The sequence below is a fragment of the Gopherus flavomarginatus genome (genome assembly GCF_025201925.1).
Source record: "Gopherus flavomarginatus isolate rGopFla2 chromosome 13 unlocalized genomic scaffold, rGopFla2.mat.asm SUPER_13_unloc_3, whole genome shotgun sequence".
In the NCBI taxonomy this organism is placed as follows: Eukaryota; Metazoa; Chordata; order Testudines; family Testudinidae; genus Gopherus; species Gopherus flavomarginatus.
Genome location: NW_026114611.1, coordinates 1,097,906 through 1,168,261, shown reverse-complemented (window position 1 = coordinate 1,168,261; position 70,356 = coordinate 1,097,906). Strand labels below are relative to the sequence as shown.

Sequence of the window (70,356 nt, the reverse complement as noted above, 5' to 3'; positions counted from 1 at the left end):
ACCCCTCCTGCACCCCAATCCCCAGCCTCAACCCAGGGTCTGAATCCTAGACCTCCTCCCCCCACCCAAATTCCCTCCCAGAGCCTTAGGCAGATGAGAGGCAGAGTTTTGGGGGGCGGGTTCTGAGCGGTATGAGTGACATTATTGGTCCCATTGGGAGGATTGGAGGACTAGCACTGGCCCTAAGGGATTGGAGCAATGCTGGAGAGACTGACGGGCACGGAGCTGTGGAGCTGTGTGTGCTCCAAGGAGAGTTGTTGTTGTGCTCTGGTGACACAGAGCGGGGGTGGGGAGTTTGTAAGCTGTGGTGTTTGTATAGAGAGAAAGTTTAGTAACCCCTAGGTTAAAAACTGTTCCTGCTCTGAGCTATACATGACACTTTTTGTTGCGAGTATAGATCAGTGGGTGAATGTTTCCCTGCAGGATAATAGGGTCCTAGTTCAAATCCAAGTGATTCCCTTGAAAAACTTTTTCGAATGAAAATGGATTTCCAGACCCATCTCCAGTATGTTCAGGAGTTCGCTGAATGTGGGGGGGGACTTGAAATGAATTTAAACACTCAGCATTTTCCTATGCAAATGAATGAAGACCTAGCAGAGCTGTCCAGCAGCTGAAATCAGTTCCAGACCTCGGCGTCTGTAAGAGGGACATTCTGTATCTGAGGCATGTGGGACACCTCTGTGGTGATGACAGGTGAAAAAATGCTGGATTCAATGAAAGATGAGACCATAGGAGGGGAAGGTGAACGGCAGCACCACACAGGGTCATAACACTGAGACACGGGGCTTCACTGTCACTGCCCCTGTGTTTTCCATCATTTATATTCCCCTCCCCCACACACAGTCACACACAACCTTCTCCCCTTGAGCCCAATCCAACCCTCCCCCTCTCCCACACACACTCCATGGGACACAGCCTCTCAGTGACTCACCCAGATGGAGGCTTGTCTTTGCATCTCCCCAACAGGGGAGCAGAGAGCCGAAAGGGCCGCAGGAGACCAATGGAGCTAGGTAGGACTAGAAAAGACTTCCCCTCCCTTTCCTTTTCTCCTCTTGAGTTCTCTTAATCTCACCCATGGGTTCAAAGCACCAACCTTCCCCTCAGCAACGGAAGGTGGGAACCAGCTCTATCACACAGAAGGAGGCTCCCCACCTTTGCTGCTGCCATTCAGCAGCCATTAATATGGATTTGTTTTAGCTAATGCAACCCTCCGCAACCCCTAATTCATCCATGAAGCAAGGAGGCAAGCCCCTTAGAGGAGCAATGGGTTAGTGTACAGGACTTATAGTAGCAGTGCTGAGGTCAGCAATGCTGAGGTTGTGAGTTCAAACCTCACCTGAAACACTAACTTCCTTTAAGCAAATGGGTTCTGCCAATCAGTTTGCCCTGCAGAAAATACAATTGCAGCTTAGAAGACTCTGAAGTCCCCTTGCTTTACAGAGAGCAGGGCAGATTCCACAGATCTACCAGGCTCTGCTCTCCACTTGCCTCAGGGAGGGGTCGCCCAGAGCGCTGCCCCTGACTCCCCCTCAGTCTTTGCTCCCCAAACCAGCTGTGTGTTCACCCTCTTCGCTGTGAGACTCAAACCCTGCCTGGCTTTCTGTATATTGATGTGGTTTTCGTCTGTCGTGTTGATGTGCATGTGGGTCCTGTGTGATTTTGGTGGATGCCTGGCATAGTTTTGGGTGCGTGTGTGTATGATTTTTGCATACAGATTGTTTTTTTGCTTAGTATTCTTTTGGTATGTGGGTTTTGTGCTTTCTTGTTGTGGGCTTTTGCTGTGTTTTTTGGTGTGGATTTGTTCTTTCTATATTTTGTGTGGCTTTCCCTTTTGTGTATATGGCTCTGTGTGCTGTGTGGGTTTGTGTGGGTTTGGTTTTTGTTTATGTCTGTGTGGGCCTGTGCAGTCTGTGATTTTCTCTTTCTCTCTGTGTGTTTGCCTCTCTGTTTATATCTTCATGTGTAAATTCACTGGAATTTTTCAAAATCTTCACAGCTTTGCCAATTTTCACCGGGAATTTTTCTCCATTAACAAATTCTAACGTGTTCCCTACCAGTTTGTGACCATTGCCCCAGGGGCACGTCAGTCTCAGGGGCCTGATTTCCCATTGACCCTTCCCCCTTTTACTGGGACTGGGAACTAGCCAACCAAAAACTCCACTAAATTTTAGTAAAGGGCCAACAGTCCCTTACACGAGCCAGCCCCATGAGGGTCACCGATGGCCAGAGAAGGCAGCACAAGCTGGTCCCATGCTGTAATGGGCAGCACTCAGCACTCTGAATCCTGCAGTCTGAGTTCAAATGTCAGTGGGACCTTGTGTTGGATTGTGGTAAAGCCCTGGAGCTCAAAGTGCTCAATTTTCCTGTCTCCAGTTGTTTAAGAGTGAGTCTTTTCCCTCCTGCTGGGTGACTCACACAAACTAGAGCCAGGTCTTTGGTTGAGATGGCTGCAATGGATTGGGGTGCAGAGGTGGCTATGGCTGCCTGTAGTCCTGTGGTTTGACCTGGTTGGGATTCTTGCTGCTTCACCTAATGCCCACAAGTTTGGCCCTTGTGCTTCCTGCCACACCTTTCCTCTGACCCACATGGCGCTTGACGAAAGGAGTGCCAGGGCCGGGATTAACAGTCAGGGCTTGGCAGGAGGGAGGTGGAGCCCAGCCTGAAGCCCCTCACACCTTCCCTCCTCCGCACACCTAGAGCAAAGGCGGCTGGTGCTGACAACTCAAAGGGAAGGTTTATAAGCCACAGAGCAACTGAAGGCAGGGCAAGAGGAGGGGAGAACCATGCCTATGCATGGCCAGCAGACAGCCACAAAGACCCCCAGCCAGGCTGCTCCCTGCCATGCCAAACACCCACTGAAAGTGACCCACAGACCAGCATGCGGGGCAGCTGCTGATGTTCTGTGGCCAACATCAAAAGAAGGTAGGAAAGCAGGGCCAGCCCCCTGGTGTGGCCTCTGTCTGTTCCCACTCACAGTGCTCACTTTTGCAGTGGGGCAGGATATTTTACCCCAAGAGGCTTTTCCCCAGCTGGCGAGAAGCAGAGAAACACCTAGGCTCCTAAGGTGCTATTTACCAACCCCCTCAAGCACAGGGACAGGTGCACACTTGGAAGAGGGAAACTGCTCTACACACCAGCCCGGGCAGCCGCCCATTATCTTTGGCAAGTCAGGAATGGCAAGGGCTTGACTGGAAGCACCTGCGGCTCATGCCCCAGCCTCTGTGACACCCAACCCCCAACTCCTTCCCAGGACCCTAGCTGAAGCCAGAGCATTGGTCTGAGCGGCCAAGAAGAGGTTCCATCCCTGAAGGGAGCAGGACTTTCAGCACGAAGGTAAAACTGCAGCAACACAACCATAAGAGACTTAAACCCTCAATCTACTGATTTGAAGTCAGACATCTTATCCATTAGGTCAGGGAAGAAAAGCCCCTCCAAACACTTCTTTAGAAAAGGCAGACACTGTGTTTCTCAGGTCTTCTACTGAGTGGGGCAGAGACTCTCTGGGCACAAGAAGTAGAGTTTCCAGCAACATGTGAGAATTAATTCTATGGAGCCAGGTGCAGGACTTTAGCAGGGAGGCTCAGGCATGGGGGATTGGGGTGCAGTGGACGGGCTGGCTGTCTAGGTGAGGAGACTTAGTGACCTTCAGATGCAGGAGAAAGGAAGAGAAGGAGGAATTGGCATGGCCATGGAGAAGAAGAGGAGGGGTGGAGGCTCTCAGCAAGCCTGGCTAGCTCAGTCAGTAGAGCATCAGGCTCTTAATGGGAGGAGCCAGGGTTTGAGCTGCTGTCCAGGGACTCAGCTTTCAAGTTGCCTTGTGTGCCAGCAGCCAAATGATTCCTGGTGGTGCCCAGAGCCATGTGTGGGACAGAGAGGCTGAGACTTGTGGCACCTGCTCTGCGGCAGGGATCCTGACAGCTCAGACTCAGGGAAGGCTTCTGCGCTCAGAGGTGCTGACTTTGAGAGTTCCCGGGCAGTGCTCAATGCCTGCTCCACCACAGGCCCTGCCCCCAAACCATCAAATTTCTTCCTACCCGACCCTGCCCCACTTCTTTCTCTCCTCACTCCTGCAGCACACTCCATCAATGGCCAGCGGGAGGCACTGAAGGAAAAGAGGAGGAGCTTATCAGCCAGGCCTGCTAGCAGGTGGGAGGTGCAGGGGCAGAGATGGCTGCTGGGTACCTTTTTTTTTTCTCTCTGTTGCTTCTGCAGCCCCCATGGAGTCGCTGACTTGGCTCCTTTCACACGCTAGAGAGAGAAGCAGAACCAGGGCTATGGCTGATCTATGGGGCACTAGGTGAGTGCCAGAGGCTTCAGGTGCTGAGAAGTGGTGTCCAAGGAATCCCTATGAAAGAAGCAGAACAGGATTTACTTGGGGTGGGGAGAGAATTGAGAGTGTCTCAGGGGGTTGTAGAGAGGTATTGCCCGTGTTAGAGACTGGCTAAAACACATGCCTCGCTGTGAGCAGGATTTGAACCTGCACAGGGTAACGCTATTGGATTTCAACTCCAAAGCCTTAACTACTCAGCCATCTGCACAAAACTTCCCCAATGCCAGAGAAACTGGTAAAGAATCACAATGCCCAGGCTTGAAATCATCTGAACTACAGAATTCCCACCGCAAACCTGGCTCCCAAAGCACAGGGGGGATTTGGGGTTTGTTCTCTTTGCTTAGCCACGTGCAGTCACACAGAGAGCGCGTTTAAAAGTCCCCTCCCACAGAGCGGGAATGGGAAATGATTCTCAGCTTAAAGCTTGATGTGAATGAGAATGTCTGGGCCACAGGGCCAGGGACTGATCTTTGCTATAGAAACCAGTGACACACGGAACCAGGCTAAGGAAAATGTTTCCTGGAGTCAATAACTGGAATAGAAGCAGTATTGTGCAGAGAAATGTCTCACAAGAGGAGTCAGCGCATTGGTGGTTCAGTAGCAGAAGTCACAGATACAGCGGGGGAGGTCTGTGGATCAGGAGTGAGGGGCACTGGCAGAGCAGTGAGAGGGGAGCCCAGGGCTGGGATAACAGGGGCTGTGGGTCAGGACAGGCAGTTCTGCGCTGAGTGTTCAGAGGTGCCCTGTATCTGTCCTTTCTCTGCACCGTCCCTGCTCCCAGAATGCACCAGGCCCTGGACTGAACTCTTCCCCTGCAGGCTGAGCTGGTTTCGTTTGCTGTGATCCTGTTGGATGGGGAGGGGAGGAAGTGACAGTCCCACCCCAAAGCCAATGCTCCCCTGTCACCCAGCACCCTTGGCCCCGGATCCACCCACCCTAGTAGAGAACTCAGCAGGGCAGGTCAGCCATGTGCTGTGCCCTGCTAGGCGCTCGGGGGCATCTACCCTGCAGCTGGGGGATCTCCCCAGCATGGTCCATGGGAGCTCGCGCACTAATGGGGCAGTGGCAGCAGCTGCGTGGTGGGTTGGGCTGGTGACTCAGGTCCATCTCCTGGGGTCGGCTGGGTTCATGCTCAGGTAACTGGCCCCAGTCACCGGCCGAGCCCCCCAGCCACGCTACTGCTGGTAGCGCACTAGCCTGGGGTGGAAGCTGCTGGCTGGCTGGACCCTGAGGTTGGATCCGGCACTAGGGGAAACCCTCCGGCCTGGAGATTCGTTGCCGAGATTCCTGGGAGCTGCCCATCCCCATGGCCTGTGTGGCTGCCCCCCGGGGCCCAGCAATGGCTCTGGAGAGCGACTTGCGTCACCTGGGGGGAGGTGATCCAGGCAGGGGGCAGCCGGTGGGTCTGACTTACTGATAAAATTGGTCTCTTCACTCCATGGTGCTCGGTGGCCTGGGTCAGTACCGACACTTCCCAGGAACAGGTCGGGGTCGGGTGGGGTTAGAATTTTCCTCTAAAGTGATTTTAGGGTCTGATCCTGCAAGTCCCCCATGTACCCAGTACAGGATGGGTCCAGGCACCTCACTCGATCCAGTGCTGGCGTGTACAGCAGAGAATTGGAAGTGGCAAATCGGGCGGTCATATAAAGAGAGTAGAAATACAAGAAGTTACTTTTGAAAGGAGAAAAGAAAAAGACGACAATCCCAAGCTGTTTAATAGGGCGAACTGCCCCTTGCAGGCTGCGAAGGGAAATCTCACGGGGTTGTGTTCACCTGTTCCCAGGGCTGTGTCCTCAAGACAGATTTGTGGGAGAAAGGAAATCACCACCGAGAGAGGAGTTGGGCTCAGTGTGGATTTTTGTGCTTTGGCAGGAAATTTAGGATCTGGGACTGGAGCCTTAAAGAGGGAGTGGGTGAAGGCTCCCCTCTGCTTTCAGGCTGAAGGAATCCTGGGTTTGGTCAGTCCATCCGGGGGGTCACATCGCTACCAGGCAAAGAGAGGAGGAGAACTTCCCCCACAATGACACATGCGGATCCTGGAGAAGAAGAAAGAGAAAAGAGACCAGCAGCAGGTGAAGGTGACTGAGGAGGGGAATCCCTTGTGCATGTTACAGAGCACTTGGGCAGCTGTGGCCATTCAAACACACTGAGCTTTACTAATGAGTAAGGCCAGACTGCTGTGACTCAGAGAAGGGTTTAGGTGTCATAACTGACAAACAGCTCAGCATGAAATCCCCGTGCGATGCTGTGGTCGTCCTTGGATGTACAGACAGGAGAACAGTGTCTAGATATAGGGCACTAGTGTTATCTCTGTACAACATTGGTCAGACCAACACTGGACTTTTGCACACAGTCGTCCTGGCCACATTTTAAGTTGAAGAATGAAAAATTGGACAGGGGGGCAGAAAAGAGGAAAAAAGCGTTGAAAAGTTGCCTTCCATTGCGAGACAAGAGCTCAATCTGCTCAGTTTATCACAGAGAAGACCAAGAGGTCACTTGATGACAATGCGTAAATCCCCTCCCAAAGAGAAAATCCTGGGTATTGAAGGGCTCTTTAACCTAGCAGCAAAAGGCAGAACAAGAACCAGTGGCTGGAAGTTAATGGCAGAGAAACTAAGATGAGAAATAAGGGACACATTTGCAATCGGTTGATTAAACACTGGAACAAAGTACCCAGGGCAATGACAGATTCTCCACCCCACATGGGGGTGGCAAGAGGGGACGGGGGAGGGGCTGAAGAAAGTGCTCTCGGGTGAGATAGAAAACCGTTTCTCTCCGGTGCTTCGCTGGTGGCCTTGCTCTCATGCTCAGGGTCTCCCTGATCTCCATTGCTGGGGTCAGGAAGGAATTTCCCCCAGCTCACACTGGCAGGGATGTTGGAGTTTTTGTCATCCTCTGCGGCATGGGGCACAAGTCACTTGCCCGGATCAGCTGGGTACATCTCACCAAATCAATTCCAGTGCAGGGGCCTCCCGTATTGGTACCCCTCTGCCTCTCCTATGCTCTGCCTGTGGCACACCAAGGGATATTCTCCTAAGGGTTGGAATATTTTGTTTAATCCTGGTTGTTGGGCTCAGTGCAGGGTTGACTTTGTGGCCTGTCACGTGCATGGGGGTTAGACAGGATTATTTAGTTGTCTTGACTGGCCTTAAAATCTAGACATGGATGTTCTGGCTACAATGTTGCAGTGTGTGACCCATGGTCTCTCCAGCTCCCAGGGGCCTCATTCCAATCGAATCCCAGGCCAGGATTCAGAGACTGGCAACTGCAGCGCAAGGCAATCGGGGCTGGTGGGAGTCACTTTGGGGCTGTCAAGAGTCACAGAAAACAGAACCTCTCCAGACATCCCGACTGCTGCCCATCAGGACATCTGGCCGTAGAGGAGCCGGGTCAGCGCCCCCTGTGGAAGGAATCAGGCGAGATGGAAACCCCCAGGATGGGGAGTTGTGTGTTTCAGCCGTGTTGGTATCACTCAAACACATGCACTGTGCCCACACGCAGAGCCAGTTCGTGCTGTAAAACCCACAGACCCACGAGGGACGTGTTAATCTCAGCACAAGTTCTGCTTTAACCCATTAGAAATAACCCTGTAATTATTATGGCGTCTCAGTGCCAGAGGATGCCAAACCCCTGAGCTGTCAGTAGAGGGCCAGGTGTAGCGTCACTGGACACTGTCAGTGCTTCAGCAGCGAGGCCTTGTACTTGCTGGCCCTGGTGGCTCAGACACATGGATAGGGAAAGGGGAAGATTACACACGTCCCCAGCCGGAGTCCTCACCCCTTCCTGCACCCCAACCCCCTCCCCAGCCTGGAGCCCCTTCCTGTACCCTGAACCCCTCATTCCTGCCCTTCACACCCCTTTACAGCCCTCACCCAGTCCCACCCCCCATTGCAGCCCAGAGCCCCTTCCCATACCCTGAACCCCTCATTCCTGCTCTTCACCCCCCTTTACAGCCCTCACCCCCTCTTGCATCCCAACTTCCTGCCCAGCCCGGAGCCCCTTCCAGTACGCTGAACCCCTCACTCTTGGCCTTTACCCCCCGTTAGAGCACTCACCACCCTCCTACACCCCAACCCCCTGCCCAGTCCAGAGCTCCTTCCCATACCCTGAACCCCTCATTTATGGCCCTCACCCCCCATTAGGACCCTCACCCCCTCCCGCACCCCAACCCCCTGCCCAGCCCAGTGACAGTGAGTGAGGGTGGGGAAGAGCGAGCCACCGAAGGAGGGGGAATGTAGTGAATCAGGGGTGGGGCCTCAGGAAAGAGGCGGGGCCTTGGGGAAGGGGCGGGGTTAGGCTGTTTGGTTTTGTGCAGAAAGTTGGTAACCCTACTTCAGGCCTAAAGCCTGGGGTGACCTCTCCACTCCAATCTCTAGCCAAGCAAATTGGAGCCTGCAGGTTTCCAGGCCAGGTTCACTTCGTGTCTCTCATTGGAGCTGCTCTGTACTGGCTCCCTGCCCAGCCGCTGCTGTTCCCCCAGAACCCCACCCAGACCTGCAGCCAGCTGTAAGATCTGGGAGTCACAGCCTGTTCCACATGTGGCTCTGCATCCGTTCCTGGGGATTGCCCTCCGCATCCAGCTCTCTGCAGATCCTCACCTGCCACGTGGCCACCACTTCCCACAACAGCCTGGCCCTTTCCTGCCTCAGGACCGTTCCCGTGAGCTGGCCAGAGGAAAGAGAAGTACAGAGGGGAAGGAAATGGTGGGGATTGTAGTCCCATTCTTAGCAGATTTATCACAGTCCCAAACATAGGCTGAAAGACGCTGCAAACAGACAAAGTTCCTCTCTGCCCTATCAGATTATGAGTCCCAAGGTTTTTGGGGTCACATTGATTGCCCCCTCTTGCTTAAAGAAACAGTCTTAAAGTCTGCAGCTGTCTTTTCAGCTCCTATCTGTACCTTTAACTGCAAACTTTATATTATATCCTTTTGGTAACACCCTGATTTCCTGAATTTTTTTACCGATTCAACTCCAAAAGATCCATGAAATGTTACCAAGAAATAGAAAATTGAGAAAGTCAGTGTATTTGTGAAAATGTTCATATTTTTTAAAGCCATCTCTTGGGTTAGTGAACCCTGATCCATGGACATTCGAACCACACTGAAGACTGGGCACCTGAAGGGAACGTCCAGTTGAGAGACAAAGTTTCTCTCTTCCCCAGCAGCAGGCTCAGCAAATCCAGCGTCACATGAGCTGGCAGGGACCATGTCCAGGACAGGTCGGTACATTTCCAGAACCTTGGAGACCATGGCCTGAGGCTCAGTAGGACTGACACTCTGTAGACCCGAGTTTAGGAAAAGAAAAGGGATGGACAGTGAAATGAAATGAAAAAAAATCCTCAACGTTTTAACTTTGGATTTAGATTTCCATTGAAAACCACAAAGGTTTCTTGAGAAATTAAAAAAATCCTTCAGCCCAGGCTGCCCGAGGTGCCAGGCTCCCTGGCAGGCCGACACCTCAGCCACCTCTTGCCTCATGGCCTAGGCTCTCAATGCTCTGCTGGTTGCCTCCTCCCTTGAAGGCCCCGAGCAAAAAGAAACAAGCACATGCCTAGCAGAAGACGGTTTTGATTCATTGACTTTTGGGTTATGGACCCACCACGCTTCTGCTGTGTCACTCTGCTGGCTCTTTACCTACAGCCTCCAGCACCCACACTTGCCTTGCGAGCTCTAGCGCTGGCAGGCAGATGCGCAGGCTGCTAGGCAGCAGCCTTGGTAACAGCAGACATGTGTCTCTGTGGCGCAATGGGTTAGTGTGTTTTGCTGTTAATTGAAAGGATGGTGGTTTGAGCCCACCCAAGGATGGCGATAACCCCTTGCTCCTCAAGACCTGCTGGGAGCCTCAAAGGCCACCTTAAACCCATCTCTCGTGGCCCAAGTGGTTTCAGCTCAGACCCGAAGACTGTGCTGGATGCGACTCAGAAATCCATCTCCCAACGCCCATGCCGGAGGCTCAGGCCTAATCCTCAAGGCCGAACGCAGAACCTTCAGCCAGGCGTGTTTTGCTCCATTCCTGCCTCCGCCCAAGCGGCAATGGAGAAATGTAGGAGAAACGCCGGCTAGAAGACGCCTCCTTCTCACTTCTCTGTAGGCTGTGACATTACTAATATCCACTGGGACCATATAGATCATTGCTGCCACCACTGTTATATATTTGCAGCAAATGTTGTGCAAAAGTTGTCATGTGAGGTGTCCGTGAAAAGGTTATGATTTGCTGGTTATAATTATACTAGCTGTATGTGTGTACCATTTTTGTATCTGAAGTTATGAATATGGGCTACGTACTTGTATCTCAAATGTATTTGATTTCAAGTACCATCAGTGATGTATTTGGTCAGTTTCTTGAAAAAGGACTATTCTCAGTAAGTGCCCAGTCAAGAAACGCTTCACTGACAATGGACTTTGGAAAATGCCAATCCACATCTGAGCTTTCCTAGGAACATTCAAACTAACATGTAAACAATGGCGTAGGCCTGCAAATTGAATCATGCATGGACATGAGACCTACCCGTGTGACTCCAGACTCCATCTTGCTGCTGTGATTTTGCTAGGTCAGCCCTAGGACCAATCCTATTCAACTTATTCATAAATGATTTGGAGAAAGGGGTAAACAGTGAGGTGGCAAAGTTCACAGACGATACTAAACTGCTCAAGATAGTTAAGACCAAAGCAGACTGCGAAGAACTTCAAAAAGATCTCACAAAATTAAGTGATTGGGCAACAAAATGGCAAATGAAATTTAAGGTGGATAAATGTCACGTTGGAAAAACATAACCCCAACTATACATACAATATGATGGGGGCTAATTTAGCTACAACTAATCAGGAAAGAGATCTTGGAGTCATCATGGATAGTTCTCTGACGACGTAGCAATGAATTGACACATATGACCCCAAGATGAGATCATTAATACACTAACCTGAGGAGAAGGACACCCCAACACTAGTAAGGAGAGGAAATACAAAAAGGGAAGAGGGGAGAAACCCCTACTGAACATGCATCACATCTAGCGACGGCGGCAGAACAGATTATCGGCTACTCAACCCAAGAACGGGATCTGCATGTTGCTGTAGACAGATCAATGAAAAGCTCCACTCAATTCACAGCTGTCAGCAAAAAAGTTAACATCATGTTAGTATTCATAAGGAATGGGCTAGAGAATAACATTTGTATACAAACCAAGGGGGAAGCCTCCAATACCCTGGGACCACCCTGCCTACTACAGCGCTGCACACAGGATATTTTATATCTATCTTTGAGAACTGGGGAAGAAATGGGTCTAAAAAGAAACATTTGCTAATAAGAGAAAACCACCCAAATATGAAGAGATTTTATATTAAGTGAGAGTAATTGGACAGTGAAAGTTCAATTAACAGACAGCAATAATTCCCCCCACACACACACACACACCATTCACATGGCAGCAGGGAGCCCTTTGGGGAGGTGCTTTAAGAGGGTATGTGAGGAGAGTGTGGAGCAGGAAAACTTCCTGGCAGTGGGGAGGAGGCAGAAGCAGGGGCAGGCAAGTGACTGGCAGTTGAGAGTAGCAGTAGCCAGGACTGCGTAACCTTGTGCTGGACAGTCTCCACTGGCAGACTTTTTCCTCCTGTCCCCTTCCTCGCCAGCAAGAGAAAGGCCACCCCAGCCCTACCCCAGAGGCAGCTGTGTCTCAGGGACTCTGCAAACTGCATCCATTAAGCCCCTTCTCTTTTGGGGAATGATTCAGGACAATTTCCCAAAGAAAGGAAGAAAATTTGCTGCAGGTCAAACGGGTGTGAAAATATCCCAAATCTGAGATTGTTAAATTAACATTGGAGAATTAAAGAGAAAATGGGGCAAAATCGGAAAAGGAGACTAGAGAAAGTGTCAATAATTGCTCCAGCAGCACCGACCCCTCATGGAGCCCTTGCTGCTTTTACAGCTGAGAGGAGACGTCCTCTCTCTGACGCCTGGCCATGGTGGAACTGGTGACCCAGTGAAGCTGACTTGAGGCTGATGCAAGGTAAGCAAAGCTGAACCAGCTGCCCAGGGTACGGGGTTGGAAGTCAGAATGGGGGGTGGGCCTGGGTTCCCCTACATCAGTGGTTCTCAACCAGGGGTACGTGTACCCCTGAAGGTATGCAGAGAACTTCCATCAACGCATCTAGTTAATTGCCTCATTTTACCACAGGCTACAGAAAAAGCACCAGCAGAGTCTGTATGAACTGACATCCCCGCACAGACAGTGACTCAGTACACATGGCTCTGTGCCTCAGGCACTGACAGGGGAGCGCAGGGCTCACACCCCTGGGGTGTATGGATAATTCTCAGGTACAAGGAGACGGTTGCCAACCATGCGCAGTCCCAGGGCACAGGGACAGGCAGCTGTTTCCAGATCGGACACTCGGGGTCTACAAGTGACCTGCTGCCCGACACCAGCTCCTGGAGTTGCCTCTTGGGCAGGAGACCCCCCAGCCCCTCCCCCAGTCTACCCCCTAACCTCCACTCCCCTCCCTGAGCTGGGGGAGAACCCAGGAGTCCTGGCTCCCAGCCCTGCCCCTCCCCCACTCTAACCCCTAGCCCCCTTTCCCCGAGCTGGGGGAGAACCCAGGAGTCCTGGCTCCCATCCCTGCCCACCCCCGTATTTCCATAGGGCTCCACCCAACGCCCCCCCCTACCGAGTGGGGCAGCCCCGCGGGGCACATCGGGGCGGGCAGAGACGAGGCCAGGGGAGAAGCAGGCGCCCAGCAGCCCCCACCGCACTGGGGGGCGCCGCGCTGCGGGGGGCGGGGCCAGGCCGAGACCCCGGAACACGAGAGTTCGCGTCAGGAGCCAGAGCCCCTCCCCTCCCCGCTCCCAGTGTTTGTGTTTGTGTTTGGGGGTTACTTTCTGTGTGCTGAGCTTGTGTTTGTCAGTCTGTTTGGTTTGTTTGTTTGAAGGACCGTGTGCTGTAGCTGGCAGTTGGAGGTGGAGCTACTAGAGGTTTGAAAGCTAGAAGCCTCTGGTAATTGGCTGAGCCTTAACCAGTGGGCGGGGCATTCACTCAGGCCAGGGCTTTATAAAGCTGCGCACAAGCGACCAGGGAGCTTAGCGAACAGGAGCTGCTAACAGGGAGTTTGGAAGGGGAGTAGGAAGGGAAGGGGGGGTCCCTTGTCGGTCTCATCTGTGACCCATTGGTCCCCTGAACCTGTAAACTGAACCACATCCAAAACCTTTCTGTTTACAGCAGAGCATGAGCGGACAGGGAGCTGTAGACGGGAATTTGAGAGAGTTTGACAGAGGGAGGCTTACAATGGTGAGGAGGACCCGCAACACCTGTGCCAGCACTGCTTCTGTCTCCTCCACCTGCGCCTGTAGCCAGACAGAGTACCAAAGCATGGATGCTTTTACCCAGATTCTGGTGTGGGCTTGTAAAGACTGTAATTTGCAATTTCCACTTACTGATATCCAGGCTGGAGGTGGCATCCAATGTGAAAGGTGCCTACTGGTGGAATCTCTCAGGCAGCAGGTGGGAGAGCTACAGGAGGAGGTGGCTAGGCTGAGGAACATCCATATCCATGAGCAATTCCTGGACAGTATCCATGTGGAGACAGCTGACGGTGCTGTCCCAGTTGACAGGACTACTGACACTCCAGTGGAGGAGGAGATGCCTCAGAGTGTATCTGACACACCAGTGGAGGAGGAGGCTCAGGGTGGACACAGCCAGCTGGTTACTTCTAGCAGCAGGCAGTGCTCCACCGCTGCTGCGAACCCTCCTGCTGTGGTAAAAGGTAACCATTATGCTCTTCTTGATACAGGAGAGAAGAAATCACCCCCAACAGTTAAGGAGGAGAAGCCTCGTACCCCTAAGGCTGGGAGGTCTGCTGCCACCACTGATAAAAAACGTAGGGTAGTGGTGGTTGGAGACTCTCTGCTGAGGGGGATGGAGACACCCATCTGTCGCCCTGACCGTTCATCCCGGGAGGTATGCTGCCTGCCAGGGGCCCGTATCCGAGATGTTACAGAGGCATTGTTGAGGATTATCCGGCCTTCTGACTACTACCCCATGCTACTCCTCCATGTGGGCACAAATGATACTGCGAGGTGTGACACTGAGCAGATCAAGAGTGACTACAGGGCTCTGGGAGTACGGGTTAAGGATTTTGGAGCGCAGGTGGTATTCTCTTCGATTCTTCCTGTTGAAGGTAGGGGTCCGGGCAGAGACAGATGCATCGTGGAGGTGAATGCCTGGCTGCGAACATGGTGTCGCCAGGAGGACTTTGGCTTCCTCGACCACAGAATGCTATTTGAGGAAGGACTGCTAGGAACAGATGGCGTTCACCTTTCGAAGAGGGGAAAGGCCTTATTTGCACACAGACTGGCTAACCTAGTAAGGAGGGCTTTAAACTAGGTTCGACGGGGACAGGTGAGCAAAGCCCACAGGTAAGTGGGGAACAAGACCTGGGAGATGGGTTGGAAACAGGAGGGAGCACGGGCTATAATGGCAGAGAGGAAGGAGGGTCAGGGCAAAGCTGGGAGGCAAGATCAAACCAGTATCTTAGATGCCTATATACAAATGCAAGAAGTATGGGTAATAAGCAGGAAGAACTGGAAGTGCTAATAAATAAATACAACTATGACATTATTGGCATTACTGAAACTTGGTGGGATAATACACATGACTGGAATGTTGGTGTGGATGGGTATAGTTTGCTCAGGAAGGATAGACAGAGGAAAAAGGGAGGAGGTGTTGCCTTATATATTAAAAATGTACACACTTGGACTGAGGTGGAGATGGACATAGGAGACGGAAGTGTGGAGAGTCTCTGGGTTAGGCTAAAAGGGGTAAAAAACACAGGTGATGTCGTGCTGGGAGTCTACTACAGGCCACCTAATCAGGCGGAAGAGGTGGATGAGGCTTTTTTCAAACAACTAACAAAATCATCCAAAGCCCAAGATTTGGTGGTGATGGGGGACTTCAACTATCCAGATATATGTTGGGAAAATAACACCGCGGGGCATAGACTATCCAATAAGTTCCTGGACTGCATTGCAGACAACTTTTTATTTCAGAAAGTTGAAAAAGCTACTAGGGGGGAAGCTGTTCTAGACTTGATTTTAACAAATAGGGAGGAACTTGTTGAGAATTTGAAAGTAGAAGGAAGCTTGGGTGAAAGTGATCATGAAATCATAGAGTTTGCAATTCTAAGGAAGGGTAGAAGGGAGTACAGCAGAATAGAGACAATGGATTTCAGGAAGGCGGATTTTGGTAAGCTCAGAGAGCTGATAGGCAAGGTCCCATGGGAATTAAGACTGAGGGGAAAAACAACTGAGGAAAGTTGGCAGTTTTTCAAAGGGACACTATTAAGGGCCCAAAAGCAAGTTATTCTGATGGTTAGGAAAGATAGAAAATGTGGCAAAAGACCACCTTGGCTTACCTTTGAGATCTTGCGTGACCTACAAAATAAAAAGGCGTCATATAAAAAATGGAAACTAGGTCAGATCACGAAGGATGAATATAGGAAAATAACACAGGAATGCAGAGGCAAGATTAGAAAAGCAAAGGCACAAAATGAACTCAAACTAGCTATGGGAATAAAGGGAAACAAGAAGACTTTTTATCAATACATTAGAAGCAAGAGGAAGACTAAGGACAGGGTAGGCCCACTGCTCAATGAGGAGGGGGAAACAGTAACGGGAGACTTGGAAATGGCAGAGATGCTTAATGACTTCTTTGTTTCAGTCTTCACTGAGAAGTCTGAAGGAATGTCTAGTATAGTGAATGCTTACGGGAAGAGGGTAGGTTTAGAAGAGAAAATAAGGAAAAAGCAAGTAAAAAATCACTTAGAAAAGTTAGATGCCTGCAAGTCACCAGGGCCTGATGAAATGCATCCTAGAATACTCAAGGAGTTAATAGAAGAGGTATCTGAGCCTCTAGCTATTATCTTTGGGAAATCATTGGAGACGGGGGAGATTCCAGAAGACTGGAAGGGGGCAAATATAGTGCCCATCTATAAAAAGGGAAATAAAAACAACCCAGGAAACTACAGACCAGTTAGTTTAACTTCTGTGCCAGGGAAGATAATGGAGCAGGTAATCAAAGAAATCATCTGCAAACACTTGGAAGGTGGTAAGGTGATAGGGAATAGCCAGCATGGATTTGTAAAGAACAAATCGTGTCAAACTAATCTGATAGCATTCTTTGATAGGATAACGAGCCTTGTGGATAAGGGAGAAGCGGTGGATGTGATATACCTAGACTTTAGTAAGGCATTTGATACAGTCTCGCATGATATTCTTATAGCTAAACTAGGAAAATAAAATTTAGATGGGGCTACTATAAGGTGGGTGCATAACTGGCTGGATAACCGTACTCAGAGAGTAGTTGTTAATGGCTCCCAATCCTGCTGGAAAGGTATAACAAGTGGGGTTCCGCAGGGGTCTGTTTTGGGACCGGTTCTGTTCAATATCTTCATCAACGATTTAGATGTTGGCATAGAAAGTACGCTTATTAAGTTTGCGGACGATACCAAACGGGGAGAGATTGCAACTGCTTTGGAGGACAGGGTTAAAATTCAAAATGATCTGGACAAATTGGAGAAATGGTCTGAGGTAAACAGGATGAAGTTCAATAAAGATAAATGCAAAGTGCTCCACTTAGGAAGGAACAATCAGTTTCACACATACAGAATGGGAAGAGACTGTCTAGGAAGGAGTATGGCAGAAAGAGATCTAGAGGTCATAGTAGACCACAAGCTTAATATGAGTCAACAGTGTGATACTGTTGCAAAAAAAGCAAACGTGATTCTGGGATGCATTAACGGGTGTGTTGTAAACAAGACACGAGAACTCATTCTTCCGCTTTACTCTGCGCTGGTTAGGCCTCAACTGGAGTATTGTGTCCAGTTCTGGGCACCGCATTTCAAGAAAGATGTGGAGAAATTGGAGAGGGTCCAGAGAAGAGCAACAAGAATGATTAAAGGTCTTGAGAACATGACCTATGAAGGAAGGCTGAAGGAATTGGGTTTGTTTAGTTTGGAAAAGAGAAGACTGAGAGGGGACATGATAGCAGTTTTCAGGTATCTAAAAGGGTGTCATCAGGAGGAGGGAGAAAACTTGTTCACCTTAGCCTCCAATGATAGAACAAGAAGCAATGGGCTTAAACTGCAGCAAGGGAGATTTAGGTTGGACATTAGGAGAAAGTTCCTAATGGTCAGGTTAGTTAAACACTGGAATAGATTGCCTAGGGAAGTTGTGGAATCTCCATCTCTGGAGATATTTAAGAGTAGGTTAGATAAATGTCTATTAGGGATGGTCTAGACAATATTTGGTCCTGCCATGAGGGCAGGGGACTGGACTTGATGACCTCTTGAGGTCCCTTCCAGTCCTAGAGTCTATGAGTTTGAGTCTATGAGCTTGGGGAGGGCGGGGCCGGGGCTCTCTCGGGGGCGGGGCGGGAGGTGTCCAATTGACCCAGGGACCCGCCCTCTCCTGGGCTGGAGAGGACGGAAGCGCCCCGGGGGAGGCTGGGAGTTGTAGTTCCTGGCTCGTCTCAGAGCGGAAGTGATGACCAGTTGCTCAGGCAACGCGCCCCCTCCCGGTGCACACTGGGAAGCGTAGTTCTCCCTCTCACATGCGGCCTCTATTGGCGGAGGGGCCGTAGCTCGGCAGTTCGCCGCGCCCCTCCCCGCTCCCTGATTGGCGGAGAGAGCGCGGGACAGAGACTCGGCACGTGGGGTGCGGGCCTGGTTCCCTCGCCCCGAGGCTTCACTGCCCCCACCCCCTACGCCCCGGGAAGCCGGGGAGGGCACCAGTGGGACCCGCCCCGGCGCTGCTGGGGGGACGCGGGCTCGGGGGCAGCCGGTGGGCGGGGCCGGGCCGAGGGGCACTGAGGCGGGACGGGGAGTGGCGGCTCCGCACGGAGGGGCCGGGGGCTCAGACACCCAGTTCCAGGCACCAGGCCCAGCCCCTGCCCCGGGAGCAGCCCCGGCCCGTGGGAGCCGGGCGGGGGGGGGCACAGGGCAGAGGCAGCGCGGAGTGAAAGGGCTTCACCCCCCCCCGCTGGGCCTGGGGGGGCAACGAGGGGGGCTGAGCTGCCTGGCAGCAGCCCCACAAGCAGCAGCCTGGGGCCACGGGGCCTTCAACCTCCCCAACCTGCCCTCCAGTGTCCCCCCCATCCGCTGTGACTCTCCTGCCAGCACCGCCCCCTCCTCTCCCTCTGTAGGGCCCCAGCAGCCCATTCAAGCACCCACAACCTGCCCCCTCAGTGTCCTCTCATCTGTTGTGACCCTCTCGCCAGCCCCACCCCCATCTGTGGGGATCCCTCAGCCCCCAGCATCCCCTCCCCCATCGTGTACACTCTGCCTGGCCTTTCCTTTCTCCCTGACCTCCTCCTCCCCCCCCCACCCTCAGCACCTCGACACCTACCGCCTCTCGCCCCACCCCCCACATCCTCCTTCCCGTCCTCAGCACCCCGCCCCCCCTTCCTCTGCCTCCCCCCCATCCCCATCCTCAGCGCCCCACCCCTAATTGCCTCCAACCCATTTCTCATTGCTGGGCCCCACTTTCCCATCCTCCCACTCCCCCAGTCCTTCCCCAGGGTGTGAGGTTCCTCATCTTCAATCTCTGCTACACCCAAACCTGCCAGGTTCCCCTTTTCAACCACTGTGGGGTTGTCCAACCCGCCGACACCCATCCACTCTGGGCTCTCTAAATCCCACATTCCCACAATGCTCCTTGGTAACGCCACTCTTCTCTATCCCTAATCCTCCTATTCCCTTCCCTCAGGTCCTCCTGGACACCCCAGCCCACAGTCAGGCCCCCACATACATCCCACTCATTTACATGCTGAGCTAGTTCTTCAGGGACCCCCACAGCCCAGCAGACTTCTCCATCCATGAGCCCCATGGACCTGTGGCCAGGAAGGTGAGGAAGCTCCCACTTTGGCTGGGCTGGGTGTGGGTGTTAATCTTTTCCTGTCTTGTGTGTGCTGTGCTCACAAAGGCTTTTTACTCCCTCAGGGTGAGGTGTGGTTTTGGCCGAAGATGAGGTGTTTTGGTAGCCCTGTGGATGCTGTGTGGTGTCTGGAATGGGGCGTGTGTGTTCCCATCATGCCCCTTCCCCTCTGCCTGCAGAGCTGAGGACAGACAGGTCTGAGGAGCAGAGCAGGAGCTCTGGGAAGGAGAAGAGCAATATGAAGATGGAGTCTAAGATGAGACCAGGTAACTTCTGTGGAGGGAGACATGCTGGACAGGGCCTAGGATTGGGGAGACAAGCAGGTGTGAGCCCTGGGCTCAGATTTCTAATTGTAGCTGTAATGACAGAATGGGAGGAGGGTTGAAGCCGAAGCCCTGGGGTGCGGGAGTAGCGAGAAGAGGAACCTTACCACCATTTCTTTTTCTTTTCCTCTTGTGTTGTGTTTCATACCAAGGGAAAAGAAGTCATGGGGACGGAGTCCAGCCCTGAGGTGAGATGGAAAGTGATCAAGAGCAGTGACAGCGTGAATCCTGTTGATGCCAGGCAAGAGCTCCCCAACTGGGACAAGAGTAACCATCCCTGTCGGTGAGATGTGTATCTGGTTTGGGAAGGGCTCTGGTCACAGCCCTACTGGCTCCAGGCAGGGACTTCCCGTTACCTGGGTGTGGGTTTCCGGACTAGCTGTGGCTTCAGGGGAGATGATGTTGCCATTTGCGAGAGCTGATCATCTCTCTGGCCAGGAGTGGTGTGTGCTCCCTAGCAGAAAGTTGGATCCATGAGGGTGACTCCCTGTTGTGAATTTCTTTCATCCTCCTAGGTTTCTCTGTCTGTGTTGGCCAACTTTCACTCAAACTCTTTCTCTCTCCTTTCATGAACACCTGTCATGAAAATTCCCCAAACTGAAAATTTTCTGCTGAAAAACCAATACCAGTCTGTTTGAGGACTTTGATTTGAATGTATTATTGTTATTCTCTTCTGATTTATCTCATTTCAGTCTTTGTCCTCCAGATGTGTTTCCAGCTATTGAGTTGTGGGGGAGAGAGGCCAATTCATAATGTCTCTACTTCCCTTTCATAGTTTCTTCCAACTTGCTAGAAAGTACCTTTGCTACGACATGAGTCAAGCACTGTCCATTGTCTCTGCGCTATCTCAGAGAAGTCTGCATTGTACATGGTTCCTGGAATAGTCCTTGGGAGTGTGGATACCTTCAATGGGCCAGCAGGGAGTCTGGCTCCTCCATTTTTGCACCTGAAAGGCTGGTGGGGGGCATTTCCCAACCTCATAACATATTTCTGTAATGCACACAGAGCAAACTTCATAACTTCCCAAACCAATGTGAACACATAGAATGCAAGAAGACATTAATGTTCAACAGATGAACAGTTCAAGATTTTTGAAATGATCCCTCACCAGGCAGACTTTGTTCAAAACATATCATCACTATATGAGAGTGCTGGGTGCTGCTTTGAGCACAGCTTGCCACCCCTGGGCTTACATTGCAATGGGAACGTGCCCTTAGAGTCTATCTCTCCCGGGATAAAGATGGCAGGATGACTGGCCTGGGTCATCTGATTTGGGCTCATTATGCTAAGGCTGAGAGGCTAAAAACTGTGGTGCAGATATTTGTGTTCACACTGAAATCTGAGTTCAGAAACCATCGCCCCTCGTGGGGTCTCAGAGGTTGGGCTCAAGTCAATATGTCTGCACTGTCATTTTATAGTCTTGCAGTCCCCGCCGCATAAGCCTGAGTCAGCTGACCCGGGCTTTGAGACAGCTGCTCTGGGTGTGTTAACGGCAGTGTAGACATAATGTTAGGGTACGTCTCCAGTGCAATGAAACATCCAGGGCAGGCCTGTGTTGGAGTTATCAGCGTAATGTGGCTTCTTCTGTAAAGTTGCAGTGTACGTGGCACATCTCAGGCTCAGTACCCTGCTCTAGGAGCCCAGAAGTTTGGGAGGGAGTTTAGCAAGTGGAAATGGTAAAACCGCAGTGAAGTATTACCCTGGAGTCATGTCAGTTCTCCACTGGTCTTTCTGCTTTTGGGGCAGGGATAATAACTCTCAGTGGTGCCTTGTTGAGTGGCTTTTGGGGCACCTGCTCTTGGCACCTGTCAGAAGAGAAGATTCAGAGCTAGATGGTCCTTTGGTCTAGCCCAGTGTGGTTTTTCTTATGGTTTAAATTACACTCCAGGCACTGATAATAGAGTTACTGAAAGTTTAGGAGTTAGCAGCTGGTAGGTTGTGCATGACCCCCTGGGGCAGGGGCATGGGCAGGTCTGGGCTCTCACACCAAATGCTCTTTGTGGCTGCCAGAATCTGTGGGCTGCTCATTTAGGTTACACTGAGTGTTAAGTCCTGCTTTGTGCACAGTGTATGAGAATGAAAATCCTAAACCGCCCTTTGAAATAACGAATGTAGCAGGACGTGTTATTGTCCCTGCCCCAAAGCAGACAGACCAATGGAGAAATGCCATTGAGTCCAGGGTAATACTTCATTGCGGTTTTACCTTTTTTGCTTGCTAAACTCCCTTGCAGCTTTGAGGGGGCCCAGAGCCCAGTATTGGAAGCACCTGACCTTTCTTTCTTCTCTTGCTCTTTGTCAGCAAGGGGAAGAAAAAGAAGCTCTCCTTCAAGTGGGAGTCAGAAGGGCGACGTCAGGATGACTTCCTGAGTGCCGGCTCTAGTCATTTGCTCTACCAGCTGACCTATCGAAGGGCTGCCACCTCTCTCTCCAGGTTCGCCCATCGGTGTGTTCAGAATGGAGAGGGGTAACTAGTGATGTTCCCCAATGGTCAGTCCTAGGACCACTCTTATTCAATTTATTCATAAATGATCTGGAGAAAGAGGTAAACGGAGGTGGCAAAGTTTGCAGATGATACTAAACTGCTCAAGATAGTTAAGACCAAAGCAGACAGTGAAGAACTTCAGAGACGTATCACAAAACTGTGATTGGGCAACAAAATGGCAAATGAAATTTAATGTGGATAAATGTCAAGTAATGCACACTGGAAAAAATACCCTCAACTACACATACAATATGATGGAGGCTAATTTAGCTATAAATAATCAGGAAAGAGATCTTGGAGTCATCATGGATAGTTCTCTGAAGACTACCATGCAGAGTGCAGCAGCAGTCAAAAGAGCAATGTTAGGAATCATTAAAAAAAGGAGAATAAGATAGAGAATATCTTACTGCCTTTATATAAATCCATGGTACACCCACATCTTGAATACTGTGTACAGATGTGGTCTCCTCTTTTCAAAAAAGATATACTGGCATTAGAAAAGGTTCAGAGAAGGGCAACTAAAATGATTACGGGTTTGGAATGGGTCCCATATGAGGAGAGATTAAAGAGACTAGAAATTTTCAGCTTGGAAAAAGAGAAGACTAAGAGGGGATATGATAGAGGTATATAAAATCATGAGTGGTGTGGAGAAAGTGAATAAGGAAAAGTTATTTACTTGATCCCATAATATAAGACCTAGGGGCCACCAAATGAAATTAATAGGTAGCAGGTTTAAAACAAATAAAAAGAAGTTCTTCTTCACACAGTGCACAGTCAACTTGTGGAACTCCTTACCTGAGGAGGTTGTGAAGGCCGGGACTATAACAATGTTTAAAAGGGAACTGGATAAATTCATGGTAGCTAGGTCCATAAATGGCTATTAGCCAGGAAGGGTAAAAAAATGGTGTCCCTAGCTTCTGTTCATCAGAGGATGGAGACGGATGGCAGGAGAGAGATCACTTGATCACTGCCTATTAGCTTCACTCCCTCTGGGGCACCCGGCATTGACCACTGTTGGTAAACAGATACTGGGCTAGATGGACCTTTGGTCTGACCCGGTATGGCCGTTCTTATGTTCTTATAGGGCACCTTCTACACGGCGACTGGGCAGTTGACTGACTTTAAATCTAGCTAGCTCTGTTGGTAGAGCATGATGCTCTTAATCCCGCCATCATAAATTCAAGCCCCACGGTGGGTGATAGCGACAGCCCTTAGGTGTCACTCTTCTGCTAATAGTCACAGATCAAAAGGAAACAAACTCTCTGTGCTCTTTGGCAGGTCATGTTTCTTCTTCTCTCTGAGCTTCACTAAAACATGAAGAGAGAACAAACTGACATTTGCATCCTATGTTAAGAGAGTATTTTCTCCTCTTCCATTGTACCCCAGGCAAGAAGAGGGGATAATAACCAGTTAACGGATGATTGCAGAAGGAAAAGTTTGGTCTTTATAAATAGGACAATTATCATTTGGTCTCCATGTCCACTGATGGTAGGACAAGAAGTAATGGACTTAATCTGCAGCCAGAGAGATTCACGTTAGATATTTGGAACAGCTTTCTAATTCTGAGGGTAGTTAAGCTCTGGAATAGGCTCCCAAGGGTGTCTGTGGAGTCTCTGTCCTAGGAGGCTTTTAAGAACAGGTTGAACAAACCTCTGTTAAGGATACTCTGCATATACTTGGTCCCATAGACAACCTGCTCTGGCTCTGGTTCCCTCCTTCTGCTCCCTGCCTGGGCCGACTGGTCTGGGCACTTGGTCCCACATGCCCCCAATGCATCGTCTCTGCTTGGCTCTGCTTCAGCAGAGAGGGCTGGATTTCATGACCTCTCCAGGGCCCTTACAGCCATACAGCTCTATAATTCGATGCCATCGCAATACAATATAAACAACAACAAAAGTGGAAACACCCCAATCTAACATCTAACAATTCAGCGTGAACTGACATTCCGCAGCACAAAGTGACAACATGTAGGAGTGCAAAGCCTGACAATTCAGCACCATGCAAATGAACGCCCCATGGGGCAAAATGACACACTGCAAAAGAGCTCAGCTCAAACCAGTGCAACACAAGCCAGTGCAAAAACCATACAACACGAAAAAATGCATCAGAGTGCAAAGGTTCACTGTGCAAAACAGCTCAGCGTGGAACAACGACACAGCGCAAACCCACACAACAGAATCATATAGAAAGGTAGGGCAGGGAGGGACCCTGAGAGTCAGGACCAAGTCTCCCTTGGCCACCCCGACAGGTGTTTGAAGAACATGGAAACAAAGGGCACCACAAACTTATGTTTTTTCGATGAGCAAATAAAAGGGAGTAGAATTGTCCCCCTCGGGTAGCCCCTGTTCAAGTCCAGGTCAGAAAACAAAACTCTTCTGCAAGAATATCCAAAAAATATTGTGTTTCACTTTACTTCATAAGTACAGTTGTGTGGCAATTAAATGATGACTCTAAAGTTTCATAAAAGTGTGGGAAATATGGATGTATCTGAGGAAATGGCTTGGAATGAAGGAAGACAAAAACTGATGAGTCGAGAGAACAGGCCCTGTTTCCCCCTGGTTTGGAGCTTCTCTCACAACTACTGGAAGAGAAAAGCTAAGCAAATGGTGTTCTATTGTTGCAAAGGAGATTGAAGTGAGGCCATTTTCTGCAGATAGAATTAAATGGTCATGTCAGGGGTGGGATTTGAAATCACGTCTCCATGCAGAGACCAGAACACCCAATGGATTGGAAAAAAAGAAACTTATAGTTAGCATTTTAGACCAGTCCACCATCCTGATACTACAAAGAAGGTGACTTATCAACCCTAGTTTTCATTAATAGTTGATGAACTCTTTAGGGAAGTCACGATGGCACATCTCTTTCAACTCCTAGAGACCTTCTACAGCACAGCTGATTTTTAGATACACTCACCCGGACCTAAAGTTACATGTTTCCTGGAGCTCCATGAGTTCTGCAGTGTTGGAATCTCCCTGTTCACTTTTTAAGTGAACAAAAGATGGGTGCTGGCATTCTGAGAGAGTAATGATGAACCTCAAAATCCTGCCCTGTGCGCCAGACAGTTAAGCAACCAGCACCCACAACCTCTACTATGATAGCATCCTATCTGGGAACAACTCACTTACCAACAGCTGGGGTGTGAAATCCTCATTTTTTTGTTGTTCTGTCACTGTAGTCCCCACTTTCCTATTGCTTGTCTGTATAATCTCTGTCTGGTTCTGTAACTGTTTCTGTCTGCTGTATAATTAATTTGTTTTGCGTAAACCAATTAAGGTGGTGGGGTATAATTGGTTAGATAATCATGTTACAATATGTTAGGATTGGTCAGTAAAATGATTGGTTAAGATAGAGCTAAGCAGAACTCAAGTTTTACTATATAGTCTGCGGTCAATCAGGAAGTAAGGGGGGGGAATGCGAATGGGAATTGGGGTAGGGGAATTGGAATTATGTTTTGCTAAGGGGGGGAATAGGAACACGGAATGGGAACAGAGACACAGGCAAGCCTCTGTGGTGTCAGAGCTGGGAAGGGGGATACTGAGGAAGGAAACTGGAATCATTGCTTGCTGGAAGTTTACCCCAATAAACATTGAATTGTTTGCACCTTTGAGCTTCATGCATTGCTGCTCTCTGGTCACGTGAGAAAGACCAGGGAATGGGAGGGTGATGGGACAAACCCTGTAACAAGTACGTCTTTCAGGGTGTGAAACCCCCCAGAACCAGTATAATTAAGCTGACCTAAGCCAGGGTTAGATAGTGCTAAATGAAAGGAAAGATTGTTTTGACAACGCAGCTATTACAGGGACGGAAAACCCCTCCCCTCACTGTAGCAGCTGTCTACTCCACAATGCTACAGCAGTATTTTAAGCACAGCCAGCCTCAAAGGGAGACCAGATCTGGCTCCATGGATGGTCAGGCACTAAGACAGCAGCAATGACAACACACTAATGCTTCCGTAGTTGGTAGGATTCGAACCTGCGTGAGGATACCCCAATGAATTTCTAGTCCATCGCCTTAACCACTCGGCCACAACTACTTGACAAACAGCTGCTGCCCTATATGATAATTCTGTTCTCACAGAATTGTCACTTCAAATGGCTCAGACCACCTTCCCCAGCACACTCACGGCTGTGCATTAGTGTAAGTGTGTCCATGGTGAATAGCAAGAGTTCCTGCCCATTTTCCTTCCAGTTGGAACATGATTAGTGTGTTTGTGGCTAACGACATTGCTGTAGATTGTTGTTCATTCCTCACATTGACAATTCAGACAGTCCCTTTCCTATTCGAATCTCTACCATATCATTCCAATAGCCGGGGGCAGGATTTCTCTGGGGCACTGAAATGTTTCAGGGGATTGGTGTGTGAGCTCTGCCTTGCATTCCATCCCTGATGTTCATGGACTAACAACAGCAGCAGAAAGAAAGAGCCGAGCCAATATCTCCCTGGCAGGGATGCAGGTGACCACGTCCCCTCTGTCTGACCATTGCCATTGCAGGAGAGAAGGGTTCACTGCAATCGAGAGCCCTGGCTCAGACCAGAGACACAGGGAGGTTTTACTGTTATTGGATCTGTGCAAAGGAAATTGTGCCTCTGTGTGAAATTGAGGAGGGAAATGAAACGTCCACATGGTGGCCCAGTGTCTTAAGGAATGTGGGCGATCGACTCTGGCTGAGAAATGATTTAACAGGAATTTGTATCAATGTATTGTCCTGATTAAAAGCTATGGGTGTAAGGTGCCACTGTTGTTAGTACTTGAACCTGCGTGGAGACACCCGAGTGGGTGTCAAGTCCACTACCTTAACGAGAGGTAGTTGATTATTTTGTCAAGATCCAAATTTCTTGGTCAAGGTCTAGTCAATGTCTGGATGACAGAGAAAATAATACACTGATGATAATAAGAAGAATTTAGAAATATTTACAGTTGCTATGGGCATAACTATGATGATTGTTTTATGTTTCACTCTTTATATCTGACACCACCATCATCTTTCCCTTTAGCCTTGTAGTTTACCAAGAGTAAAACTAAACATCTCTTCAGATACAAGGGAGTGTTTGTGTTCATTCCTGCTAGCTACACAGAGGCTTGATGTAGCTGCTTTCAATCCTCCGGCTCTGCCCTGATAAGTAACATTTCAGAGTGTTACTGAACTGAAGGAGGGAGATCATTTTTTGACAGATTACGCTTCCTCTTAAAGGTGTTTGTCTGGCTGGCAGCCCTGCTTCCCAGGTCTCTCCTGAGGGAAGAAAGTTTCTGTGCAAAATATTAAAACTTTTAACAGAGAGGAGGGAAAAGCGATGGTCACATGATGGGGCCAGTATGTACTACAACATGATTCTTTTATGTGGGATGACTCTGAAGATTGACTGATCTCCACTTCCTTGGATTTGAAGAGATGTTTAGTTTTGTACTTGAGAACCTGTAAGACTGAAGCAATTTTATGGATGATGACACTACAATTGAAGGGTTATTTAATGTTGTAGAAATCATTAAAAACACTTAGTTTCAACTTGAGCTGCCTGTTATTAAAGGCTGGTTTCCCCACGTCAGTTCCATAAGCTCTGCTAGAAAGGCCCTGGGTTCTCTCCTGCCTTGGTGGGAACTAAAGGCAATCGTCCCCTGCTGCCCTTGGCTTCAGGCTGATTTTCCTGGGGAGGGGATGTGGAATTGGTTTGTTTGCTATTGAGAGGGAGCCGGGCCAGTTCTCAGGGAACGAGAACTCCTAGCACCTTCCCAGCCCAACCCAGGCTGCTGCCCTGTCCCAGCCTCTGTTCCCCTGGGAGCCCTGCTTGTTTGACTCTAGAGCAGGCTGGGAGCAGCAGCTGGGGCAGAGGACAGCCTGGGCTGGGCAGATGCTAGGAGCAGAGCACCAGAGGCCTCTACTGGCTCCCTCCTCAGCAGCAAACAATCAGTCCCCACACACACCCTGGGACAGCAGCCTGGAGCCAAGGACAGTGTCCAGTGGGGGGTTCTCTTTTTCCTCTTCCTGGGGTGAGCAGGGACCTGGGGGTGTTTCTTGCAGGGCAGTTGGAACTGAATTGGGGAACAGGCTTTTAATAACAGGCAGCTCAAGTTCAGACTAATTTTGTTACAATTTTCTTTATAATGCAAAATAATTCAAAAGTAAATGGGCAGGAATGATTGGAACTCTTTTCTCCCTGTCGTACAAAGAAATGGCTTTTTGGCTTTTCATGATACAGGAGTCAGGTTCGTTCACTCTGCAGAATCAATGTGCACAGAAGCCTGTTGTGTTTCATTTCTTAGGTTCCACTGCCCTCATGTGGCCATTTCCTTCCCCTCCTTTCTGTCCAAAGTGAAGAGCCCAGTTCCTGCAGGGAAAGAAGGATATCTTTCTTCTTTCCTTCCTCAAAAGCCCCCTTCCTTGGGGGGTCTGGGTGGGGAACAGCCATTCCTGAGGAGTAATTTCACACCATATTTGGGGTTGATATTTAGATTTTACAGCCAGACTAGATCACTAGGTACCTCTGCTCTGACCTGATTCAGAACAGAGTCCAGAGAATTTTATCCAGTGACTCCTACACCCACCCCAAGATCTTCTGGCTGAACGAGGCAGGTTCATTCAGAAAGTCGTCATGTTTGGATGTAAAGGTGGGAAATGATGGGGAAATTGGTCCCTCTTTCAAGTTTCAATGTTGTAACTTCTACATCTAGACCGAGGTGGCCAACCTGAACCTGAGAAGGAGCCAGAATTTCCCAATGTAACCGCCAAATGTGCACCTTTGTATTCAACTACTGAGTCAATTGTGAACCTTCCCATCATTATCCCTCTGAAATAATGATGTGATGGATACTTGGCTGTATATCCCAGTGTGCCCTGCACGTTTACAAGCTGCATTAGCCAATCCAACCATTCGGCACTTGCAGATGGGCACCTCTGTACTGTGCCTGAGTCTTGTACAGCTATGAAAGGCTGATAGATGCCAATATTTCCCTGTCTTTTTAACCTGCACTATTACCAGGCCAAGCCAGGACTGGGAAGAGAGACAGAGTAGCAGGTTTCCCATATTGTATCCATTTCCCTTTTTCTTGACCAGTTTCTCCTCTGCATAACTTGTACTTTTTCTATTGTGAGCCTGGCTAACTCAGCTGGTAGAGAGTCAGACTTTTAATCTGAGGGTCCAGGGTTCAAGTCCCTGGTCAGGTAATAAACTACTCACTATATCTTTAAACATTGTTCTTCTGATGTCCTCTTTGGTGTTACTTTTTCTCTTCAAGACTGTGCCTTTCCTAAGAAGGGCCTTTGTGTGTGTGGGTTTGAAGGGGCAACTTCCTAACATCCTTACTGTCCTTGCAGCCTGGAGGAATAAAGGCCTCTGGGCACACAGCATGTTCCTCCCCTGCATGCACACGCACACACAGAAAACAAAACAGAATATCTCTAAGGAATTAGAATCACCTGCGGCCTTCCTTTATCCTGCTGGATCCCCAAATGATGATGCTCTTCAGCCTAAACCCATGTCCCCTCTGCTCCCAGTGATCCTCAGTCCCAATCCACTGCCCCTCCTATGCACACTGCTCCTCACTCCCAACCAGAGCCTACTCCTCTTCACCCTTCTCCTCTATCCCAACCCACAGCCCCCTCCTATTTCCAGTGCCCCTCAATCCCAACGCACAGACCCCTCCTATTCCCAGTGCCCCTCAATCCCAAACCATGGCTCCCTCCTTCCCTCCAGCAGCAGGTGCTTCAGACTCCCTCAGGAAGATTTTCTTGCAAGGTTTCATGTATGAGTCTGCATGTGGATTTTACAGTGCGTTGGAAATATGTTGCATTGCTTGCCAAAATGATCACTTTTGGCTCGTGTTGGATTCCCAGTCTCCTTGTTATTGGGACAGGAGAAAGAAAGAGTTGTTATCCTTGTTGTGTGAATCAAGGGCAGCACAGCTGTGCTTGGCAGAAGCCCATTGAGGGACTCACTCTCAATTCAATAGCACTTGGTAGGCAGGGGACAAGGGTTCCAGGACCAAGTGGGCTGGGGTCCCAATACTAAAATTTAGGTGTTAAATCAACTTTAGGACAGGGTGGCAGTGGAGGGATGAGTGAGTTCCTAGACAAGACAGTGATGTACAGTGCCTTCTTATTTTCCCTCTTTTCCACTCAGGATGGCAGGTGAACTCTACAGAGGCACCTCTGGGCTTGCACTGACTAAGGACAACAGCTGTGAGTGGAGTAACGGGGGGGCTCATATTTAAGGACTTTTGGTTGCTGGACCTACAAAAGGTAGGGATAAGGACACTGCCCAGCTTATTTGGGGGTGGGTCTTTTCCTCGTGGTTTATGTTTATGTGCTGGGGCTGCTGACATGACTTCTGCTAACCCTAGGCTTACATTGCAATGTAGACATATCCTAAGAGGGCATCTATACTGTGATAAAATCCCGCTTACCTGGATGATCTGATTTGGGCTCCTGGGGATCAGACTGGAGCCCAGGCTTGGAAACCCTCACTCCTTGTGGGGTCTCGGAGGCTGGGCTGAAGCTCAAGTGTCTACACTGTAATTTTATAACCCTGCAGGACAAGCCCCACAAGCCTGAATCAACTGACTCAGGGTTTGAGAATAGTGACTTGGGTGTGTTAATGGCAGTGTAGACATAATGCTCGGCTATGTCCACACTGCAATGAAACACCCAAGGCTGTCCTGTGCCAGCTCAGGCTCCTGAGGGTTTTGGCCATGGGGTGGTAAATTTGCACTGTAGACATCTCAGCTCAAGCTCAATATTGGGCTCTGGGAGCCCTCAAGGTTGGGAGGGAGTTTAGCAAGCAAAAAAGGTAAAATGGCAGTGGAGTAATACGCTGGACTCAGTGGCATTTCTCCATTGTCTATCTGCTTTGGGGCAGTGACAATAACACGTCCTGCTGCATTCGTTATTTCAAAGGGTGGTTTAGGATTTTCATTCTCACGGTGCATGAAGCAGGGCTCAACCCTTGGTGCAAACTAAATGAGCTGCTCACAGATTCTGACAGCCACAATGAGCAACTGGTGTGAGAGCCCAGACCTGCCCCTGTCCCAGAGGGAGGGGCTCATCTATGACAGGCTGGACCACTGACCTATCAGCTCTTAACTCCCAAACTTTCAGTAATTCTGTTATCAGTTCCTGTGAGTATAATTTAAACTGCCATACTGGGCTAGACCAAAGGCCCATCAAGCTCTGTGTTTTGTCCATTGGCAGTAGCCAATAGCAGGTGCCTCAAGAGTTAATCAACAAGGCACCACTGGGAGTTGAACCCAGGATCTCCTGCTTTCAAGACAGGGGTTTTAACCAGCTAAGCCACGGTTCCCACCTGTGGTTGAAGCACAGTGTCTGCCCACACCTGACTCCCTGCCATCCCCACTGGGGCCTGACAAGCTTTGCTTGTGTTTGGATTCTCCAAAGCAGAGAAGCAGGTGAGCTTTTCCTTGCAAGCTCTGTGTGTGTGTGTGTGATTCTTTGGCCAGGTCTGCACTACAAAGTTATTTCAGCATCATTGTATTGCTCAGGTGTGTGAAAAACACACAACGCTCCCTTGGTCAGCAGCTTTTGGCTGGTGCACACACTGCAATGCCATGTCTGGCAACAAAACTGCCCTGTTCTGGTGACAAAATAAAACCACCTCAATGAGAGGCCTAGAGCTTTGTGCAGCAAACTTAAAGTGACAAATTGTCAGTGTAAATGCTGCTGTTCATTATATCACCATAACTGGCCTCCATCAGTATCCCATAATGCCCACTGTGAACTCACCTGCCCTGCATTCCTGCTACAGAGGCTGGGCCCCTCCCCTTTCATAGTTCCAGAAAGTTCTGAGAGCTGAGCCGCTATCTGCCCTGGGATTAGGTTGATATACTGCATTGCCAGCCTAAGTAACGTAATTACACCAACCTAATTTTGTAGTGTAGATCTGTCCAAAGAATCACACACACATCTTGGGAGCAAAACTTCACCTGCTCTTCTGCTTTACAGAAGCCAAACACGAGCAACATTTGTCAGGACCCAGTGGGGATTGGCAGACAGTCAGGTGTGGGCAGACACGGTGCTTTAAGTAACAGCAGGTACCATGGCTTAGGTGGTTAAAGTACCTGTTTTGTAAAGAGGAGATCCTGGATTCAACTCCCAGTGGTGCCTTGGGGAGTGGCTTTTGGGGCACCTGGCATTTGCTACTGATAGAAGACAAGATTCAGAACTAGATGGACCTATGGTTTAAATTACACGCACACGCACTGATAATAGAGTTACTAAAAGTTTGAGTGTTAAGAGCTGATAGGTCAGTGGTCCACTCCCCTCAATGCAGTTTTACTATTTCCACTTGCTAAACTCCCTCCAAACCTCTATAAAATTACAGTGCAGACATATGGGCTTGAGCCCAACCTCTGAGGCCCCACGAGGGGTGGGAGTTTTTGAACCCAGGCTTCAGTGTGAACACAAATATCTGCACCACAGTTTTTAGCCCCTCAGCTTTACGTCCATGAGCCCAAGTCAGATGAGCCAGGCCAGCCCTGCTGCCATCTTTATCCCAGGAGAGATGGACTCTAAGGGTACGTCTCCATTGCAATGGAAGCCCAGGTGCGGCACGCTGTGCTCAAAGCAGCACCCTGGAAGCCCCATATTCACCACTCTCATATAATGATCATATGGTTTGTACAAGTCTGCCTTGTGAGGATGGACACTGCTTGATTCACATCCTAGCAAAGGAGCTTCCTAACAAGCTGGAAGAAAATATGAAAGAAGGGTAGAGACACCATGATTTGGCCTCTCTCCCCCATAACTCAACAGCTGGAAACACACCTGGAGGACAAAGACTGAGCTGAACTGATTCAGAAATCAGAAGAGAATACTAATAATACATTCAAACCAAATTCCCCTGCCAGACTAGTATTGGTTTCTCAGCAGGATTCCTGGGCCCAGCCTTGTTGGGGTTATGAGGACTCTGCCACACATGAGAGTAGAAAGAGCATCCTTGGGGTCAGGCAGGCCTCTGGTAAGGGAGTGGGGACTGAGATCCTTTCTCTGGCCAATTGCACCAGGGTCATGTATAAACCAGGGAAGTTCCCCACAATAGCCGGACCTGAACCCCCTGTACACTTGCCCTCTGTACTCATTGCTTCTCTGTCTCTCTTCCCCTCATCTCTGCTGGTCTCCCTCTGAGCTTTCTCAGCACCTGGCCCCACAGCGCTTCCTGCCAGCCAGAGACTGCTTGTTCTAGGCCTGCTCCTGTGGATGTGGCCTCTCTCCTGATTCCTGAGGAAAGGAACCTTTCCAGGAAATGGCCATGGATTCTGGGAATCTGCATGTGGCTGGTGGACAGCACCAGGAATCATTTGGCTCCTGGCACACAAGGCCACTTAAAACCTGAGCACCCAGAAAGGGGCTTGAACCTTCAGATTAAGAGCCTGATGCTTTACCAACTGAGCTGCCTGGGCTTGTTGAAACCATCTTCACCATTCACCACAAGAGCGAGCAGGTAGGCAAAAGAGAGGCAAAAAAAGTCATAAGGAACCCTCATGTGGCCTAATGGATAAGGTATCTGAGTGTGGATCAAAAGATTGAGGGTTGGAGTCCCTGTGTGGTTCTGTTTCTGCAGTTTTACCATTGTGCTGAAAGTCCTGTTCCCTTCAGGGTTGGAACCTCTTCTTGGCTGCTCAGGCCAATGCTCTGGCTTCAGCTAGAGCCCCGGGAAGGAGTTGGGGGTTGGGTGTCACAAAGGCTGGGACATGAGACCCAGGTGGTTCCAGTCTAGCCTTTGCCATTCCTGACTTGTCAAAGAAAGTGGGTGACTGCCCGGGCTGGCGTGTGCACCTGACCCTGTGCTGGAGGGTACTTACTATATAGCGTCTTCGGAGCCTGGGTGTTTCTCTGCTTCTCGCCAGCTTGGGAAAAGCCTCTTGGGGTAAAATCTCCTGCCCCACTGCAAAAGTGAGCACCTTGAGTGGGACCAGTCAAAGGCCTCACCATGGGGGCTGGCCCTGCTTTCCTACCAATTTATGATGTTATCCACAGAGCATCAGCAGCTGCCCCGCATGCTGGTTACCTTCAGTGGCTGTTTGGCATGGCAGGGAGGAGCCTGGCTAAGTGTTTTTGTGCCTGTCTGAAGGCCACACAAAGGCATGGTCCTGCCCTCCTCTAGCTCTGACCTCAGTTGCTCTGTGGCTTTTAAGCCTGCCCTTGGAGCCATCAGCACCAGCTGCTTCTGCTCTAGGTGCCCAGAGGAGGAGAGGTGTGCTGGGTCAGTTTAACAGATGCCCCTTCCCTGGTACTGCCATTGCTCAGCTGCACAGAGGAGCTTCCATCCCCAATCCCTGCCTGTCACTGCCCAGCAGCCCTCTGGCACCATTCCTGAGGGCTACCCTGCCTCACTTTCTTCCTACCATGTTGGGAAAGACAGGTCTCATTATTAAAGGTCAGGTGGGCCATCTAGGGGCAGAAGACTGTTCTCTGTTTTCCTACTGCAGAGCCCAAGCTCAGGAACTCACATTGGGTGCAGGCACTGCTGTGCTCCCAGAAAACATCCCCTGCAGAAAGAGGGATGACAAGGCCTGCCAAACCCAGGGATTGAACCAAGGACCTTTAGAGCTTTGGTTTAACGCTCACCCAACTGAGCTACTTTGGCACCTGCGTGAAAACATTTTGGCCAGTTGCTTCCCTATCTGGAATGTTTTTGTCAGCAGTTGCACACAAAAGGGACAGGAAAACAAACGGCTGCTCCACACCCCCACTGGAGGAACCCGGCACCATTAGCTGAGGTGAGTAAGAAGTGTCTGTTGGCTGACAGGGCCTGTCCCTCAGGAGCTGGAACAGCAGCTGCTGCCTCCCCCTCGGCTCCAGGCTGTGGGAAATGCTCATTGCCTGGCTGCATGGGCGGATGCGGCTCCGTGCTCTGGAGAGCGTCTGTATTGCTCTGTCAACCCCCCGTCTTCACTGAGCCAGTCTGGTAAGGTCCCAAGTGCCCCCTCCGGCCTGGCAGCTGCGAGTGTGCAGACATCAACCCCCCTGCCAGCCCCAGAGCCAGCAGAAGCACCAGCCCCCCCAGCACCACAGGGACACTCAATGAACTTCCTGTGGGTATATGGTCCCTTGGCGTCCAGCTGCCAGAGTGAGAGTCAGGAGAGAGCAGTGTCTGGCTCACCCTGGGGGAGAGAAGAGACCTGATGAGTGCGGATCTCCCTCAGCCTCCCCCGCAATGCTGGTCAGTTTTATTACCACTGTAATAGTCAGTGCTTCCCTTCAGGGCCGGCCCTAGAGGGGTCTGGGGTATGGGACAAATCCCCCCCTTTCCTCCCCAGGCCCTGACCCGCACTACACCCCTTCCCCCAAGTCCCCACCCCATCCTGTCCCATCTCTTCCCTTCCTGCACCTTCCTGACCCATTCCTCTCCCACCCCCAGTTCTTCCTGTCCCTGCTCCTTCCCCTCCCCACCCAGTGCCTCCTGCACCCCACTGAACAGCTGATCACTGGCAAGTGAGAGGCACTGAAAGGGAAGAGGAGGAGCTTGTCAGCAAGGCCTGTAGTGTGGAGGAGGAGCTGGCTGTCAATGGGCGCTGAGCACCTATTTTTTCTCTGTTGGTTCTGCAGCCCCATAGCTCCCATGGAGTCGCTGACTTGGCTCTTTTCGCACTCTAGAGAGAGGAGCAGAACCAGGGCTATGGCTGATCTATGGGGCATCAGGTGAGTGCCAGAGGCTTCAGGTGCTGAGAGTTTGCCTGACCCCTCAGGGTCACAGTGTGAGGTGGTGCCCCAGGGATCTCTATGAAAGGAGCAGAACAGGATTTACTTGGGGTGGGGAGAGAATTGAGAGTGTCTCAGGGGGTTGTACAGAGGTGCTGCCGGGATTAGAGACTGGCTAAAACACAGGCTTTAAACCTGCGCAGGGGAACCCTACTGGATTTCAACTCCCACATCTTAACCACTCGGCCATCACAGCTGTGAACACAAAAATGCCCCAATGGCAGAGAAACTGGTAAAAAATCACAATGCCCAGGTGTGAAGTCATCTGAACCACAAAATTCCCACCACAAACCTGGCTCCCAAAGCACGGGGGGGATTGGGGTTTGTTCTCTTTGCTTAGCCATGTGCAGTCACACAGACAGAGAGTTTAAAAGTCTCCCCTCCTGCAGAGCGGGAATGGGAAATGATTCTCAACTTGAAGCCTGATGTAGGGTGACCAGACGTCCTGATTTTATCGGGACTGTCCTGATATTTGCTTGTTTGTCCCGCGTCCCGACCGATGTTTGGTCGGGACCCTGGACAAACAAATAACTTTGTCCTCTTCTCCGACACACAGGCATAGTCTGCAGGGATACTTGCCCCCCCCCAACTCCGCCCCCTCATTCCCCCATTGGATCCATCCCCAAATCCTGGCCCTGGCCCTGCCCCCAGCCCCACCCCCTCACTGCCCCATTGGATCCCTCCCCAAATCCTTGCCCTGGCTCTGCCTCTTTCCCAAGCACACAGCATTCTTCCTCCCTCCCAGGTTTGCACACAGGCCATGCCCATGGCCGGGAGTGCAGCGCGGAAGCTGCTCCAGCCCTGCAGCCTGCGGGGCAGCGCAATGGGGCTGGGGGCAGCGCGGAGCAGGCAGGGCCCAGGTGGGCGGGGGGCAGAGACACACGTGGGGCTGACACGCTCCTGCCGGGAGCTGCCTGGTTCACCCCTTGCCCGGGAGCTGCAGGAAGGGCCCAGATCATGGCTCGGCTGCAGAGCTCGGAGCCCAGGCTGGGCCCAGGAGTGAGGGGATGGGGGAGCTGGGGGTGTATCGGGGGTCAGAGCCGAGAGTTGGTTGGAGATGGGGCTGTGCCACTGCCGCTTGGCGGCGGGGCGGCCCTCTGGTTTTTTTTTTTGCTCCGCCCCCCATGTCCTGATATTTCATCTTTGACATCTGGTCACCCTAGCCTGATATAAAGGAGGAAGTCTGGACCAAGGGGCGAGGGACTGGCCTTTGCTAGAGAAACCACTGTCAAGTTTTAGCCAGTTAGGATAAGTCAGCAAATAAGAACAACCTCAGGTATCAGTAACTGCTACAGGTTGCAAATTCCTACATGTAGCAGTTTCTGGCACTACACCTGCACAGATCTGCTCCCCTGCTCTTCTCGGGCTCCTGCTCTCTCCTTAGCTCTGCCCCACTCTCACCCAGGCAGTTCCAGCTCACATGGAGGATGGGACCCCCTGGTCTGGTGACTCCCTCATTACACTGCCTGGCCTGTCAGTGCAGCTAACTTGGAGCTTTGGCCTCTCCCCATTGTCCCTGGGGACTGTCAGTCTCAGGGTCCTGATTTCCCATTGATCCTTCCCCCTTCTATTGGTGCTGGGAACTAGCCAACCAACCCCCACCCCAAACACACACTAAGTTTTAGTATAGAGCCAAGAGCCCCCTTACACAAGCCAGCCCCATGAGATTCACCAATGTGCAGAGAAGGCAGCACAAGCTGGTCCCATGGTGTAATGGGCAGCACTCAGGACTCTGAATCCTGTAATCTGAGTTCAAATCTCAGTGGGACCTTGTGTTGGCTTGTGGTCATAGGCGGCAGGTTATATACATTTGTGGTGCTTGGGCTCCAGGAATATTCAGGGCTGGGGGCCCTGCTCCAGCAATATTTGGAGTTGGGTCTCTTCCCCTGAGCCCTGGCACCCCTCCCCCTGCTGTGGTGCGTCCCTGCCTGACAAAAAGCAGCAGGGGCCTGTCTCCTGCCTGCTCCTGTTGCTGGAGTAGAGGGATTCTGGGTAGAACTGCTGCCCCAGAGTCCTAGTGCAGGCTGCCCTGAGCCTCTCCAACACCCCCAACCCTGAGCTCCCTCTGAACCCTGATACTCTGCCCCAGTCCTGAGCCCCTCCTGCATCATGAATCCCTCATCCTCAGCCCTATGCTCCCTCCCAGAGGGTGCACTCCTTCCCACCCCCAGAGCCTGCACCTCTCACCCCTTCCTACAACCTTGCCGGAGCCTGCACCCAGCACCCAAACTCCATCCTAAAGCCTACTAAACCCTGCACCCTAATCCCCAGCCCAGGATCTGAAGCCCAGACCTCCGGCCTAAATCCCCTCCCAGAGCCTTAGGCAGGTGGGGGTGGAGTTTGGGGACAGGTTCTGGGCACCACCAAAATTTCTACAAACTTGCCACCGATGCTTATGGTAACACTCCAGAGCTTAACTTCCCTGTCTCCAGCTGTGTAAGAGTGAATCTTTCCCCTCCTGCTGGGTGTCTCACACCTCCTAGAGCCAGGTTTTTGGCTGGGATGGCCACAATGGGTTAGGGCTCTAGAACTTGTTACCTTGATAGTTGGGATTCTTGCTGGTGCACCTGATGTTCACAAGCTTGGCCCTTGCTTCCTACCACACTTTTCCTCTGGCCCATATGGCGCTTGAAGAAAGGAGTGACAGGGCTGGGATTAACAGTCAGGGCTTGGCAGGAGGAAGACTCCCAGACTGGAGCCCCACACACCTTCCCTCCTCCGGGCACCTAGAGCAGAGGCAGCCCAGCTCTGTCCGCTGGATACCTCAGCAGTGTAGGTGAGTTCATGTAAATACAGTCTGGTCCCAAAGCCTCCTCTCAAACCTGGTCATCAGTAGCTGCCAGGGGAGAGCTCATTCACACGTCGCTTACAAATCATCATTTGAAATTCTAAGGTTGGCCAACACTGCCGAAGCCAATGCACCGACATTGTCAGCAAACACAACAGCTGGGTGAGGAAACCTGGCTTTGTCCAGACTTTCCATACCTATTTTACTTTCTCAGGTACAAGTAGTTTTCATATGTTGTATCTGCTTTTAAAGTGTGTTAACGTTTCTATTTCCATTCAAATTTGCAACCAATGACAACATTGGCAACTCTGCGTGTAACTACCTGACCACTGAGGGAGGGGCTGTTGGGGAAATTCGGGGAAGGGGATGCACAGCCCCCTGATTGGGGGGCGTATAGGGAATGCCCAGTTTCACTGAATTGAGTCTCCTACTGCAGCACCTCAGTTGGTTACATCAGAGAGGAGCTGCAGTGTCTAGGCAGTGGGATGCCTGTGCCTTTAAGAGCCCAGCCCTGGGAAGCCCATGCTGAGAGGTGCTGCCTGTGAGAGGGGAAGTAAAAAATCCCTCTGCTCCCCCCACCCATGTTTGCAAACACTGGAGTCTCAGCCCACCGGGATCACTGTTACCCCTCTGCCCCTGCCTGTGCCAGGGTTTAACCCTCTGGTAGCACCTCCCTCTGGGCTTAACTCTGGCTCCTTCCCCCCTCCCTGACTTTGCCTTTAGTCTCTCTCCTAACTCTGCCTCCAGCTGCTTGACCCCCTGACCAGTCAATTTCCACCCCCTGCTCAGACCCTGGCCACCCACTCCTCTGATTTGCCCCCCTTTGCCCCTTTTTAATCCCTGTAAAAAGTAGGGAGTGCTGAGTCCCATTCTCTGGAGGGAGGGCTGGGGGCCTGGCCCCTGCCAGCCCAATGCTCAAAGTGCCCCATGATCTTGTGGATGTTTGCTGAGTGCTGCAGGGTCACCCGAAGGGGGAGAGAGATGTGGTTAGGAGGTGATGCAGCCAAGGGTGCCTCACCCAACACTGAGATGCAGCTACCTCTGGGGTGAGTTACACAAGTCAGCAAATGAATATGGAACAAGAAACACATTGAAAGGACCAAGGCAGCTGCAGTAGGTGGAGAAAACCAGAAAAAGCAGTATCCCTGGATCCCAGCCCTGCCCCTCCCCCACTCTACCCCCTAATCTCCACTCCCCTCCCACATTTGAGGGGAGAACCCAGGAGTCCTGGTCCCCAGCCTTGCCCACCCCCATATTTTGATATGGCTCCATCCAACAGCTGCCCCCACAATTGCAGGGCAGTGCCACGGGGCACACTGGGGCCTGCTTGTTTGCACAGGATGGGCAATGCCAGTGCTCCAGGATGGGGAGAGATGATGCTAAGGGAGAAGCAAGCAGCAGACTGCTCCCATGACAGAGAAAGAAATGCTAGGGGGTGCTGTGCTGCAAGGACTGAAGGGAGTTGGCAGGGAATGGGAGGATCTTCCCTCACAGCAGGTGAGTCTGTCTCCCTCTCAATTCCTCCCCAGCCCTACCCCAGCCCAGGCATATCCCGACCCAGCTACCAGGGTTACATTTGGCCTGGATTCCCCAGCTGCTAGGGGTGGGGCGTGGGGCTGGGAAGCATGAGCCTTTACTCCTCCTTCCCCAGACACAGTTGCATGGGCACAGACCAAAGGAGCCTGCAGCACTGCTGCCTAGAGGAAACTGAGGCACCAGTAACTGATAGACACATCATGGCTCTCCTCATCCTCATCCTCTTTTCCATGTACAACCTGGCCAGGGGAGGGAGGGGTAAACTCAGGGCAGTTGCATAGTTAACCTGTGGAACTCCTTGCAAGAGCATGTTGTGAAGGCCAAGACTAAAACAGGGTTCAAAAAAGAACTAGATTAGTTTACAGTGGATAGGTCCATCAAGGGCTATTAGCCAGGGTGGGCAGGGATGGTGCCTGTAGCCTCTGTTTGCCAGAAGCTGGGAATGGGCAATAGGGGACGGATCACTTGATGATTCCCTGCTCTGTTCAGTCCCTCTGGGGCACCTGGCACTGGCCACTGTCAGAAGACAGGAGGATACTGGGCTAGATGGACTTTGCGTCTGAACCAGTCTGGCCGTTCTTATGTCTCCCTTGGAGCAGCAGTGACACCTCGTGGTCATTCAGGGTAATGCACAGAAGGTGTTTCCCTTGATACAGCAGTGACACCCACTGGTCAGGTGGCGTAATGCACAGCGTGTGTCTGCACTCTACGAGCAGTGACACCCACGGACCAGTCACGGTAAGGCACAGAATGTGTTTCCCACCAATCTGGGTAAGGCACAGAGCATGTTTCCCATGGAGCAGCAGTGACACTCAGTGACCAGCAGGGGTGGCATCAGACTCTTCTCCTTTAGTGGGGGACTGAGGCTACATCTACACTACAGGATAAATTCGAATTAGCTTAAACCGATCTTATAAAACAGATATTATAAAGTCGATTGTGAGCCTCCACACTAGGCACATGAATTCGGTGGTGTGCGTCCATGGTCCGAGGCTAGCGTCGATTTCTGGAGCGGTGCACTGTGGGTAGCTACTGTAAAATAATGAGGCCAATAACGTCAATTTGCGTCCACACTAATCCTAATCCGATATAGTAATATCGATTTTAGCGTTACTCCTCTCATTTTCTGGGAGTACAGAAATCGATTTAAAGAGACCTTTAAATTGATATAAAGAGCAGTGTAGTGTGGACGGGTGCAGCGTTAAATCAATTTAACGCTGTTAAAATCAGTTTAACAGCATAGTGTAGACCAGGCCTGAGATGGGCTAGACAAAAAAAATTGGGGAGCTGTGCCCCCCATCACCTGGCCTCACCCTTCACGGGGGCCAAGCCTCTGTTCCTTCTCAGTTAAAGGCCAGGCTCATCTCCTCTCCCCCCGGCTAGGGTTTACAGCAATACAAACTTTATTAAAATAAAATAGTAAACAGGGTTTACTTAAAATATTCTAAATCTGTCCAAATTTTAGTACTGAATCCAAAGTTCTCTTAAAGATCCCATCAGTAACCAAAACCTAAATGAAAAATTGAAACCAAAAACAAGGCTTAATTTAAAACCCAAACATTAAGAAAAACTTTGTTTGTAAAAATAAAAACTAACAAATGCTGTAAATTAATAATTTCAACATTTTATCAAAAAAGTCTGCTACAGCAGAATGATAAAATAACATCAAATAAATAAGCATGACCACTAAAACCTCCTATAAAGGAATTGAATCCTTGAATACTGGTCAAATCGTAATAAAATATGCAGAACTATGTCAAAACTAGTGTTGCAAGTCAGCCATTTCAATCCAGCAAATGTCAATTAAAAGCTTCATTCCAACTAAAAAAACCAAAACAACCCAATAAACCAAAATGGTCACAGCCTGAAACAAACCTACACAGAAGCAAAATTAAACCTGTACCAACATTGAAACAAACAATGTAAATTTCTATTTCTAACTTCTTGTGTCTCCCAGGAGGAAGGTGTTTTGCACCCCAGTAGCCAGGCTGTCACTGCAGCTTTCCTTTCACTAAATAAGATTTGTACCAAATATAAATTGCCCTCCAATTTCTCTAAGAGAAATTGAAATTGTATCTTTGCACTAATATCCCAAGTGTGCAAGTCCATCCCCTCAGAGCAGCCCCACACCCTGAGGCCAGGGGAGAATCCCAACTGGTTTGTGCATTTGTAACCCTGGGGCCTGAAGCTGATGAGAGAAAGGGAAATGAGCCATCTTGGAGCTTTCCGGTACCACCTGCGGGGAGCACAGGGATTTGACTGAGTGACATCCTGGCTAATATTCACCTTGTTCTCCGCCAGCAGGCTCCACTGGAGAGCTCGGGAGTGACTTGACCATGGCAGCACCCCATTTACATATTAAAAGACGGCATTTTGGGGCCAATGGGGTAAAATGTGAGTACTTTTGGGGTTGGGACCCACATGAGAAGGAATGTGGACAAACTGGAGAGAGTCCAGAAGAGGGCAATAAAAATGATTAGGGGACTGAGACACATGACTTACGAGAACCTACAGGCCATATCCTGTATGTTAAGCTAAGGCAAAGTTAGCATATGTATATTGTGACCTTTTACTCAGAGAGGAAAATCGACCTTTATCACGTTACTTAAAAAGATAAGTACCCATGCCTGTCCAAGACCTTTACTTAGACCAATCGACAATGGAGAATAGCATAGGGTTTTATTCAGTGTTGTACCCACAGATTTAACAGGTACACTACAAGGTAACTTATGTGCATATGTACATGTCATCAGCAAGCACAAACATACTAGCCTATGAAGTAAATGTACCCTAATTTTTTGTGAGTGAGGAATGAAATTTGAGCATAGGAGGAAGGATTTCCGGCCCTTGTGCCCTATAAAAGAGGTAACCCACCTCACTAGAGCACTTTGCTCTATCATTGTGACTTAATTCCTCCACTCTCTCTCTATGTACTATCAGTAGGCTGTACTTTTTCTTAAATTTTAAGTTTCAAGGGAACTAGGCTAAGTTCGGTTTCCCTACGTTTTTAGTCTTTGTTTATTAGGTTTTGATTTTAAGTTTAACATATTCAAGTAAACCCTAAGTAACACTAGCATTTTCTAAGCACTGCATCTTTCATTTAAGAATTGAGAAACCTGAACTGCAAGGCTGGTCCTGTGTCTCTTACCACCGGGTTATCAAGGAAGGCTGTGAGTATATTAACCAAATCTTTGTTGCATATAATGCCATATGCATCTTTTGAATAGCAGTAATGCAAATGTAACTTTGTAAGTCAATTAAATTAAATAACATGTAAGCTAATCAATTAAATTTTCATCAAATTATCCAAATTAATATTATTAGTACACCCTAAATCACGGTACATGGGACAGAGAGTTGGAGTGCAGAGGTATGAAGGCACTGGTTCTAGAGGTGCTGACTCTGAGGTGGGGTTAGAATGAGACATTCAGAGTGCAGTAGAGGACTCAGGGTTAGGATAGAGAATGGGGCTGTGAATGGTCTGGAATGAGGCCAAGAAAGAGAAAACTGAGATGCAAGAGAGAAATCAAGCTAGAGCAAAAACCAGAGAAGAAATATGCCATGTGAGCTGCAAAGGGGAAAAAAAACCTCTGCCTATCCCCTCTCACCAAAGCATCTAAGAACCAGATGAGAGACATCTCTCTCCCACTACAACAACAATTCCAGTTGACCTGGACTGAGGAAGGAAATCTTCTCCTTTGTAGCACTAGCAAACCTGGACTGAGTCATGAACACCTCCCCACATCCAATCTGGTGTTCCTGGCCTGGGACACGGGAGGCGCTCCTCTCTTCTCCATTTGGGACATGACGGGATAACAGAAGTGACAGGGCTTTATGGGAAATAATTATTTGACTGATTCATGTGCAAGTCCTAGTCCTTCTTAACACAAACAAATGGTTTATCCTGCATGCTGATGCCAGTTTGGAGGGTCTGGGAGCAGTCCCGTACCAGGAAGTGGAAGGAAATGTAAATCTGTAGGCTTTGCCAGCTGAGGACTGTCTGATAGCGAAACTCGCTATCCCATCCACCAGCAACAGTTCTTGGTCTTGAAATGGGCCATCACTGAGAAATTTCGAGACTGCTTGTGTGGTGCTCAGTTTCAGGTGTGGACAGAGAACAATCCACTGACTTATGTGTTAACAAGGACTAAGCTGGATGCTACAAGGCAGAGATCGGTGGCTACTTTTGCTAGCCATAACTTCGCATTCAATACCAATGAGTTAGTATAATAGGGAATGTGATTTATCAGGACCACCAATTCTTGGCTGGCGGGAGGATGTTAGCAGGGTCGCTATGAACCCTACCCTGCCATCTGTTGGTGATCTGTTGTAAAGGCTTTTTGAGGCTGATGTCATTTGCATGGTTCCACCCACCCCGGATTGCATGATGGGAGTGCTTGTCGAAACGGTCATTTCAGCTGCTGTGGGATCCCCAGTCTCTTTGTTATTGGGGCAGGAGTAATGCAGTGTATTTTGCTGTTCGTTTTGGATCAAGGAGAGAGTAACTGTAGCTGGCATTTGAGGCCTGAGAGCTTCACCCTCGCCTGAAAAGTACTCATCATTAAGGGGTCTGGGTTCCCAATGCCCAAGGTTTGTGGGAGGCTGAAATGGATGTTTGTTGAGCTTTTGGTAGCTGGTGTGTAAAGACAGTTGTTTTTAAATCTTTTTGAGTTGTTGTTAGTGGTGCAGTTGTTGGCCTTACGCTTATACTGCTTGATCTCTTTCAGGGTGTGTTTTGGTTCTGAGAGGTAAAAGGAAGCTGTTGTGTGTGTGGTGTTATGGAGTGAGATGGCAAAGATTGATTTACAGAGTTGGTGCATGTGCCACAAAAGTTGTGGGGGCCCACCCCCAGCTCTGGTCCCAGAGGCCAGAATTTGCATTAACCCACCTGCTGACCTCTGACTAGGAATTTCGCTCTGCTAACTCTTCCAGCAAAACAGGCCAAAGAAAGTGTACGCAAGCACTGTACCGCAGCCCCTGTGCTCTTTTCGGTTCCTTCCCACAGAACTTTCACTGCATACCAGTCCAGTCCCTTGCTGTTGCTTGTCTAAGAACTGCATGCATATGCTAGACCGTACCCTGTGCTGATTCCCGACTTTTGTGCTCCATACAGCCTTGCCTATCCGTGTCTCTGTGGCGCAATGGGTTAGCGCGTTCGGCTGTTAACCGAAAGGATGGTGGTTCGAGCCCACCCGGGGACGGCGATGAGCCCGTGCTACCTCCTTGCTTCCCCGAGGCTTGCAGGGAGCCTCCAAAGTCCCCTTTTGCTGCCTCTTGGCCTCAGTGCTTTCAGCTGGTGGCCCAAAGAGCGTGCTGGATGCCATTCAGAAACCCCTCTCCCAGCAGCCGTGCCGGAGGCTCAGGCTTAATCCTCGAGGCCGAGCACAAAAACTTTCAGCCTGGAATATTTTGCTCCATTCCCGCCTCCGCCAAAGCGGCAACGGAGAAGGGGACGAGACACGCCTGCTCAGAGACGCCTCCCTCCCACTTCCCTGTAGGCTGTGCAAAGCTGTTGGCCTGCCTCATGCCTCGTCAGGAAAGAGCAGCCATGCTGCCCAAGCCTGAGTCACATGCGCAGCCAGGCCCGCCCCGGCTGACGGCGCGCAGAGCCACGTGAGTCAATGGCAGGTCGAGTCGGTAGCCTCGGCTCTTTCTCCTGACAGCCACACAGCACTGTCTAGCGCCCCGAGAGCCTCCCTCAGCTCGCCGGGGTGGGTGGGAAAAGGGGACCAGGAAGCACTGCAGCCTCATTCTGGGACAGGAGGCCCTTGCCACACCCAGACCTCCCTCTTGCCTTCAGCCCAGGTAGCCAGGGAGCTCTCTGGCAGGCCACCGCCTCAGCCACCTCTTGCCGCTCTGCTGGTCACCGCCTCGCTGGAAGGCCCAGAGGGAAAAGAAACAAACGCACACGTAGCAGAAGGTGGTTTCGATCCATTGACCTCCGGGTTATGGGCCCAGCACGCTTCCGCTGCGCCACTCTGCTGGCTCTTCACAGCCCTGCCACCCAGCTGGCACTATCCAGATTAGGGCCTTACGCGCTCTCGTGCTGGCAGGCGGATGCGCAGGCTGCTGGCAGCTGCCCTGGTCACAGGATTTTACAGCATCTGCAGGGTAAAAGGGATCTCTTTGGGGTTTGGACCCCACTGGGAGCTGGGTAGCTGAGTGCCGGAAACGGGAGCACTTCTTAAACTGTTCTCAGTTAAGCCTTCAGCTGGTGGGGGACGTGGTTCAGCCTTGGATCCCTGTCTGCAGCAGGCAAGCGCCTCTGGCTCAATCGGCCCCCCTCGCTGTCTTAGCAGACTAAAACCCGGAGCAAATGCACAAGCCTTGCAAAGGAAGAGGAGCCGGGATCTCAAACAAATGTCAACATTTTATTAAGATGACGTTCAAAGAAAAAAAAACGGGTACGGTACAGCATTTAGGAGCAGAAGTTTCTGGTGATCAGGGAACAACGTACAGATTACCCGGGGGTGCGAAGTTCGGTTTAAGATCGGGTGGCATAAGGAATACATAATGTGCAATAGCCCCGACTGGGGGTAAAAGGTTAACGTACAGACACTGAGTTAGGAGGGTATGTTGTCCATGTGAGGGCTAAGTTCAGGTGTGGAGTATAAAGAGCGGATAGGACGATGAGGATGGATTGACCCGCATTTGGTGAGTTTGAACATTCAGTGTTTTTTAATCTTTTCCACAATCTTGTTTAAGCAGGGTCGCTATGAACTCTACCCTGCCATCTGTTGGTGATCTGTTGTAAAGGCCTTTTGAGGCTGCTGTCATTTGCATGGTTCCACCCACCCCGGATTGCATGATGGGAGTGCTTGTCCAAATGGTCATTTCAGCTGCTGTGGGATCCCCAGTCTCTTTGTTATTGGGGCAGGAGTAATGCAGTGTATTTTGCTGTTCGTTTTGGATCAAGGAGAGAGTAACTGTAGCTGGCATTTGAGGCCTGAGAGCTTCACCCACAAAAGTTGTGGGGGCCCACCCCCAGCTCTGGTCCCAGAGGCCAGAATTTGTGTAAACCTACCCATTGACCTGTTACTAAGAATCTGGTTTCAGAGTGTGGCACAAAAGCTGTGCCCCACAGCTTAACTCTCAGAATCCAACCTGCAAAATTTTTTTTGCTATGTGAGTGGTGAGGAGCTTTTTCCCCAACTATGGAATTGTTTTCAACTTCTAGTGTGGAAAAGAGATCACAGCATAGCCCTTCAGAAAAATTGGAAAACTGCTTTGAGTCACTAACCACTTTTTATCTATGGCTAGTTCTAAACATGGGTTAGAAACATAAAACATCCTGTTTTTGAACTGGAGAGACACAAAGAGCATAAAATGTGCATTAAAGATTCCACAAGAAATCCCTAGCATTAAGTGCAAATATCCCTTTTCAGTCTCTTTTATTTCACCATGTTTTGGAACCCATGTCCCTTGCCTAACGACATTCATATAGGTTCGGGTGAGTCCCGAAATCATGAACCGCTAAGTTCCGTTCTACTGTCCTTGATTCATATCACCGGAATAACTGCACTTTATTACCACTGCCCTAATAAGAAAGAGACTGAGGATCCCACAGCAGCCGAAATGATCCTTTGGACAAGCACCCCCATCATGTAATCCGGGGTGGGTGGAACCATGCAAATGACAGCAGCCTCAAAAGGCCTTTACAACAGATCACCAACAGATGGCAGGGTAGAGTTTATTCTCACCCTGCTTACATCCTCCCCCCAGCCAGGCAGATTGGACAAATGACCAGGGAATAGTATAAAAATATTGCTCAGGCAGGCAGGAGTGAAATCAGGAAGGGCAACTCATGCTTGGAGTTCTAGCTAGCAAGAGATGTTAAGAGTAACAACAAGAAGAGTTTCTTCAGGTATGTTAGTGTCAAAGTTAGAATCAGGACTCACAATTTGTCAGACCACTCTGTTTTATTAGCACAGCGCTCTGCCAATAACATTCATACACACTACAAGTTGTTACAGGGGTACTCACTAACATTAAAGTTATTTTAATGTTTAATATTAACAGTAACATTAGCATCAAATTTATTAAAGGTATCTTGTTATACCATGCCTTTTATGTAGGCAGTTTGTTTGCTGACCAGGTATGTTCTTTATTTGCAGCTTCGTTTGTGCTGGCAGTTTTCACCTTTCTTTATCAGTTAGGTAATTTGCATCAACACAGGCTAGGCTTTTGGATTCAAAGCCATCAGCAGAGCTCAGAGACTCTGTTTTAACACACAGGGATCTGAAAAAGAAAACACAGCCTATTGCAGCTCTTTTTGGAGCCCTAATAGGATTTTAATTTAGCAGCATGTTTTATTTGCATTTTATTTTTTACATCCCTTTTTAGAATATACGCTGCACATGTCCTACGGAAAATGCACATTCTTTCTATACTATAACTTTTTAAAAACATTAGCCATATTAATTTTTACATAAGGTATAACTTTGTTTTGTTTTTACAGAGTTTTTATGTACTTTTATTAAAGTGACAGTCTGATTACACATAGTCATTTTAAGGCTCAGTGTTTTTAACATTGCTTCTTTTTGTTTTGTGCACCTCACCTCTGCTGTTGCTTCAGAGGGTCACTGTTAACTTCTTATTCTGTCATTACAGCTTTTATCTGCTATTGTTACAAAAAAAACAAACCAAACAAACAAAAAGACTCCAGAATCTCTACCTATTCTCCTGATTCTGACTGCCCTATTGCAGCCATGACTTGGTCTTTATTTAAAAACATTTTAATTTTGTAAAGAATCAAGTTACCCCTTAAGGGTTAAATGCTAAATCCCAAAGCCAAACAACACTAATTACCTGTGTCTTGCAAAAAGGTCTGTCAGTTTTGCAACTTTGAATCAAAGAGTCAAATGAATTTTTAGTGGCATTAAAAACAAAATCAATTTATCTTACACCTACAAAACAGTAGTTTTACAAACCAGATGTGTTGGTTTAGATTCTTAGAACTTTACATACACAGACAAATAGATACATACACATTTTCTTTTCCTTAACATTTTTTTTTTACACTGCTTTGTTTTTTGCATAGCTGTATATATATAAGGATTATTTACAGGCACTCTTCTGGAAAAGGGCCCATTTTCCCTTCAGAATGTCTGCAAAGAAACCAAGAATTCTCTCTCTTTAACATGGTCCTTTTTAACATTTTCCACAAAGTTTAACTGCTTAATTCTCTCCAGCCTCTATAGTTAACTTTTCACTCTCTTTTCTTAAATCACTTGTTTATGTTCCAAAATGACACCTTTATCACCTTAGATTTCACCCTTTTAAGTATTGTTCCAGGGGTTCATGCCTGCACTTACTACTTTTTTTTACTCCTGACACTATTCCCTTAGGGCTTTCAACCTGTTTCTTTTCTGTTGCTTGCCTGCTTGTCTGGGCCCGATCCTGCTTTTTTTCAATGAACCGTTTGTGAATGATATTGTGGTCATTTCACAATTTTGAAAGAAATGTTCAAGGAAAGGGACCAGGAAGGGTGGGGGCTAGTTGAGGAGCTCCCCCCGCCCCGAGCCTTGCTGAATTGGTAGTGGGACACTATAAAGAATCAGTTTCTGAGGCAGACAACAAAGGGGAACAGAACAAGGGACTTTTTGTCCTTTTTACAATGAGATGGGAATATGAAGGGGTTTGGATCGATCCGGGGTTTGGAGAACGGGGTAAAGGGGAGCGCTCGGTCTAGTGGTGGGAGAGGAGGCTTTTAATAAAGCTTTTAACTTATTATTTGAATAAGTGAGAGAGGCCAGTTTTGATTTTGTCCACCTATGATTTGCCTCTTCCCACCACTGCATGAAACAATTAACCTCTCCTTTAGCCAATTTAGTTTTAGGTTGGCCGAGTTTGTCCTTTAAGACGTCCACTCAGTCTTTGTTCCAAGATTTTAACAGTGGCCACTGAGTTTTGGGATCCCCCTGAGTTAGCCTAGACCATTTTCCCAGAAATTTACAGGAGTCTTGACCCTTTTTACAGGAGTCTGGACCCATCCTAAATACATAAAATGAGCCGGCGTTCATTTAGGGAACTGTCCCGACTTAGACGTCTGGTTACCAGTACAGGAGGACTTCACACACCAATCACACAAGAAGGAAATTCAGGTTCATCAGAGCGATGCCTGCTGCAACACATAAAAGGAGCCCACAGGCTACTGCCTCAATTGCCCTTGCTTTCACACTAAGGGTTTTACCCAAGGTGTGGTGCGGCTGCAATTGTGCAGATTTCACTCACTCAGACCGCGGGGACAGGAACCCCTTGGTCGGCCGATCCCCAGACAGAGACGGCACCCAGACTCAAACACTCCACAAGTGGACAGATAGACACAGAGACAGGACAGTCCTCAGTCCGGACAAAACACAGAAATAATTACCTGACCAGATTCCTGATGTCGGATCCCGGGATCCCTACCAGAACAGAGTGGGAACCAACAGGTTCGATGGCGTAGACCTCACTGTGGCTGTGCGCCTTTCCGCTCTAGTGGGGGACCGCTTGGGCCAAATGCCCAGGTGCCGGCTGCCACGGTCATCCCACAAAAACAGTCAGGAATCACACAGCCCCAGTGAAGACGGTTGCCATCTCGGTAGAACCTCCAAATTGTCAAAGTTAGAATCAGGACTCACAATTTGTCAGACCACTCTGTTTTATTAGCACAGCGCTCTGCCAATAACATTCAGAATATGTGAGCGGCCATGCAAGGCCAAAACAGTCTTATTTATACAGATAAAAGAGCGGGAATCAGACAAAGGAACAAAGAAAGCAAAACTGTAAAATTCACCTGGGGCACAGCATGCATATCCTACTTCCTTACTAACTCTTTATGGATCTGAGGCTAATACTTCACCAATTGCCCTTAAATGGTGCAGTTGTTCTATGTGAATGTCTGTATTCCTGACACCTGGATTGCAGCATTCCAACAGTTTTTCTTAAAGGTACAGACAGCATTTCTTTAATCCTTTCTATTTTCACAATATAATTCATTCTACTTTCACATTAGCAACAAGAAGAAAGTCAATGAAAATGTAGGCCCCTTACTCAATGAGGGAGGCAACCTAGTGACAGAGGATGTGGAAAAAACTAATGTAGTTGATGCTTCCTCCTGTCCCCATCTTCACGAACAAAATCAGCTCCCAGACTGCTGCACTGGGCAGCATAGCATGGAGAGGAGGTGACCAGCCCACTGTGGAGAAAGAAGTGGTTCAAATCTATTTAGAAAAGCTGGACGAGCAAGAATCCTTTGGGCTGCATGCGATGCATCCGAGGGTGCTAAAGAAGTTGGCGGGTGTAATTGCAGGGCCACTGGCTATCTTTGAAAAGTCATGGTGATCGGGGGAGGTCCCAGATGACTGGAAAAAGGCTAATGTAGTGCCCATCTTTCAAAAAGGGAAGAAAGAAGGAGGATCAGGGGAACTACAGGCCAGTCAGCCTCACCTCAGTCTCTGGAAAAATCATGGAGCAGGTCCTCGAGGAATCAATTCTAAAGCACTCAGAGGAGAGGCAAGTGATCAGGAGCAGTCAGCATGGATTCAGCAAGGGCAAGTCACGCCTGACTAACCTAATTGCCTTCTGTGAGGAGATAACTGGGTCTGCGGATGAGTGGAAAGCAATGGAGGTGTTACTCCTTGACTTTATCAAAGCTTTTGATACAATCTCCCACAGTATTCTTGTCGGCAAGTTCAAAAAGTATGGGCTGGATGAATAGATTATAAAGTGGACAGAAAGCTGGCTAGGTCGTCGGGTTCAGCGGGTAGTGATCAATGGCTCCACGTCTAATTGGCAGCCGATATCAAGCGGCGTGCCCCAAGGGTTGGTTCTGGGGCTGGTTGTGTTCAACATCTTCATTAATGATCTGGAGGATGGCTTGGACTGCAATCTCAGCAAGTTTGCAGATGACACTAAACTGGGAGGAGCGGTCGATACGCTGGAGAGTAGGGATAGGATACAGAGGGACCTAGAAAAATTAGAGGATTGGGCTGAAAGAAACCTGATGAGGTTCAGCAAGGACAAGTGCCCAATCCTACACTTAGGACGGAAAAATCCCATGCACTGCTCCAGACTAGGGACCGAATGGCTAGGCAGCAGTTCTGCAGAAAAGGGCCTAGGGGTTACAGTGGATGAGAAGCTGGATATGAGTCGACAGTGTGCCCTTGTTGCCAAGAAGGCTAACGGCATTTTGGACTGTATACGTAGGGGCATTGCCAGCAGATCGAGGGACGTGATCGTTCCCTTCTATTCGACATTGGTGAGGCCTCATCTGGAGTACCGTGTCCAGTTTTTGGCCCCACACTCCAAGAAGGATGTGGAAAAACTGAAAAGAGTCCAGCCTAGGGCAACAAAAATGGTTAGGGGGCTGGAAGACATGACTTATGAGGAGAGGCTGAGGGAACTGGGATTGTTTAGTCTGCAGAAGAGAAGAATGAGGAGGGATTGATCGCTGCTTTCAACTACCTGAAAGGGGGTTCCAAAAAGGATGGATCTAGACTGTTCTCAGTGGTACCAGGTGACGGAACAAGGAGCAATGGTCCCAAGTTGCGGTGGGGAAGGTTTAGGTTGGATATTAGGAAAACCCTTTTTCATGAGGAGGGTGGTGAAGCATTGGAATAGGTTCCCTAGGGAGGTGGTGGAATCTCCTTCCTTAGAGGTTTTTAAGGTCAGGTTTGACAAAGCCCTGGCTGGGATGATTTAGTTGGGGATTGGGTTGGACTAGATGACCTCCTGAGGTCCCTTCCAACCCTGAGAGGCCATGATTTTTAAGCTGTTCCCGTGTATCAAGGTGAGCTGCAGCTCAGCGAACCCCAAGGATCTGAGGCCAGCTACTTTGCAGGAAAGACAGACCAAGCAGCAAGTACAACACGGGGTCGCACCCCGGCCGGCAGATAGAATCTCATGTCTGAGATCCCGGCTCCTGTTCCTTTGCAAAGTGTGTGCTTTTGCTCCAGATTTTAGCTGTGGGCCAAGTGCCCTCTGGCTTCTCGTCCAGGCTCCGTCCTCCATGTGCCTGGCCATCAGCGTGACTGTCTCAGGAGAGCAGCTTCCCCACCCTCACTGCATCCCAATCTCCGCCCAGCTGGGGAAGGAGCAGAGGCAGCTTGGAGAAAAGACTCCTTTGAGCACCGGAGACGGCCGGAGCATCTTATTTGCATACCCACAGTGCATTGCCTGCAGTGAAGCGAGTCCCTGGTCAAGGGGCTGGTTTTGCTCCCTGTGTCCCCGGTTCCCATGATCCAACTCAGGCTGTCAATCGGTTCAATTCCATTTCCTCTAAAAGCTAGCAGTTTAGTGGGCTGTGAGAGTAGTCACCCTGACTTGTGGTAGGATATACGGTTGCCCCGGCAGAGACTCTGCTTTTTTTTTTCTTTTTCTTTTTTTTTCTTCCTTCTTCTTTTTCTTCTCTCCCCTTCCCAGTTTGTATAAATCTTTTGCCTTTTGCTAAAGATTTTTGTGGAGAGGAGCATTTATGAATTTGTACCCAATTTTTTTGAGGCTTTGTTTTGGTAAGGCAGTTCCCTGTTGTGAAAAAAACAGAAGGATACTATCTCAACTAGTGTCAGTAACTCAAGCTTTTCTATTAGTGTATGAAAACAACTGAGAGCTCTGAAAATGACTGTGTGGGATTTTTTGCCCTTTTTTTTTTTTTTTGAGCTCATCGTGTTAGTGAGATGGCTTCCCAGCTAACAGGGGACTGTTTTGTGGTGTGTATTCTGCTGGCTCTTTGGTTTCATAAGTTTTTGGTTATCACATTTAAAGAGCAGCAAAGAATTGCGTTGTTGTTTGTGTTAACGTTTGGTCTGTCCTAAGAGTGTATGGTTTGGAGTCATTTGTAACTCTTGGGTTAGTTATTGTCAACAGCTTATTTTTGGGTCCCTGAGTTGAAAGGCTGCTCTTGCGGATTTCAGTTTCTCATTGTTGGAAGGTCAGTTAAAGAGCTGCTTTCTTAATCTAGTCCATGAAGGTTCTTACGCCGCCCTCCTTAATATACCTTTCAGAAGGTAATTGCATGGTTTCCCTCGTCTCCCCACAGAAGAGAAATTGTCCATCCCTTTCCTGTTGGGAAAACACCAGTGTTTTTAAATGTTTTGCCCAGATGAGGGATAGTTCATAGGAGCAGAAGAGGAGGAAGTTTGTGGCCATTTGAGTCAGATTCCTAGCATTTAAGGCCAGAAGGAACCAGCCGATCACCTCAGAGGGACTAAGGGGCACCAATGCCCCAAATAGCGAGGAACTGCTTTGATGCAATTGACTGTATGTTTGATATAGTAGCGTGGGAAGGAGCAGAAAAGAGCACTGGGGCTGCGGAATAGCGCTTGCATAGGCTTTCTTTGCCCTGGTTTCTTGTAAGAGTTAACAGTGAGAGATTGGTAGTCACAGGTCAGTGGGTGGGTTTATGGAAATTAGGAGTCTAGAGGGGAAACCAGGGAGAGGAAGGCATCTGCAAGACTTGTCTGTCTTTGAACAGAATTGTGTGTTAAGGGTTCTTGCTTTGAATTCTTCCACTGGAGTCATTTCGGGGAAGTGAGTCAGTCTTCCGCAGAGTTCCCTAGTTATGGTGTTTGTTGCATGTCTGGGAGCTCGTCCTGGTGAGGTAGAAATGCGTGGGCGCAGGGGTGTGCGTGCGTGGCAGAATGTCAGTATTGTTTTTTGGCTCCCTGGAGCTAAGACCAAAGCATAGTGTCTGTTCATTATAATCTGTAATATGTCTTTGATGTGAGCACTGTGTATTAGCTTGATTTTTGAAAGGGGAGAATTAGTGAGAACAGGAGCTTTCTTTGTTTACCCCATGCATGGATGTGGTATTGTAGTGTCTCCAGGAACAGTGTATCTGCTTTAGGGGAAAACCTTCTGGTTAAAAAAACAGAAAAGAGTTAAACTGTAATGATTTTTTTTTCAAGCAGATTTTTTTTTTGAAAAAGCAGAAAAATATGGTGTTTTTAGTGGTTTTGTTTCTTTATGATAAACACAATACAGTTACACTTTCTTGGAAGTGTTTTGTGAGTTTGCAGATGTGAGAGGTTTTTCTTTGTCTTGCTAGAGAATTATTTAAGAGGCTGGACTTCTTCTTTCTGCTGTGAGTCTTTTCAACAGTATGAGGGACAAATGCTTTCCAGACTCTGGGTCTGTTGGGGAGATGGTTGTTTTTTTTGTTTTTGTTTTTCTTGGGGTGGGGGCTTGGTAATATTTGAGATTACGTGTACATCAACAACTGCACGAGTTACACAGACTTCTCCGTACCCGACCTACGTTCTACGTATCTTGGTTCGTAAGATCGAGACAAGGCACTAGATGTCGTGCTGCATCCGGCACACAAGGGCCCCAAGCCTGATTTTTCCCCCCCAAACTGACTGTAATCTAAATGCTAAATAATTACCCTTAACTTCTCATTATTGCCACCCTCACTATTGGAAAATCCCCAAAATCACAACAGTGACTTACAAATCATGAGAATTCTTTGTTTAAAAAATGTAATGTGGGTTCTCTATCTTTCCCTTCCAGTTTTCTGAACCGGGCAAGCTTGAAACTTGCTTTTCTAGTGCAGCCAGAGCCCCAGGGAGCAGGAGCCCCTGGAGCCTGGGGCTGGCAGGCAGTGGGGTTCCTCACGGTTGTGTATTACACACACACTTTGATCTCACCCACCAAGCATCAAGTGTGATCTCCTCAGGCACAAGAACAGCCTTAACATGGAGTCACAGACAGCCCCCTTGGGCACCCTGACTCTAGCTTGCCACCCAGGTGTGGTAGAAGCCGCTGTAACACTCAAACTCTGTATGTCCTTTAGGGCTAACCCTAGCCAAACAGCTGGGATCCCTTGCTTATGCTTAGAAGGCATGCCGTCTCCCTGAAGTCCAAGCAGCATCGCGGGTGGGGACAACAGTTTCTTCCTGACAGAGATTTTTATTCCATTCCCCCAGAGCTCAAGCTGATGGGGGCAAGTGTTTGTGCAGGTCTCTGCCTCATCGTGGGTGTGTGAGGGGGAGCAATCAACCAGGTCTTTTGTCCATGGATGATCCACAGAGGCCTGTCCGATGTCTCAGTCAGGGCCTTCTCCTGTTGGAAAGGAGATGACGCTTCTTCTGGTAAACTAGCGTTTCACACTTGGTAATGCTTCTCTCCTGACCGGTGGCGGAGTGGCAGCAAGGGGGTTTACAGCTTTAGTGCCAACGCTTATATATCACCTTACAACACAGGCTACAGCTATTATAGGTGAGAAGAATGCATGCAGCAACTGACGAGCTAGTCATAAACTCTAAACACATTTTTATGAATCTAATGCCTGTTTTAACAACACTAACAAACAGGTGAGCAAGACTAGTTTCCAGTCATGCGTTTGTCACTTATCAGTAAGGCCTAGGGGCCTTGGCGTGAGCTGGCACCTGGTCTGCCAGCGTCAGAAGAGGATCTTCCCTCTCTTATCCCCAGGTGTTTGTACTGGGAGCAGTACTGTTCAACTTATTCATAAATGATCTGGGGAAAGGGGTAAACGGTGAAGTGGCAAAATTTGCAGATGATACAAAATTGCTCAAGATAGTTAATTCCCAGGCAGACTGCGAAGAGCCACAAAGAGATCTGACACAACTGGGTGACGGGACAACCAAATGGCAGATGAACATCGGCGCTGTTAAGTGCAAAGTAATGCACGTTGGAAAACAGAATCCCAACTATCCCTATAAAAAGATGGGGTCTAAATTAGCTGTTACCACTTGAGAAAGAGATCTGGGAGTCATTGTGGATAGTTCTTTGAAAACATCCACTCAATGTGCAGCGGAGTGTTGGGAATCATTACGAAAGGGATAGGTAAGAAGACAGAAACTATCATATCGCTTCAATATCAATCCACAGTACCTCCACATCTTGAATACTGTGTGCTGATGCAGTCGCCCCAATCTCAAAAAAGATCTATTGGAATGGGAAAGATTCAGAAAAGGACAACAAAGATGATGAGGGGATATGGACCAGCTTCTGTCTAAGAAGAGATTCATAAGATTGGGACTTTTCATCTTGAAAAAGAGACGACTAAAGGGGGATATGACGGAGGTCTATAAAACCATGACAGGTGTGGAGAAAGTAAATATAAAAGAAAAAAAAAAGCTGTGGCTCTTTGACGGCAGCTCAACCACACTGCTTCTTCTGCGGCAGTTCGGCGGCGAGTCCTCCCTCCCTTCCTCTTTGGTAGACATTTGGTGGCAGCTCAAAGACTAAGACAGGAAATGGGGGACCCGCCGCCGAATTTCCGCCAAAGACCAGACATGCTGACCCGATACCAGACGGGCCGCCCCTTTGAATTGGCTGCTCCAAGCACCTGCTTGCTACGCTGGTGCCTGGAGCCAGCCCTGCTCCCGTGACAAGCAGGGGCTGGTGCAGAGCATGGCAGGGCAGGGAGATGACATCTCCTCTAATAGCGGGGCCCTTTCACAGCAAGGGAAGCACCTCCCCGCAGTAGCAGAGACCCACTTACTCCTCCTGCTTTCTCCTGACACCAGCACCACCCTTCCCGGCAGCACCTGCTTCCAGACTCGCACCAGAAATGGGAAGTTTAGGCCGGGCCTGGCAGCAGCTGTCAGGAAATGGAAGCAGGAGACACAAACACTCCCATTGTGCTGTGGGGCCCATCCTGGCTGGTGGGAGATGGAGGCAGTAGACACTACCACCCCCATGGTGCCGTAGGGTTTTCAGATAGGGTGCCCTCCCCAGGGTTGGGCTCCAGGGGAGGTTTGGCATCTTAAGGGACTGGGTGAAGAGGCTTGGAGGAAGTTTGAAGACCAACAGTGAAGGGGAAGTTGGACACTGGCCAGAATACCAGAGAGACAAGGCAGGTGAGGTGATACCTGTTACTGGACCAGCTTTGGAGTCACACAAGGTCTTCTTCATGGAGGGAAAGGTGCTCAGAGCATCACAGTTCAACAGAAGGTGGAACACTCTGCCCCGAACACCAGACTTTCCCCTACTTACTGGAAAGGGGCGGCAGTCCCCACTGTCCTGTCAACAGCCCCACCACGTAACCCAGAGGTGGCTGCATCTTAGCACCAAGACACCAGTGGTCACCGCTCCAGAGGAGATGGTACATACAGGCCACTGCCCTACGTGGCCACCAGACGTCACAGACTGTGCTCTGTCTTAGCTGGCCCCACATGTTACTGCCCCAAGAGGTGAGGTAAACACAGGCTACTACTCAAACTGAGCACCTGGGGTCACTGCAGCAAAGGTTAAGGGGGATACAGGCGGGGCACTGTTGCACATGGCCACCAGGTGGCACTGCTGCAATGGCGCTGGTGCGGTGGAGATGATAAACAGGCCACTGCCTGATGTGGCCACTACCACAATGGCGTGAGGAGAGGGGGAGGGAGATACCAATAGGGCACTACCACACCAGGGCACCACGGGGAGGTCACTGCTCCAATTAGTAGAGATACACATCGGGTAGTGCCCCAACTGGGGGCCCTACCCTAGAGAGAGGGGGGGCTGGGGAGAGAAGAGGAAATCAAAGGCCACTGCCTCACTTAGCCATCGGGGTCACTACCTAAATAGGGGACACACACACACAGAGCACTGCCCCACTTGACCAGCAGGGGTCACTGCCCCAATTGGGGGATATACAGAGGGTATTGCCCCACAGGAATGCCAGGGATCAGTGCCTGCCATATCTGGCACACGGGTAGAAGGGATAGGGTGACCAGATGTCCCGATTTTATAGGGATAGTCCCGATATTCGGGACTTTTTCTTATGTAGGTGCCTATTATCCTCCACCCTGTCCCGATTCTTCACACTTTCTATCTGGTCACCCTGGGGGCGGGGGAGGGAGGGGGCTACACAAAGGGCACTGCCATACTGGGCCAACCGTGCACATCCCTAGTGGGGGAGTGATACACACCAGAAGCAGGGCTCACTGCCACAAAGGGGTTGAAAGACACCCAGGGCACTGCTTGACACAGCCACCCAGGCACCCTGCCCCCTTGGGGGAGGTGAAGAATACACCTTGGGCACTGACTCCTCTGGCTATTAGTGGTCACATGCCCAATATAGGGGTTGGGGGGGAGTAAATATACACAGGGGACTGCCCCACCTGGGGAACACGTGTCAACGAGATGAGAGTGGGATACGCAGAGGGCACTGCCCCAATGGCTGATATACACACAAGGCCCTGCCTCACCTACGCACCAGCGCTAACAGGCACAATGGCAGTAGTGGGGTCACACAGACAACTGACCTCAGTTGCCACCAGGGGTCACTGCAGCAATGCTAGGGGGGATACATGCAAGACATTGCTGCCCCTCGCCATCAGGAGTCACTGCTCCTACAAGAAGGCACCTACAGGACACTCCCGTCCCTGGCCAGCAGAGGTCACTATCACTGGGGAGGGGCTATGGGGAAGCTGAGAAAGAGCAACTACATGCAGTGGGGAAAATCATAATCTACCGGGGAGAAAGAACGGACTCCACTAGGACATCAGACCAACTCCGGCCAGGCTGGATACCAGCAATTCGGGGCTGGAGCAGCTCCAGCTAGAGGCTGGGTGGAGACAGGTGACCTCGGTTTCTGCGCTGAGCAGGCTGCTTTGGCAGCAAGGAAGGACAGGGAACCCCCTGCCCAGGGTCTTGCTGCCCAAGGAAAGGGAGATCTGCGGCACTCTTTGGAGTAGCTGGTTCAGCAGCCGTGAGCCACACGCTTCTCCCTGCCTGAGCTCTCCAGGAGCACATTACGTACAGGTGTGCGCTGGATGTAGGCACCAGTGTAACAACAGGGCCAGACTCCGCTGAGTGCTGCCTGTGAGAGACAGGGCCAGAGTCAGACGGGCAGATGGGGGAAGGACATGACAGAGCCAGCGGCCATGAGCTGATCCCATCACAAGTCCAGCCTGTGACATCACCATCCGTCCCTGCAGCTCTCCATCTGTCCCGCTGTCCGTCCAACCCTCAACTCCCCATCCATCCCCAACGTATGCCACACATACCCCTTCACCCATCTGCCTCACACACTCATCTATTTCCTCATGCATCCTGCTGTCCCTCTGATTGTCCCTGCAGTGCCTAGCACAAGGAAGCATAGTGGACCCTGAGTGAGGCTTTTGGGTGATGCATAATGGAGCTAGCGGGTGAAAGGGGCATCTCTAATCCCAGCCCCACTTCTCCTCTGCCCAAAGCCACGACCATGAGCCCACCCCTCTCAGTCTCAGACCTCACAGCCCCAAAGACATGAACGGCCACTCACACTGTGACCTAGTTACAGCAATGAGGTCTTCCCGAAGATAGGAGGTGGGAGGAGCAACCCTCAATCCTAGCAGGCAGGACACATCCTTCCCAGTATGGCAGAGACCCTGCCCATGGGCAGATAGACCCAGCTGAGCCCATAGGAGACTAGGGGAGGGGGAGCAGAGGAAGAGAATGCAGGCAACTGAACATGACAGGTGTCCATGAAAGGAAAGAGAGAGAGTTTGAGTGAAAGTTGGCCAACACAGAGATAGAGACCTAGGAGGACGAAAGAAATTCACAACAGGGAGTCACCCTCATGGATCCAACTTTCTGCTAGGGAGCACACACCACTCCTGGCCAGAGAGATGATCAGCTCTCGCAAATGGAAACATCATCTCCCCTGAAGCCAAAGCTAGTCCGGAAACCAACACCCAGGTAACAAGAAGTCCCAGCCTGGAGCCAGGACGGCTGTGACCAGAGCCCTTCCCAAACCAGATACACATCTCACCAACAGAGACGGTTACTCTTGTCCCAGTTAGGCAGCTCTTGCCTGACATCAACAGGATTCACGCTGTCACTGCTCTCGATCACTTTCCATCTCACCTCAGGGCTGGACTCCGTTCCTGCGACTTCTTTTCCCTTGGTATGAAACACAACACAAGAGGAAAAGAAAAAACAATGGTGGTGAGGTTCCTCTTCTCGCTACTCCCGCACCCCAGGGCTTCGGCTTCAACCCTCCTCCCATTCTGCCATCACAGCTACAATTAGAAATCTGAACCCGGGGCTCACACCTGGTTGTCTCCCCAATCCTAGGCCCTGTCCAGTAAGTCTCCCTCCACAGAAGTTATCTGGCCTCATCTTACACTCCATCTTCATATTGCTCTTCTCCTTCCTAGAGCTCCTACTCTGCTCCTCAGGCCTGTCTGTCCTCAGCTCTGCAGGCAGAGGGGAAGGGGCATGATGGGAACACACACACTCCATTCCAGACACCACACAGCATCCACAGGGTTACCAAAACACCTCATCTTCGGCCAAAACCACACCCCACCCCGAGGGAGCAAAAAGCCTTTGTGAGCACAGCACACACAAGACAGGAAAAGATTAACACCCACAGCCAGCCCAGCCAAAGTAGGAGCTTCCTCACCTTCCCGGCCACAGGTCCATGGGGCTCATGGATGGAGAAGTTTGCCGGGCTGTGGGAGTCCCTGAAGAACTAGCTCAGTATGTGAATGACTGGGATGTATGTGGAGGCCTGACTGTGGGCTGGGGTGTCCAGGAGGACCTAAGGGAAGGGAATAGGGGGATTAGAGATAGAAGAGGGAGGGGTTACCAAGGAGCATTGTGGGAATGTGGGATTTAGAGAGCCCAGAGTGGATGGGTGACGGCAGGTTGGACAACCCCACAGTGGTTGAAAAGGGGAACCTGGCAGGTTTGGGTGTAGCAGAGATTGAAGATGAGGAACCTCACACCCTGGGGATGATCTGGGGGAGTGGGAGGATGGGAAAGTGGGGCCCAGCAATGAGAAATGGGTTGGAGGCAATTAGGGGTGGGGCGCTGAGAACAGGGATGAGGGAGGAGGAGGAAGGGGGGGCGGGGTGCTGAGGACGGGAAGGAGGATGTGGGGAATGGGGCGAGAGGAGGTCAGTGTCGGGGTGCTGAGGACAGGGGGGAGGAGGAGGTCGAGGCAGAGGGAAAGGCCAGGCAGAGTGTACACGATGGGGGAGGGGATGCTGGGGGCTGAGGGATCCCCACAGATGGGGGTTGGGCTGGCGAGAGGGTCACAACAGATGATGGGACACTGGGGGGGCAGGTTGTGGGGGCTTGAAGGTGCTGTAGGGGCCCTACAGAGGGAGAGGAGGGGGCAGTGCTGGCAGGAGAGTCACAGAAAATGGGGGGTGGACACCGGGGGGGCAGGTTGGGGGAGGTTGAAGGCCCCGCGGCCCCAGGCTGCCGCACGTGGGGCTGCTCCCAGGCAGCTCAGCCCCCCCGTTGCCCCCCCAGGCCCAGCGGGGGGGGTGAAGCCCTTTCACTCGCGCTGCCTCTGCCCTGTCCCCCCCCGCCCCGCCCGGCTCCCACGGGCTGGGGCTGCTCCCGGGGCAGGGGCTGGGCCTGGCGCCTGGAACTGGGTGTCTGAGCCCCCGGCCCCCCCGTGCGGAGCCGCCTCTCCCCGTCCCGCCTCAGCGCCCCTCGGCCCGGCCCCGCCCGCCGGCTGCCCCCGAGCCCGCGTCCCCCCCGCAGCGCCGGGCGGGTCCCACTGGTGCCCCCCCCCCGGCTCCCCGTGGGGAGGGGGCGGGGGCAGCGAAGCCTCGGGGCGAGGGAACCAGGCCCGCACCCCACGCGCCGAGTCTCTGTCCCGCGCTCTCTCCGCCAATCAGGGAGCGGGGAGGGGCGCGGCGAACTGACGAGATACGGCCCCTCCTCCAATAGAGGCCGCGTGTGAGAGGGAGAACTACGCTTCCCAGTGTGCACCGGGAGGGGGCGCGTTGCCTGAGCAACTGGTCGTCACTTCCGCTCTGAGACGAGCCAGGAACTACAACTCCCAGCCTGCCCCGGGGCGTTTCCGTCCTCTCGAGCTCAGGAGAGGGCGGGTCCCTGGGTCAATTGGGCCCCTCCCGCCCCGCCCCCCAGAGAGCCCCGGCCCCGCCCACCCCAAGCTCTGGCTCCTGACGCGAACTCTCGTGTCCCGGGGTCTCGGCCTGGCCCCGCCCCCCGCAGCGCGGCGCCCCCCAGTGCGGTGGGGGCTGCCGGGCGCCTGCTCCTCCCCTGGGCTCGTCTGTGCCGCCCCGATGTGCCCCGCGGGGCTGCCCCACTCGGGGGGGTCGTTGGGTGGAGCCCTATGGAAACACGGGGGTGGGCAGGGCTGGGAGACAGGACTCCTGGGTTCTCCCCCAGCTCGGGGAGGGGAGGGGAGGGGAGATTAGGGGGTAGAGTGGGGGAGGGGCTGGGGGGTCTCCTGCCCAAGAGGCAAGTCCAGTCAGTGCCCTGTCAGTGCCTGGGGCACAGAGCCATGTGTACGAGTCACTCTCTGTGTGGGGATCTCAGTTCATACAGACTTTGCTGGTGCTTTTTCTGCAGCCTGTGGTAAAATGAGGCAATTAACTAGATGCCTTGATGGAAGTTCTCTGCGTACCCTCGGGGTACATGTACCCCTGGTTGAGAACCACTGATGTAGGGGAACCTAGGCCCACCCCCCTATTCTGACTTCCAACCCCGTACCCTGGGCAGCTGGTTCTGCTTTGCTTATCTTGCATCAGCCTCAAGTCAGCTTCACTGGGTCACCACTTCCACCATGGCCAGACATCAGAGAGAGGAAGTTTCCTCTCAGCTGTAAAAGCAGCAAGGGCTTCATGAGGGGTCGGTGCTGCTGGAGAAATTATTGACACTTTCTCTAGTCTCCTTTTCAGATTATGCCCCATTTTCTCTTTAATTCTCCAATATTAATTTAACAATCTCAGATTTGGGATATTTTCACACCTGTTTGACCTACAGCAAATTTTCTTCCTTTCTTTGGGAAATTGTCCTGAATCATTCCCCAAAGGAGAAGGGGCTTAATGGGTGCAGTTTGCAGAGCCCTGAGACACAGCTGCCTCTGGGGTGGGCTGGGGTGGCCTGTCTCTGCTGGCGAGGAAGGGGACAGGAGGAAAAAGTCCGCAGTGGAGACTGTCCAGCACAAGGTTACGCAGTTCTGGCTACTGCTACCCCCAACTGCCAGTCACCTGCCTGCCCCTGCTTCTGCCTCCTTCCCACTGCCAGGAAGTTTTCCTGCTCCACACTCCCCTCACATACCCTCTTAAAGCACCTCCTCAAAGGGCTCCCTGCTGCCATGTGAATGGTGTGTGTGTGTGGGGGGGGGGAATTATTGCTGTCTGTTAATTGAACTTCCACTGTCCAATTACTCTCACTTAATATAAAATATCTTCATATTCGGGTGGTTTTCTCTCATTAGCAAATGTTTCTTTTTAGACCCATTTCTTCCCCAGTTCTCAAAGATAGATATAAAATATCTTGTGTGCCGCGCTGTAGTAGACAGGGTGGTCCCAGGGTACTGGAGGCTTCCCCCTTGGTTTGTATACAAATGTTCGGTGTTATTCTCCAGCCCATTCCTTATGAATACTAACTTGATGTTAACATTTTTGCTGGCAGCTGTGAATTGAGGGGAGCTTTTCACTGATCTGTCTACAGCAACATGCAGATCCCGTTCTTGGGTTGTGTAGCCGATAATCTGTTCTGCTGCCATCGCTAGGTGTAATGCATGTTCAGTAGGGGTTTCTCCCCTCTTCCCTTTTTGTATTTCCTCTCCCTACTAGTGTTGGAGTGTCCTTCTCCTCAGGTTAGTGTATTAATGATCTCATCTTGGGGTCATATGTGTCAATTTGTTGCTGCATCTTCAGAGAACTATCCATGATGACTCCAAGATCTCTTCCTGATTAGTTGTAGCTAAATTAGCCCCCATCATATTGTATGTATAGTTGGGGTTATGTTTTCCCAACGTGACATTTATCCACCTTAAATTTCATTTGCCATTTTGTTGCCCAATCACTTAGTTTTGTGAGATCTTTTTGAAGTTCTTCACAGTTTGCTTTGGTCTTAACTATCTTGAGCAGTTTAGTATCGTCTGTGAACTTTGCCACCTCACTCTTTACCCCTTTCTCCAAATCATTTATGAATAAGTTGAATAGGATTGGTCCTAGGGCTGACCTAGGAAAATGACAGCAGCAAGATGGAGTCTGGAGTCACATGGGCAGGTCACATGTCCATGCATGATTCAATTTGCAGGCCTACGCCATTGTTTACATGTTACTTTGAATGTTCCCAGGAAAGCTCAGATGTGGATTGGCATTTTCCAAAGTCCATTGTCAGTGAAACGTTTCTTGATTGGGCACTTACTGAGAATAGTCCTTTCTCAAGAAGCTGACCAAATGCATCACTGAGGCTACTTGAAATCAAATACATTTGAGATACAAGTACATAGCCCATATTCATAATTTCAAATACAAAAATGGTACACACATACAGCTAGTATAATTATAACCAGCAAATCATAACCTTTTCATAGACACCTCACACTACAACTTTTGCACAATATTTGTTACAAATATATAATAGTGGTGGCAGCAATGATCTATATGGTCCCAGTTGATATTAATAATGTCACAGCCTACAGAGAAGTGAGAGGGAGGCATCTTCTAGCCAGCGTTTTTCCTACATTTCTCCATTGCCGCTCGGGCGGAGGTGAGAATGTAGCAAAACACGCCTGGCTGAAGGTTTTGCGTTCAATTTTGAGGATTAAGCCTGAGCCTCTGGCATGGGTGCTGGGAGATGGATTTCTGAGTTGCATCCAGCACAGTCTTCGGGCCTGAGCTGAAACCACTTGGGCCAAGAGAGATGGGTTTAAGGTAGCCTTTGAGGCTCCCAGCAGGTCTTGAGGAGCAAGGGGTTACCGCCATCCCTGGGGGAGCTCAAACTACCATCCTTTCGATTAACAGCATAACACAAAGACCCATTGCACCACAGAGACACATGTCTGCTGTTACCAAGGCTGCTGCCTAGCAGCGTGCGCATCTGCCTGCCAGCGCTAGAGCTCGCAAGGCAAGTGTGGGTGCTGGAGGTAAAGAGCCAGTAGAGTGACACAGCAGCTCTAAAGGGGGGTGAAGGCCAGGAGTGAGGGGTGCAGGGCATGGGAAGGGGCTCTGGGCTGGGGCAGGGGGGTAAGGATGCGGGAGGGGGTGAGACCTCTAACAGGGGATGAAGGGCAGAAATGAGGGGTTCAGGGTACGGGAAGGGGCTCCGGGCTGGGCAGGGGATTGGGGTGCAGGAAGGGGTGAGGGCTCTGGCTGGGGATGTGTGTAACCTTCCCCTTTCCCTAGCTATGTGTCTGAGCCACCAGGGCCAGCACGTACAAGGCCTCGCTGCCGAAGCACTGACAGTGTCCAGTGACGCTACACCTGGCCCTCTACTGACAGCTCAGGGGTTTGGCGTCCTCTGGCACTGAGACGCCACAATAATTACAGGGTTATTTCTAATGGGTTAAAGCAGAACTTGTGCTGAGATTAACACATCCCTCCTGGGTCTGGGGGTTTTACAGCATGAACTGGCTCTGTGTGTGGGTACTGTGCATGTGTTTGAGTGATACTAACACGGCTGAAACACACAGCTCCCCATCCTGGGGGTCTCCATTCCCCCTGATTCCTTCCACAGGGGGCGCTGACCCGGCTCCTCTACGGCCAGATGCCCTGATGGGCAGCGGTCGGGGATGTTGGGAGAGGTTCTGTTTTCTGTGGCTAGTGACAGCCCCAAAGTGACTCCCACCAGCCCCCATTGCCTTGTGCTGCAGCTGCCAGACTCTAAAATCGCTTTGGAGGGAAATTCTAACCCCATTCAACCCTGACCTGTTCCTGGGATGTGTCGGTATTGACCCAGGCTGCCGAGCACCATGGAGTGAAGAGACCAATTTTATCAGTAAGTCAGACCCCCGGGCTGCCCACTGCCTGGATCACCTCCCCCCAGGTGACACGAGTTGCCCTCCAGAGCCATTGCTGGCCTAATGGATAAGGCATCTGGTTTCAGATCAGGAGTTGAGAGTTCAAGTTACTTCATGGTTGTGTTGCTGCAGTTTTACCTTCGTGCTGAAAGTCCTGCTCCTGCTCCCTTCAGGGCTGGAACCTCTTCTTGGCAGCTCAGGCCAATGCTCTGGCTTCAGCTAGAGCCCCGGGAAGGAGTTGGGGGTTGGGTGTCACAAAGGCTGGGGCAGGAGCCCCAGGTGCTTCCAGTCTAGCCTTTGCCCTTCCTGACTTGCCAAAGAAAATGGGCGGCTGCCTGGGCTAGTGTGTAGAGCAGTTTCCCTCTTCCAAGCGCACACCTGTCCCTGTGCTTGAGGGAGTTGCTACATAGCGCCTTGGGAGCCTGGGTGTTTCTCTGCTTCTCGCCAGCTGGGGAAAAGCCTCTTGGGGTAAAATCTCCTGCCCCACGGCAAAAGCGAGCACTGTGAGTGGGAACAGACAGAGGCCACACCAGGGGGCTGGCCCTGCTTTCCTATCTTCTTCTGATGTTGGCCACAGAGCATCAGCAGCTGCCCTGCATGCTGGTCTGCGGGTCGCTTTTAGTGGGTGTTTGGCATGGCAGGAAGCAGCCTGGCTGGGGGTCCTTTGTGGCTGTCTGCTGGCCATGCATAGGCATGGTCCTCCCCTCCTCTTGCCCCACCTTCAGTTGCTCTGTGGCTTATAAACCTTCCCTTGAAGCTGTCAGCACCAGCCGCCTCTGCTCTAGGTGTCCGGAGGAGGGAAGGTGTGAGGGGCTCCAGGCTGGGCTCCACCTCCCTCCTGCCAAGCCCTGACTATTAATCCCGGCCCTGGCACTCCTTTCTTCAAGCATCGTGTGGGCCAAAGGAAAAGTGTGGCAGTAAGCACAAGGGCCAAACTTGTGGGCATCAGGTGAAGCAGCAAGAATCCCAACCACCAGGTCAAACCACAGGACTACAGGCAGCCACAGCCACTTCTACACCCCAATCCATTGCAGCCACCTCAACCAAAGACCTGGCTCCAGTGGGTGTGAGTCACCCAGCAGGAGGGAAAAGACTCACTCTTAAACAACTGGTGTCATAAACAGATAGTTAAGGGTTAATGGCTCCCTTACCTGTAAAGGGTTAACAAACAGGGACCCGAAACACCTGACCAGAGGACCAATCAGAAGACAAGATACTTTCAAATCTCATGGGAGGGAAGCCTTTGTTTGTGGGTTTGGGGTTTGGCTTTGTTCTCTCTGGGTCCTGGATGGGACTAGGGGTGCAACCAGGTTTCTGCCAATCTCCCTGCTACAGTCTCTTATCTATTCAGAATTGTGAGTAAGAAAAGGCGGTCATAGACTTTTAATTTTTTTTTTCATTTACATATGTGTACTTGCTGGAAGTAGCTTAAATTGTGTTTCTGCTGGAGAAAGTTTCTTTCTATTGTTTATAAGTTGAAAGACCCTGTAACTGTTTACCATCTAAAGCGCAGAGATAAACCTTTTACATTTTTCTTTCTTTTTTATTAAAAGTTTTGCTTTTAAGACCTGTTTAATTTTTTTCTCCTAGTTAAGGTTCAAGGGAATTGGTGGGGAGAAGGGAAGGATAAATTTTCTCTTTGTGTTATATTCACACAGCTTGTATTGCCTCTGGGTGAGGGGGAAGGTAACACTCCTCTCGGTGTGGTGATTCAAAAAGTTGAATCAGGCGATCTCCTAAAAGTGTTCTCAGGGCGGGACGGAGCTGGGAGAGAGGGGGGAGGGAATGGCTTATTTCCCTTTGTTGTGAGACTCAAGGAATCTGGGTCTTGGGGTCCCCTGGGAAGGTTTTGGGGGGACCAGAGGGTATCAGGCCCTAAAAATTCCTGATTGGTGGCAGCCTATCAGATCTAAGCTGGTAATTAAGCTTAGGGAAATTCATGCTAGTACCCATATTTTGGACACTAAGGTCCGGAACTGGGAATTATACTTGACAACTAGAAACAGGGAAATTGAGCACTCTGAGCTCCAGGGCTTTACCACAAACCAGCACAAGGTCCCACTGACATTTGAACTCAGACTCTAGGATTCAAAGTCCTGAGTGCTGCCTATTACACCATGGGATCAGCTTGTGCTGCCTTCTCTGGCCATCGGTGACCCTCATGGGGCTGGCTCGTGTAAGGGACTGTTGGCCCTTTACTAAAACTTAGTGGGGTTTTTAGTTGGCTAGTTCCCAGTCCCAATAAAAGGTTGAAGGGTCAATGGGAAATCAGAACCTTGAGACTGACATGCCCCGGGGCAAAGGTCACGAACTGGTAGGGAACACGTGAGAATTTGTTAATGGAGAAAAATTCCTGGTGAAAATTGGCAAAGCTGTGGAGATTCTGAAAAGTTCCTGTGAATATACACATGAAGATACAAACAGAGAGACAAACACACACAGAGAGAAAGAGAAAATCACACACTGCACAGGCCCACACAGACATAAACACAAACCAAACCCACACAGCACACAGAGCCATATACACATAAGGGAAAGCCACACAAAATATAGAAAGAACAAATCCACACCAAAAAATACAGCAAAAGCCCACAACAAGAAAGCACAAAAACCACATACCAAAAGAATACTAAGCAAAAAAACCAATCTGTATGCAAAAATCATACACACACACACCCAAAACTATGCCAGGCATCCACCAAAATCGCACAGGACCCATGTGCAGATCAGCACGACAGATGAAAACCACATAAACATATAGAAAGCCAGGCAGGGTTGGAGTCTCACAGCAAAGAGGGTGAGCACACAGGTGGTTTGGGGAGCAAAGACTGAGAAGGTGTCAGGGGCAGTACTCTGCGCTCTGCCTGACCCCTCCTGACACAGGTGGCTGGTGGAGAGCAGAGTCTGGGAGATCCGTGGAATCTGCCCTGCTCTCTGTAAAGCAAGGGGACCTCGGTGTCTTCTGAGCTGGAATTGTATTTTCTGCAGGACAAAATGATTGGCAGAAGCCATTTGCTTAAAGAAAACTAGTGCTTTAGGTGAGGTTTAAGCTCACAACTTCAGCATCATTCCCCTCAGCACTGCTACTATAAGTCCTGTCACTAACCCATTGCACCTCTGCTGCCCAACTGAGGGTCTTGTCTCCTTGATTCATGGCTGGATTAGGGGCTGAGGGGGTTGCATTAGGAACGGTCAGAGGCCCCACCTGCTTTCCAACCACCTTGTGATGCCAGCCGCAGAACGAATGCTGGTCTGTGGGTGGCCTTCAGTGGGGGTTTGGCATGGCATGGAGCAGGCTGGCCGGGTGTCTTTGTGGCTGTCTGTTGGCCACGCATAGGCATGGTTATCTCCTCCTCTTGCCCTGCCCTCGGTTGCTCTGTGCCTTATAAACCTTCCCTTGGAGCTGTCAGCCCCAGCCGCCTCTGCTCTAGGTGCCCAGAGCAGGAAAGATGTTGGGCTCCAGCCTGGGACTCTTCCTCCTTCTTGCCTAGCCCTGACTATGAAGACTGGCCCTGGCCCTCCTTCCTTTGAATATCATGTGGGCAAGAGGAAGAGTGTGGCAGCTGCAGGGACCAAAGTTGTGAACATCAAGTGAAGCAGTGAGAAACAAC

The 70,356-nt window shown here is 50.3% G+C and overlaps 1 long non-coding RNA gene and 7 other non-coding genes across 10 annotated transcripts; 6 read left to right on the top strand and 2 right to left on the bottom strand.

Annotated features, from left to right (window-relative positions):
- The first annotated feature begins 18,702 nt into the window (after positions 1 to 18,702).
- LOC127041582 (uncharacterized) lies at positions 18,703 to 30,266 on the top strand. Of its 3 annotated transcripts, XR_007771676.1 has the most exons (4): positions 18,703 to 19,215; positions 19,311 to 19,511; positions 19,721 to 19,851; positions 30,166 to 30,266. It is a non-coding gene; the product is annotated as an uncharacterized LOC127041582 (long non-coding RNA). The 3 variants fall into 3 exon arrangements; XR_007771674.1 differs by lacking the exon at positions 30,166 to 30,266 and having other exon boundaries at positions 19,721 to 20,116; XR_007771675.1 differs by lacking the exon at positions 30,166 to 30,266 and having other exon boundaries at positions 19,311 to 19,568; positions 19,721 to 20,116.
- Positions 26,002 to 26,083, bottom strand: TRNAS-AGA (transfer RNA serine (anticodon AGA)). The gene has a single exon. It is a non-coding gene; the product is annotated as a tRNA-Ser (tRNA).
- Positions 29,138 to 29,210, top strand: TRNAK-UUU (transfer RNA lysine (anticodon UUU)). The gene has a single exon. It is a non-coding gene; the product is annotated as a tRNA-Lys (tRNA).
- Positions 30,267 to 34,571: 4,305 nt separating the features above from the next.
- TRNAF-AAA (transfer RNA phenylalanine (anticodon AAA)) lies at positions 34,572 to 34,644 on the bottom strand. The gene has a single exon. It is a non-coding gene; the product is annotated as a tRNA-Phe (tRNA).
- A 2,814-nt stretch (positions 34,645 to 37,458) lies between these two features.
- On the top strand, positions 37,459 to 37,530 carry TRNAQ-CUG (transfer RNA glutamine (anticodon CUG)). Its single transcript has one exon. It is a non-coding gene; the product is annotated as a tRNA-Gln (tRNA).
- Positions 37,531 to 45,210: 7,680 nt separating this feature from the next.
- TRNAN-GUU (transfer RNA asparagine (anticodon GUU)) lies at positions 45,211 to 45,284 on the top strand. The gene has a single exon. It is a non-coding gene; the product is annotated as a tRNA-Asn (tRNA).
- Positions 45,285 to 53,467: 8,183 nt separating this feature from the next.
- On the top strand, positions 53,468 to 53,584 carry LOC127041621 (U5 spliceosomal RNA). The gene has a single exon (XR_007771710.1). It is a non-coding gene; the product is annotated as a U5 spliceosomal RNA (small nuclear RNA).
- A 1,128-nt stretch (positions 53,585 to 54,712) lies between these two features.
- On the top strand, positions 54,713 to 54,906 carry LOC127041606 (U2 spliceosomal RNA). The gene has a single exon (XR_007771696.1). It is a non-coding gene; the product is annotated as a U2 spliceosomal RNA (small nuclear RNA).
- The last annotated feature ends 15,450 nt before the right edge of the window (positions 54,907 to 70,356 follow it).